General features: G+C 58.8%; 1 protein-coding gene across 3 annotated transcripts; it reads right to left on the minus strand.

The window, feature by feature from the left end:
* Nucleotides 1–16283: 16283 nt before the first annotated feature.
* Nucleotides 16284–60407, minus strand: PLXNA1 (plexin A1). Of its 3 annotated transcripts, XM_040995320.1 has the most exons (34): nucleotides 59160–60407; nucleotides 56895–57077; nucleotides 48270–48410; nucleotides 47249–47349; nucleotides 46902–47025; nucleotides 46658–46811; nucleotides 46454–46553; nucleotides 44949–45063; nucleotides 41938–42138; nucleotides 40189–40285; nucleotides 39915–40108; nucleotides 39673–39824; nucleotides 39470–39590; nucleotides 39063–39199; nucleotides 37725–37892; nucleotides 37540–37633; nucleotides 37006–37245; nucleotides 36775–36918; nucleotides 36292–36526; nucleotides 34153–34295; nucleotides 33274–33530; nucleotides 32897–32963; nucleotides 26021–26167; nucleotides 25748–25907; nucleotides 25164–25267; nucleotides 24779–24875; nucleotides 24321–24511; nucleotides 24015–24184; nucleotides 23404–23616; nucleotides 23167–23317; nucleotides 21882–22009; nucleotides 20912–20914; nucleotides 16870–16877; nucleotides 16284–16293 (listed from the first exon to the last, which is right to left on the minus strand). In XM_040995320.1, exons 1-31 carry the CDS (start codon nucleotides 60402–60404, stop codon nucleotides 21914–21916), a joined length of 5742 nt encoding a protein of 1913 aa, XP_040851254.1. In that variant the 5' UTR covers nucleotides 60405–60407; the 3' UTR covers nucleotides 16284–16293; nucleotides 16870–16877; nucleotides 20912–20914; nucleotides 21882–21913. The 3 variants fall into 3 exon arrangements, with proteins under 3 accessions (XP_040851254.1, XP_040851255.1, XP_040851253.1); XM_040995321.1 differs by lacking the exons at nucleotides 16284–16293; nucleotides 16870–16877; nucleotides 20912–20914 and having other exon boundaries at nucleotides 21464–22009; nucleotides 37237–37245; nucleotides 59160–60399; XM_040995319.1 differs by lacking the exons at nucleotides 16284–16293; nucleotides 16870–16877; nucleotides 20912–20914 and having other exon boundaries at nucleotides 21464–22009; nucleotides 59160–60399.
* Nucleotides 60408–69587: the final 9180 nt, after the last annotated feature.

Here is a 69587-nt window from a genome sequence, read left to right on the forward strand (position 1 = left end):
CTTCCCTGGCTCCAACACGGACAGCACATGAGCATCAGGTCAGCTATCAGATCCCTGGGGAAGTCAAAATCTGACCCTTGGTACCCACCTGGCTGGGAAGGGGGCAGCCCACCAGCTTGGCAAATCTGCCCAAGGCGGGGGAGGGGTGTGCCCTGCCCATCTGGTTGCTCAGGACCCCCTCTGTCTAGCTCAGCCTCTGTCCTCCACCTGTACTCTGGGCTTGGGAGACACTTTGTACTTCTGTGCTCTGAAGGTCCTCCAGAAGTGGCCAGAGGCCAACAAGCCCATCTCACATGAGGACGGGTCCCCAGTGTGCTGTCTGGGAGCCTTGGCTTCTAGGGGCCCATTCTGTACCATTGAGCATGTAAGGCTGGAGGAGCAGGGGTACAGGGGCAGAGATGCACGTTAGGGACCCAGCCCCTTGCCTTGGCCATTGTTCCAATCTGGGCTCCTTTAGGGTTAGACAAGGATCCAAGCATGGCTAGTATTTGGTATGGGGTGCTGCTCAGGGTAGTGGAGAAACAGAATGGGCAGTACAGTCTGTACAACAGGTAGCCACTGAAGGTCCTTGCAGCTTAGTCATGCAGGGAGGTGTGGGTAGTGGGGGGGAAGCCCATCGGCCTCGTGGGACACCCATAGGGTCTTGCTCTGGCCCCTCTAGCCTGTAAGCCCAGAGCAGACAATGCACAGGACTCTGCAGTCATCTGCCCTACCGACCCCTAAAAGTGTCAGGCCATAGGGTCACTTCCTCCTCTGAGAACTTGCTGTGGTTCCTGGTGTCCACGGGAAGATGCAGGAGGGGGAGGGGAGGGACACAGCAGAGCCTCAGCCCCACCCTCTGAAAACAGTCCCAACCATCTGCCACCCACTCACCCAGCCCTGGCTGCCTCAATGGTCCCATGCCACATGGGAACAACAGGACCCTGCTGGCCCTCCAAGTGTCACTGGGGAAACACTTCCCAACCAGGCCAAGCCCATGGCCAGCCTGCACACTCTATCTTTTACAGATAGGGAAACCAAGGCACAAGGGTTCCCAGTGACTTGCCCTCCATCTCCCAGCTGGTGAAAAACAGAGCTGGGGTTGAAACCTTGGACTCGGGCTCTGTGTGGCTGTCCCAGAGCCTTTGACAAGTTTGCCTGATATCCATGTCCCCTGGAAAGGCAGAGGCATCTGCTGGGACCCAGGCTCTGTTCTCTGAGTGGCACTGTGCCACCACATCTGGACATTGCCAGCAACTTTCCCACCTCTCCCTCTGCATAGTTAATCTCCTACCCACTGCTTGTCACTATCTCCTCTCCTCTGGTCAGGTCAAGGACCCAGGGCCGCATTTAAGGTATATATTCTACTCTAGATCAGGTCACCTCTGGCTGTCCCTTTGCTCTCCCCACTACGCCACCAGGCTGCAGGGGCTGCCCATTCACCACTGGTCACTGTCAGCTGCCCATGTCAGCTGCCTAACTCCTACTGGTTCTCAGCTTGCTGCTCTGTCCACTGAAAGTGCCTTCCCCCAGTGCACTGGCTGCTTGACCCCTGACCCTCCAGGGCCCACTAGGCAGCTGCTCCTGGGCAGCCATGGAGACAGCACTTTCAGGAGACAGCATGCTTCCCCCACTCATGCTCCTCTATGTGGCAACCTTCGGGTCTTCTTTTCTGCCCTCCTCAAGACCTGACAGAACATTCTGTGTGACCACGGAGGTAAGGGGGGATGGCCACACAAGCCCAGCTCACTCCCTGGACACTAGCCTAAGGCTCCCTACAGAAAGTCCCATCACTGCGGCTGTCCTTCTAGGAGGCAGCCCAAGCTCACTGTCTCCATGTCCCCATCCCAAACACCACAGATGCACGCAGTGGGCCCCAGCTGCCACTTTCCATCCTGTTACCCCAACCTTGGAGGTGCCAAGCTGGGAGAACAAATAAGCTACTGCCTGTTGGGCCTTTTCCAAATCCCAACACAGTCTGTGGGCACAACCCCATAACATCTCTACATGAGAGAGGGGCTGTAGTGAGAGGGCACAGGCCCTCCCACACCTTCCGCCTGCCCTGGGAGTCCCCCCAAGGGCGGACCATGTCTTTGCTGGAGCAGGTGCAGGGCAGATTTTTGGCTTCAGCTAACTATTTCCCAGGTCTTTTAAGGCCATGGCCAGCTTCCTCACAGCCAGGACATGCCAGGAGCCAGGAGCCCACATGCCAGGAGCCAGGAGCCCACATGCCTAACCAATGCTCACTTGCACTCTTTCTCTCTGAGTGCTAAGACAGGGACAGGGCTAACAGAAGCCCCTAGGCTGAGCTGAGGGGTTGCTCAGGGAGAGGGTGAGGGCCCACACCACAGAAGGGTCCAGAAGGGCATTGGCTTCACTGCTGAGCAGGGTTGGGGACAGTCTCGCCTTTCAACTGGCTGCAAGGTCCCCTTGGCTAAGTAGCAACCTCCACTATTCAAAGCATGGCCCATCCAGCTACGTTCACATCACCTCCTCCCCTGGTCCCTGTGATGGAGTAAAGTGGAATTTAGACTTTTCACACCTGTGGGCTATGCCAACACCAGCTCTGGCAGCCCCTACCCCCATCACCAGTTCCCTGCCTGTCCCATCACCAGGCCAGCCCAGGCAGGCAGCTGGGGACTCCTGCCACCTCCACACCAAGATGGGCAGTGCTGGAAACTATAGCATTCAGAGGCCCAGGGAGCCCGGAACAACAGGGGCAGAGGATTAGACAGCGGACAGAAGGCTGGAGCCCAGGACCGAGAGATAATGGCAGAGCCTAGGGCCAGAGGCCTGGGCAGAGGGGCTGGACACTGGCCTGTTAGCAGAGCCACTGCTGGCCAGAGCTGAGCACTGGGAATAGTCAGCCCATACCAGCGGACACAGGGTCCAGGGCTCAGTTGCTCCAAAGGGTCTGACAAATCCCTAGGAGCTGGGATTTGTGTTTTTAGAAGGGGGAAATCAAAATTTTATTTGGAACTTGGCAGCTTGCTACCTTGCTATTACCCTATCAACTCCTGTTACTTAGTACCAATAGTTCCTCCTCTGCACCACTCATCCAGCACCACCCATCTTTCTCTCGGTTATCTTTTCCCTCCACAGCTGAGACCACTGTGGTTTGGCCACGAGCTTTGCCTCTCCCTGGCTGCTGACCTTGGGCAGGTTGTGGCCTCTGGGGGCCTTGCCTTCCTGCATGAGGATGGGACTGGAACGCCACTCTACAGGGATCGCCCAAGACACCAGGTTCATGGACACGGCCCCGCCCGCACATCCGGGGCTAGGGCCATCCGTGGGCTGGGCAGTAGGTTTCTATGCTGTCAGTACATTACCCCAAGTTGAGTGACTGAGAGCATCACTCATTGCTTCGATGACAGACCCTGCAGGGCAGGGGTCCAGTGCCTCTGCCTGGGTCTCTCCAGGCTGTCAAAGTGCCAGCCAGAACTAGGGTCGTGTCTGAGGCCACTGAGGGTCTCCTGCAAGCTCACTGCTAATTGGCAGGACTCCATTCCTGATGGCTGGTGGACTGCTGTCCCCACAGCCATACTGAGGTCATTCCTGGCTTTGAGTGGCTGGCCCCAGGCTCTCTCTCCACCCTCTTGCCACCTGGCTGCTCACTTCCTCCAAATTGGAGGAGCGTCTCCTAGGGCTACCAGGATAGTCTCATGGAATACCACCTGATCCCAGGCACAGCTATACCACTTCCATGGTCACAGACAACCTGATCAAGGGAGCAGCCATCCTGTCCTCTTGGCTAGGCCTGCATCCACTCACTCACCAGGAGGGCATCACGCAGTGGGTGGGCCCCTCTCTCAGAATGCTGCCCACCCCAGCCCAGGCACACCTCTGTGATCCTGAGGGCCTCCAACCAACAGCCCTGACTTTTTGTCAGTGATGAATCTTGCCTAGCAACCATTGCCAGGCAACAACTCTTCAGAAGATGCTCAAAGCGTGTGGTGGACGCCTCTTGGTTTGGGATGAGGGAATATATAGGTCAGCACATGCTGAGCCCAGGCCTATGTGCGGGACTTCCCTGGCCAGGCCAAGTGTCAGGGAGCTCGGATGATGCCCTGACCTGGTGTGGGGCCTTACTATTTCTCTGGACCCCAGATTCCCATCTGCCAAGCTGCAATCACACCCAAGCTATCTTCTTTGCAAGAAGACAGGGAAGCTAGGATACGAACAAGGCTGCATGAGATGCTTCTAGAATCCATGGCAGCTTCGCATCAAGAGAATGACTTGGTTGGCACCCCTCATGCCAGTGTCCTTTCACTCACACTCAGACATGCTTTCTGCTCAGCCCCATGTAGTGCCCTGGCTCCAGCAGTGTGTCACACACTCCTTTTCTGTCTACCCTCTGATTGGATCTCTGGGGAGCACCGTCAGCATGCCAGGCCCTGAGGCTGGAAGACGCCATGAATCAGATGATGGAGGTTCAGTGGAAAGCAATAAAGCTAGGAAGAGGACGGGGATGGGGTAGGCAGATGGGGTGGGAGGATTTGGTCAGAGATAGTGGCAATCATGGAGGGAATGCTGAGGAAAGACCAAAATGTGGTAAAGGAGCCAAACACACAGGCAGCTGACGGACAAGACGACAGCAGGTGCACAGATCCAGGAGCACACGTGGGCTTCATCTGAAAGGGCCGGAGGCATGCCAGGGCAGGGGTAGGGGGCTGGCCTGGGTACGCTGACAGCAGGTTGTACATGGAAACAAGGTACAGCATCCACAGGAAGCCCCAAGGGAGGGAGGAGACAACATGAGAATGGGTCAGCATGCTGGCTTCTGCTACCAGCTCCTGCCATCACGCCAGCTTCTCCAGACTATGCCACAAAGCCACCAGGATGGCCTCCGGGGGCCGCACCTGCATCCTACCCACCACACTCCCCAGGGAGGAGCAGCTACTGCTTTTCCCATTCCCTGGTCAAGAGCTGGGACACCTGCCACAGCTGCCAAGGTCTGCTCCCCAGCTCCCACGTCTCTTCCCCCAGCCACTGTGGGGACGGGAGCTACACTTGCTTTTGCCTGTGAGCTTGAGGGAGCAGGCCCCCCGCCTACCAAGGCTCCTCCGAGGAGACTAATGGCCAACAGAAGCCAGGGTGGAGAAGGACAGCCCTTTGCTGAGAATATGGGAGAACCTCGGGCAGAATCCCAAATCTAAGGAAGCCTGGGAGATGAATGACTGTAAAAATTAATTAATTAATTAATCAAAATAAATAATCCAGCATGGTGATCACTTGGAGATCTGTTGGTGAGTCCTGAGCTAAACTCAGAGCTCTGGAGCCTTGCTTCATGCCCGACGCAAAAACCAAGGCCAGGTGCAGCGGAAGCCTCAACACAAAAGGCAACTCTGAACGTTCCAGAAGCCTGGGATTCCTTAAATGAACAGGAAAATGTAAAGACAAGTTCAGTTTGATTTCAAATTTCTGTTCACTAAACACACACACACACACAGACAAAATTAAGTGGCAGTTACAAGCTGTGAGATGTTTGTCACACTTGTGTCCGCAGAGGATTAACACCCAAAATGTGTCAAGGGTTTCTGTCATCAGCACAGACTTGGAGCGTTAGAGAAACGGGCATAGACACGGATGGACATTCCACGTAAAGGAAATCCAAATGGCCTGAGAGCCTTGGTCGGGCAGTACGGTCCCATCAGCTCCAAGTGAACATGACCTTGGTGTCCATGAGATGTGAGTCAAGGCGATGGGACATGCTACAGCGACGCTGCAAGCAGACCCTTCCTAAGACTTCCCTGGTTTGAGAGTTGAGCACCTCAGGTCCTGGGGAATCCCTCGATCCCAGGCCAGTGTAAGCAGTTCCTAAACGGACTCCTGCCACACAGTGCAATGCCAGTCCATCTCAGAATGTGCCCCTAAGCCAGTCCCAGAAGACACACAAACTTGGATCCCTTCTCTACCAACTCAGCCATGCACCTGGCAAAATAAGAGGGTGCCGAGGAGCAACCCATAGTGACGGCTGAAGGATGCTCACACAGAACCGATGTGGGGGTCCTGCTGGGTAAGCAAGACAGCCAGCAGCCTCTGAGGGACTAACATGTCACCTCCACTTACCCGATGCATGCTCACCGCCATGATTCTGAAAATATACTTCCACACACACTATACACCCTTTGGTGTGTGAAGCACACCACCTGGTTTTATAACATCACTTTGAGGGGGACTGCCTTGTGCTCTTCTGTAGAGTGCTTGAGAGTGAATGTCTTCAAACGATGCCAAAATGGACTTTCTCCATTCTGGTAGAGGAGGAAAGCAAAGAGACAGGTAGAAGCCAGGAGTGACACATAGAGAAGGCAGACGCATGAAACCTGTTAAAAAGCCTCAGAGATGGACCAGTGCTGACTACTTTCAGGGCCAGCAGAGGGAAGAGCAGTTGAGAGATGAGCCCATTCTCCCTGCAGGAACCCAGAAGGCTCAGGGCTCACTGGTGCCAGCAAGGACAGGAAAAAGGATGGAAGACGGCCCAGGCTCACCCTTCTCCCACCCAGCACCAGGCAGATGCCAGCCCCACCCTCAGCAGGAGAGCACCGGGATGTGAGAGCCTTGGGGAGCCAAGGGGGCTGTTTGTGAGGCTTGAAATGTTACGGCTACATCCTCTGCCTTCGAGGACCCCTCTGCCCTTGCTGTGGGTAACGGCCATGCTCCAGAAAAGTAGCTGCCCTCGCCAGCAATGGACCCAAACAAGCCCTCCAGGGGGAAGGCCAAGGCCCCAGAAGCACCTGGCTCTTCCTTTATGAATGAGGCACCATGAATGGCCTTGCATAGGCAGAAACGTGAGACGGAAAACAAACATCAACACCGAAGAGGAAGCGCAAGAAACCGCCAGTAAGGTAGGAAACGGCAGGAAACTTTACCAAGGATGCTAATTAGCATTCTCATGGAGATGAAAGAAATGTTATGGCTGTAACACAACACTAGGCTAATTAAAAAACAACACGCTAAATGCTGGCAAGGATGCAGCACCCAAGAAACTCATTCATCGCTGGTGGAAATGCAAAATAGCATGGCGGCTGTGGAAAACTGGCAGCTTCTGACAAATCTAAACATAGTCGGGCCATCTGACCCAGCCACCACAGCACTAGGTGTTTACCCAGTGAGCTAAAAACTTCAGTCCACCCCAAACAAACCTACTGCTACATCGATAGCATCTTTACTCACAATTGCCTAAAACTGGAGGCAACCAAGATGCCTTCTGAGAGGTGAATGGATTCACAAATCAGCTGGTCCTTACAAGAGAATATTATTTGGTGAGTTTAAAAAGCATGCGATCTATCAAGTCACAGAATTCACAAAAGCATCTTCAATGCATATGAGACCACGGGAAGAGCCAGTCTGAAAAGGCTGCCGAGTCTGTGATCCCAACTGCATGACATTCTGAAAAAGGCAACGTGAAAAACACAACGAAAAGATCAACGGCTGCGAAAGCACAGGGTGTTTGCAGGCAGTGAAAGTTCTGCGCGGTGCCACGCTGGCGGGGAGGTTACACTACACAACTGTTGAGCCTGTAGAACTCTCAGTGCTCACATCCGCTTCGGTCACAATGTATCGACACTGGCTCATTCATTGTCACATGGGTATCACACACTGATGCAACATACTAATCATAGGGGGAGCTACGGGCAGGGCCAAGGGTTAGATGAGGACTCTATATGAATTGCTTAAATCTAAACCTGCTCTAAAATAAATCAGTTCATCAGCTGTTAAAGAGGTTAGCATGGCAACAAAGAGGATGAAGCCACCTCTTGCAATGCTGGCATCCCAAACTGAAGCACTGGTTCAGCTCCTGGCTGCTCCAGCTCCCCCACCAACACTCCCAGGAAGGCTGCAGGTGACAGGCCAGATGCTTGGGTCCGTGCCTCCCAGGTGGGAAACCAGGATGGAGTCCTTGGCTGCTGTCTTACCAACTTTTAGGGGGAAAAAATAGGAGGAAAAAAAAAAATCTTTAGGATGCAGGACTGGACTGAGTGCTTATACTTGACATCAAAAGCATGAGCCAAAAAGAAAAAAGTAATGATCGGGGTTTCATCAAAATGTAGAGCTTGCTTGCAAAAGACCCTAGAAACAGATGGAAAGGCAAACTACAACCTCGGAGGAACAGCTGAAAATCACATAGCACACACACACACAAAAAGAGGCTAGTATCCAGATTATAAAAAACATGCAAATCTTGGCAATAAACAATCCAATTAGAAAGTGTACAAAAGACAGGATAATTCACGAAAGAAAATTTAGAGACAGAAAATAGGTGGGGAAAAGGATGTGCCATGCGGCCATCCATGAGGGAAACACACCTTAAAAACAGTGAAAACACACCGGCCCCACGCCATGGCGTGGCAAGCTAAGCCTCCGTCTGTGGTGCCGGCATCCCATATGGGGACTGGCTTGAGTCCCAACTGCTCCACTTGTGATCTAGTTCCCTGCTAATGGCCTAGGAAATCTACAGGGCAGACTAAAGTCCTTGGGCTGCTGCACCCACAAAGGAGGCCCAAAAGAAGCTACTGGCTTCGGATTAGCCTGGCTCTGGCCAATGTGGCCAGGAGTGAACCAACCAGTGGATGGAAAAGTCAGTCTCTCTTTCTGTGTATGTGTGTGTATGTTTGTATGTATCCCTCCTTCTCTTCTGGTACACCTGACTTGCAAATAACGATAAATTAATTAAAAAACAAAAAACCGTGCTAACACCAAGTGCTGGCATGGATGTGGGAAACAATGTGCGGGTGGGAATGTAAAATGGTATCACTGGTCTGGAAGATGGCTTGGCAGTCTCTTATCAAACCAAACACACAACCACCAAAGAGCCTAGCAATGGCATTTCTGCGTTATCCCTGAAGGATGACAACCTGTCACGACCTGTGCGTAAGCACAGCTTTTATCCGTAACAGCCCACACCTGCAAACAGCACGGCTAGCCTGCAGGGTGGACACACGCTGTGAAAGAGCACCCCAGAGAATGACCCAGCTACAAAAGGAAGCAATGACCGGCACAAGCCACAACTTCAGCATGTCTCTGGAGCATTGGATGCAGGGCGAAAGCCAGTTCCCAAAGGCTACAGACTGTGGGATTCCACCCATGTGACATGCTGCGATGCCAGAATTCCAGAACTGCGAACAGTTACACTGGTTGCCAGGGATGGAGACAAGAGGTGGAGTAGGTGGGTGTGGCTCTGAAGGCAGCAAGAGGTATCCATCCTTTAAGCAGGGTACAACACAGCAATGGGAACTGTTGCATCTGGGATTAAATCCTGTGAGCATACTGACTGGGACATGGTACTACAGCTGCATGTGAATAAAAGTATCTCTAGAAAGTTGAATTAAAAATGTAAACATGTTAGGACTAGCACAGTGGTACAGCCAGTTGAGCCTCAGCTTGTGGTGATGGCATCTCATATGGGTACTGGTTTGAGTCCCAGCTGCTCCAATTCCCATCCAGCAACCTATTTGTGGCCTGGAAAGGCAATGGGGGATGCCTCAAGTCCTTCGGTCCCTGCACCCACACGGGAGACCCGGAAGGAGCTTCTGGCTCCTGGCTTCGGATCAGCCTGAAGGAGACTGAACCAGCAGATAGAAGATCTCTCTCCCTCTCTTTCTCTACATATAACTGCTTTTCAAAATAAATCTTTAATAAGTAAAAGATATAAACATGTGATAGTTGTTTTTTTAAAAACCTGCATGAATAAGCATTGGGCCATCAAAGTCACACAAACCTGCCAGGAGGCGTAGATAGCAAACATGACAGAGCAAGGAGGTCTCCATGGGTACTCCCATGGCCTCTTACTCACTAGAGACTGAACCCAAGGAGAGAAAGTGTTTGGGGTGAGGATGGGAGGAGCCATGCAAAGTCAGGGAAGCTGTAGGTCTGAGAGCAGACACCCAGGAGCAGGACTGACCCCTGGGGTGGTCAGTCCTCCCCGAGCAATGGAAAATGGGAAGTGTACCCTCTGCAGACCACGAGGTGGCCAGCCGATGACATGACACGCAACTGTGGTAAAATCCCCATGCCCAGACCCTGGCTAGCTCTGTCTCAATCATTTGGATCAAAAAAAGAAATCAGACTCCACACTGGAAATATCCAGAAACAGTTAAAAAAAAAAAAAGCTCCTTTTATGCATTTCATAATTCATACCCTTGGATATTTATATTAATAAATAAGAAGTGATGGAAATCATCTAATTCAATGTCCGGCCCAAGAGGCCAGGGAAAGGACAACCATACAATCCCTGGGTGGCCTTTCTGACTGCCCCATGTGACCCTCTCTGTGAGCAGAACTCCCTAGAAACCCAGCGAGGGGACAGTTTCCTGTCCACATCTATCCCCTCTGCCACCTGCCCCCTGCCTCTGGACCCAGGTTGCTGCATTGCAGGCCCCTCCTGACCGGCCCGCCCCAGGCTGACCTGAGCCATGTATGTGATGCTATGCAGACCACACGGGTATGGGAGGGCTTCCTCCTGGCTTTGTTGTAGATCACTTGCTCTAGGGGAAGCTGGTCACCATGTCACACAGTGGAGGGTCCCCACAATGAGGACTGAGGCCTCCTGCCCTTGGCAGCATTAACCTGCTAGGCAGTGGCTGAGTCACCCAGACAGCAGACATAGCAGGCCCAGTGAGCCTTCAGTGGCTGCAGCCTGATGAAGTTGCTGAGGCCAGCCACACATCTGAGCCCAACACACACCCTACCCCCTGCCCTCCGGGGCCTTCAGAAACCCCCAGATCAGGAATGTCCCCTGTCCCAGGCTGCTGCATCCTGGAGAGATTGCACATGGAGCAGCTGGGCAGCCTGTTAAATGCAGGCACCCCCTGCCCAGTTGTCAGGTGTAGGCATGTGGGGGTGAATGTTGTGGGCTAAGGAGTTGAATAATGCTCATTAGCCTGGGCAGGAATAGGAACTGAGCTTGTGGCTAAAAACACCTACACTAGTTGGATTCATCTGTATCCAGTGTCCTGCTAAATGAGGATGGGGGGAAGAGTATATAAGGAGAGGTGAAGGAGCAATAAAGCAGACTTCGCAGAGACTTCCACCATCACTGGTCTCCTGCCCGTGCTTCATCCGTGTCCACGTTACTGGCTCTACTGGTCGGAGCAGGTGAGAGCTGGCTCCTAAGAATGCCAGCTGAGAGTCCCCTACATTGGAAGATCCTGCACCATCATCAGAGCTCATGACCCCAACAAGCAGGGATTGTGATCAGGCTCAGGTGCTGCGATGTAGGTGACAATGGGATGAGTCCTAATGGACATATGATGACAGGGACAGCCCAGCCTGCAGCACAGCCTTGCCCCGGTGACCCATGAGATCTCCCTCAGGGACCTGGATCCTACACTTTGGCCTGCAGCTGGGAGCCCTGGCTGCCATAGCCTGGGCCAGCAGCTGGGACTCAGTGTCCGGCTGGGGTTACCATGCAAAGTCATCACCCAATGTGGATGCTGTCTCCGCAGGACCACCTGGGGCACAGACACCAAAGGTGGGATGAGAAAGCTATGTAGGCAACCCAAACCCAGAGGACCCAAGAGACAGGAGTAGAAGAGGAGTGAGCCGAGGTCTGCCTGGGCAGAGGCTGGCAGGGAGCTACATGACAGGAGACTGGGCCCAGGCAGGGAGGAGAACCTAGAAGGAGCCAACATGTGGCCTTGAAGTCACTGGGAGACTTGACCGTGACTACAAGGATGTGTGCTCAGGGCTGGCTCACAGCCAGGTCAGGCTGCAAAGGCAGGCTGCCAGGGTGGTAGGGGTCAGTGCGGCCCAGCCAGAGCACGAGCCAGGAGCCCCCAGAGCTTAGCAGGTTCTCAACCATGTCCTTTCCTATTCTGGAACAAAAACTCAATAGGTGAGGACATACAGGCAGGAGCTCATATCTCCACCAGCCAGGAAACACGTCACACGTGCTCCAGGCCCCGGCAAGGGACAGCAGCAGATGCAGGAAGGGCGCCAGCCCTTGGCCTCCACACAGAGAACAGAGCCACCATTTTTGTCCAGCTTCACATGCACTACCACATGAGCCTGCCCCAGAGACCCTGCTGGACAGCAGGACCCTGCAGCTTCAGGGAGCCACAGGGAACTCACGGCTCCTACTACACACCGCCCTTGCAAAGTCAAAGGTAAGCGCCAAAGTAGAAATGGACTTGGGGTACCTTCTCAACACCTCCTTGTTCTATCCACGTGGAGCTGGCTTTGGCCAGGCAGTGCCATGGGGCTACACAATGCTGCTCGCCAGCGGGGACTGGGAAGTGACCGTGCAGACGCCTGCTGCTGCATGTCCCAGCCCAACTGTGCCTTCCGAGTGTGGGGGAGCAGAGGGCGGGGGTGGGAGATGACAGGAGGCGGGGGGCTGTGAGCAGACACTGCTTCTCCCAAACAGGACGGAAAGGCAGGGTGGCAACTGAGGGCACCCATGCTTGGTCACATGGTAACGGCTGCCCACCTGGTGTTCACATAGGGCACCAACAAAACCTGATTTGTGCAAAACTTTATCTGAAAATTGAATTTCTAGCTGAGGCTTCTTGCAGGAGGAAAAGGCATTTTGTGAAAAACACAAGATAACATCTCTGCACGAGTTTTGAACATCCTTGGCACCCAAATCCACGTTTTGGAGCTCTCAGTACTTAACGTGGCAGCCTCTAGGCAGAGGCTCTAGACACAGCCTTAATGTCCATGTCCCCTGCCCCAGGCTGCACATCAGCAGGACAGCTCTCCGGCCAAGGTTCTGTCGCACACTAGGGGTCAGGCATGTCTTGGACAGCCTTGGTCAACGCTGCTGACCTCAGCTCTACATAGTCTCTCTTGACCCCAGGGAAAGTAAATTTAACCAAGCAACCTCCCGGGGCCCAGCCCTAGAGCCCCTCATTGATGCTGTCAGCTCCCTCTATGAATTGATGCTAGCCATGGGAAGGGCAGCATCCGCTGGAACAAGGAGAGGTCACAGCCTAGCTAGCGAGCGGTCAGGAGCCCACGGCGACCTCGCCCAACGGATGTCGGGTAGGGAATTCAGATTTGGTGGCCAGCCTTTCGGTCAGGCTGCAGGGATGTCATATCCTGCTGGCAAATCTATCCTCATCGGTGGGTAATGGGGTGACAGTGTCACGCAGCTGCCCGACCAGGTGTCCACCTCAAAATGTGAACGGTGAGGTGTGCAATCGTCCTGCACTCCCACGGGCCCACATGCAGGACCTGCTGTGTGCCAGGTGCTGTTCTAGGGGCAGAAGGTACACCCAAACACAAAAAAAACCTTGCCTTCGCCGTCCAATGCAAGAGACCAACAGGGCCATGTCGCATGCCAAGGTAGAGTGGACAGCTGGGGATTGTAGTGGATGCGTTGGAGTACACGGAGCGCAGTGTCAGAGCTGCCAATTTTGGAATCATAAGGCAACCCCACTCCCTATTACTCACTCCTGCTTAGCCCTACCCCACCTGGTGGATTGTGGGCACCCTCTGAGCAGGGCAGGGAGAAATTAGATTCCCGCTAGTCCTGAGCGAGTGCCAGGCAGGCACAGCAAGAGGCAGTTGCTGTGGGGAGCGTTGAGCTGGCAGGGAGTCGCGAGCCAAGAGCAGCTGCCCATCAGCCCTCAAGGGCCTCCACCTGGGAGGCTTAATGAACTCTCCCGGGCGTGCTGGGAGCTCGCCCCAGGACCAGAGTGGCTCCGCGCCGGCTGTGGCTGCGTCCTAATCCCGGATTACCCAGGCCGAGCTTCGGCCCCACAGGCTGTCTGAGTACGGGGACGCCAGCTCTCCCAGGCCTCTGTGGGGTGCGTGTGGAAGTGGCCAGTCTCCCTTCCGGGCACAGAAGCTCAGAGTCCCCTATTCTCTTACCTGCCGGTGCCAGCGGTCACTTGGGGCCCAGGAATAGCGGCTCACACGCTGAACCCGAGATGGAAAACCGTCCCAAAGGAGCACCCACCAGCCTGTGACCCCCTGGCAGAGATGAGGCCGGCTGGAGGCTGAGGGTGGCGCACTTCCTGACTTTGCGCTCCCGCGTGCCTCTCAGCGACCTTGTGACCTCTGAGGGGTCAAAGGGAACTTCCGGGGCACTCCCCGCCCCGCAGAAGAGGAGGAGGATTTTCTGTGGACCGAGTTCCACGGGACGTACACACACCACCTGGCCTGCTGTAACAGGGGCAAGATTTTCCAGCCCCACGGGAGCAGTGTGGCGAGGTAGAACTGCAGCCTCCTCCGTCCCCCAGCACACACTGGCTTCCTTCGCATGCAGGACCCCGGCTGGCTAGAAGTCTGCCTCGCCACAGGTTTGTGTTGGGGTGGGTTCCAGGTGACAAGGCCCACAAACCCTCTACACCAGCCCTTCTCCGGCAGGCATTCTTCTGCCTCCCCGTATCCCAGGATTTCTGCCAGTGCCGCCTCCCCCTCCCCCTTCTCTTGGGCACCCATTGCTGCCCCCCAATCCACTCACCTGAGGAATTTATGTCTTGAAAACTATTTTTAAAGTAATCTGTTCCACTAAGAGCCAAGAGGACTCTGGCTGCTTGCTGCGTCCAGGCCCTGCAGAAATGCCAAGAATGCCAGGAATGCCACCTACCTGCCCTGCCAGTTGTTAGAGAGGCCAGAGTTCCAAGGCACAGCCCTGCTTCCCCACAGAGGGGCAAGGGAGCCATGAGGGGACGGTCATGGCGGGAGGGCAAGACTAGCCCTCTAAGTCCTCCTATACCTACCTGCCACCCTATGCGGGGCTAGGCCTCTGGCATAGGTGAAGTGTTAGGTGGGGCCCCAAGCAGCCGTGCTGACCAGTGGGCGAGGAGGAGAGCAAACAGCAGCCGGGTTCTCTGGATGCAGGTGGATAGACAAATGTATTGATGGATGGATGATGTCTTATAAGGAACTGGCACTTGTGGTTCTAGAGGGTGTGTCAGTAACCTGCAGACTGGGCTGTCTGCTGACTCAGGAGGCTGTCGGGTCCCCAGGCTCAGAAGAACCCCTGTGATTGAGTTCATTTCAAGGAAGGAAAACGTTGCTGCCCCAGCAGGGGGCTTCCCCATCACCACCAGCACCTTGGAAGCTCAGCCATTTAGTCTGCACAGACTGTCAGCACATTGGGCGGGCCGCGTTTTACCTCATCCAGACACACCCCTCGGGGTATGCCCAGTGTTAGGATGGGCACCCCGGGCTGGTCAAGGTCAGGTGGCAGATGCCATTCTCCCTCTCAGCTTGGGCGGGAGGGACAGCCCTAGGGAAGATGCCCGTCCCGAAGAGGGGCCCAGCGGGAACACAGATCAGGACCTGTCCTCTCCCCCATGTCGCCTCTGGCAGGGCAGATGGCCGGGGAGGCTGGGGAATGGTGCATTATCAGGCAGCCTCAACTGTTGGGCTCATTTGGGAATTGAACCAGCAGATGGAAGAGCTCTCTGTCTCTAAAGCAAACAAACAAATAAATTAAAAATGTAAAAATAGTAAAATGGACAATGAGCAGTGGATCGTGTGTCCAGGAAGCAAGTGGGTAACTACAGCTGAGCCCAGGCTTCTCCGAGTCCTGTGCAAACAGGTGGGCCTGATGGACTGTGCAGGGCTCCCCCACTGCACACAGGCACAATTGTGTACAGTCTGCAACACCCTGAGGCCCAGGACTGAGCTCTCCCACTGGATATGCAGCCCAGGAGCTGGCTAGCGAAAACCCCGTTGTCCTGTAGGGCCACTGTGATTGGGCCCATAGGACACTTACACCTAAACACTGGCCAGTCAGATCCCTCCCTGAACACCTGTTCAGCACAGGTGCTCTACACCCGTGGTGATGGCTAAGGTGGCAAGGCTGGTGCCCATGATTGCACCCTCCCTCCACTTTGGGGAAGAGCTGCTTGAGAGCAAACCCCACACAGAAGACCCTGGTGATCTTATAAGAGCCCCTGGATCTAGCCAAGCCCAAGGCCAGACGCATCCTTAGCTTTTTCCATTGCACAAGCCAGCCAGTTGCATTTTCTGCTCCAGCCAGCTTAGGGAAAGAGTCTGCTATTTATGATAGGGAGGGATACCTGGTAAGGACATGTGCTTGAGGTTTTAACTGGATGCACCGATGCCGGGTGGACAGTGGCCCTTCTTGAACAGACATCATGCAAGGGAGAGCTCGTGTGTCTCCCATCCAGGCACGTGAACTCAGAGGCTGGCCATGTTCTGGAGGCTGTTGCAGGGGACCCTGCTCCCTGGGGAAAAACTCTCCAGGGAGCCCCATGTGCCAGGCTTTGCTCACGGGCAGCCACTCACCTCTGCTCTGTGCCCAGATCATAACAGCAACCTCTTGGGCCTTGTCCCTAAGGTGCTCCCTGGCACAGGAAAGCAACCTGGAGATTGTACAGCCTTAGCTTGTCCTGGCTTCAATGAGGCAGCCATGTGAATGTGGACAGTTGACGTCACTTCTCTGTCCCCAAGTCTTCCTCTCCCAAGTGGAGCTGGGAATGGTGCCAGCCCAGGCCCCACTGCAGGGTCCACAGCTTCCCAAACACTTACACCTGGGCAGTGCATGCTGTGCGGTATAGGCTGCAGACTCGGCCTTTGGGATCCCCACTCCAAGGGAACCGGGTCATCTCCCCTGGGATTCAGGTGTCGGAGTAAGACACAGGACACCGCCCAAGCTGGCTTCAGAAAGGGGGCATGCCATCCGGATGTCCTCCAGGAAGTCCCCAAAAGGACACGGCCAGGCTATGCCCCCTCAGGGACATCTCCAGGAACCTCTTAACACTCTGGCCTTGTCCCACTTCTGGGGTCCCAGATGCATTGCTGCCAAATGCCTGCCCCGTTTCCCCAGGAGGCCCCTGAACTCTCAGCCTTGGCCTCGACACTTGTTGCCAGCCTCCTTCCCATCCCTCCAGGTCATCCCTGGTGACCTCAGGGAATGCTTTTCCTCAGATGTCACCATGGCTGGCTCTTGCTTCTCCCTGGGGATTCCACTGCCCTCCCTTGTCCACTGGGCTGGGAAAAGGCCCCAGCTCTCAGGTGTGTGACACCTGCCTTCCTGGGTATGCATTTCATTAGCATTTAGTGTTAAAATCTTTTCTTTGGAAGGTTGAATGACAGGGAAGAGAGGAGACAGGTTGTGGGGAGGTAGGGGAGTAGCGAGAGATCTTCCATCTACAGGTTCACTGCCCAAATAGCTCCAACGGTCAGGGCTGGGTCAGGCTGAAGCCAGGATCTCAGAACTCCATGTAGGTTTCCCAGGTCAACGGCCAGGGGTCAAGTCCTTGAACCTACTGCTTTCCTAGGTGCATCAGCAGGGAGCTGGATCATTAGTGGAGCTTCTAGGACTTGAACCTGTGACGCTGGTTTCACAGGCAGCAGCTCATCCCACTCAGCCACGCGCCGGCCCCACCTTGACAACTTCTGTAGCCTAGCATGTTATCCTATCCCTCTTCAGCCTTGTTTTCTCCTTTGCCCTGAGTGGTTGCATGTATGGGACCAAACAAGAAGTTTAAAGTCACCTCTCCATGGAAAGAGCGACGATGGCCAGCTGCAGGCCTGCAGGCTGGGCCCCACCAACACCCCTACCCCTCCCGATGGACATGTTTTGCTAGGAGCAAGTGGCATGCCCAATGTCGATGACTGCTGGTTTTGAGCCGATGTGCAAGGCAATCAGAAGGCATCTGCCTCCTGTATAATTAGACTTCATCACCTCGGTGTGGGGAGTGCTGATTGCTGCTCAGAGACGGCCCCCTGATTTCAGGCTGGAGGGGCCGGAGCCCTCAGCGGCCCTGACGAGGGTAATTGAGGCAGGGCTTGATTGTGCCGGAAAGCTGAAGGGGACCTAGGCAAAGGAACCGGGCCACGTCACACCCCAAACGGGACTACACTTGCTAAATTTGTTTCCGATGCAATTTCATGGTGATTACACCGATTTCTTTTGAGTAATTGAGCCGGGCGCTGAGCTCCATGCCTGCAGCCCTGGCTGTCAGGAAAGGGTCTGTTGGGAGCGGGAGCTACTGATGATGATTTATGGGCCACTGTCAGAGCCCTCGCAGGGAACAGAGCCGGGCAGGCGGGGGCGCTGCCCGGGCGCTCCGGGGCTGGGACACCTCCTGGACTGTTCTCAGTCTGGCTCTGTTGCCTACCACCACGTGACCCTGGACACGCTCGCCGTGTGCTGTGCCCTCCTCCCCGTGGCCACACAGGCTGGATAGGGTCCCCAGTGATGCCTCTCCCTCAGTCCTGAGCCACCTGCCCTGGGATGGGCTGGGCGCTGTAGTGAATGGAAGCACACCCATGCCTTTTTCCCAACCGGCTCCTTAGCTGCCAGGGTGCCCACAACCACAGTGCTCCCAGGCAATGAATGCGTGGGAACTCCAGTCCCAGTCTCAGGCTGTTCAGGGTGGGTCCTGGACCCTGTGGCTCACAATGTACCTCATGCTTCAGCCAGGCCTGCAGGAGCCCTGCCTCATGGGGATTGCTGGAACTGCTGCTCTAAGCAGGGTGCTCAAATGCCAATCCTCTCCTCTGGGGAGAATCAACCAAAGGCCACCGCTGGAACCACAAGCTCTCAGCCTCCATCACAGCTCCCAGCTCAGACCCACCAGTGCCTGGGCATGGCCCTCTGCCTCTGGGGGGCATCAGACACCTCGGGGGTCTGCCAGAACAAACGTCTATGCAGGCAGTCGCTCCCCAGGCCCTGAGTACCTGCTTGCCTCGCCTCTCCCTGGGAGATGCTGTTCTGAGGGCCAGCTGTGCTTCGTGCCCCTGCCTCCTGGCCCTGTGACCTCAGCCCCCAAACAGCAAGAAAACCCAGAGTCAGGAACTTTTAGCAAAAATGTTTAATCTCTCCTTAATGTGTGCGTTGTATTTACAAGTACTAAATCTGAAGAACAGTAAAATAGGAAATAGCCGTCTATTTACATATCTACGGGCCGAGCGCCCAGCAGCTACCAGGCTTCTGAGAGAAGCTGTAGCCAAGGTCAGCTTGGACCGTCTGAGTGGTCACTCTTCTTTTGGGTGGGGGCTCTTCGGCATTAAAGGACAGCTAATTGTGGACTTCGTCTTAAAAATATCTTTCTCTCTCTAAATAGATCTACTCTAGCTCGTGTAGCACCAACGACGGCAGCCGTCATCCGCAACTGGGGGCAGAAGGGGTAGGGCCCCTGGGTCCCTCGGAGGAACTTGATGCCAGGGGTGGTGGGGAAGGGTCCTGGGGTACCCCGCTTCCACAGCCCCTGGCTCCTAAGACCAAGGGAGAGGCAGGCCTGGGGTATAGTGGCCGTGGGCTGGGAGTTCAGGGCCAGCTCGAGGTATATCAAGAAGCCAGGCTCCCAGGCCCAGGAGTGAATTGTCCCGAGCACCCCCGCGATCAGGGGTGGGGAGGGAGAGAAACGCTGGGGCAGGGGCTGTAAGAAGCAGGTGGCCAGAGGAGGGTGGCAACAGTAGTAGTGTCTGGGTCAGCTGCACCAGCACCCGTGCCATCATTGCTGAGACCCTGGGGTGTCCGGGAGCATCACACAGGCACATGGAGTGGGTTCCAGTCCCTACTCTTTTGTACCCACCTGCCACTTCCAGATCAGAGCTTGGGGTTAGAGACCCCACAGTAGAGCACCGGGGAGTAATAAAGGGGGCCCAGTTTGCGTGGCAGAGCTGGGAGGCCTATAAGGGACCAGAGGCAAGGAGGGGGCCGAGGTGCCCTCCACCAGCTGGCGGGGACCCCCGGACGTCTGCTGTCTTGGGTGCGGTGCCCCGAGTCGGCTTCATCATGTGTATGTAAACAGATAGTGCTAAAGTGCTTGCGGCCAGATACCACACCGCTTGCTCCAAGGCTCTCACTCCAGGTAGGGCCAGATGCCCACCCTACCAGCCCACCCACATGGACAAGGGCAGCCTTGCAGGGCTGGCCCAGGGCCCTTTTCTACTAGGGCCAGGAGGCAGGGACTGGATCCTGGAGGGGGCAGCAGAGGGGAGGAGGCACCCCCCCCGGCCTGAGTGGGCAGGACTGGAAGAACTGGGGGCTTCAATGTGAAGCCAGAGTCCAGGGAAGACTTCGGGGAAAACAGAGGCTTCTGCCTGGGCCAGGACAGGCAGCATCAGAAGGGAGGCGTGGGGGACACACTCAAGGATGGGAACCCCAGCTAGCACAGGGCGGGCCACCATGGTCAGTCCCATCTGGCTCCGGCCCAGCCCTGGTTTGCCCAGGCAGGAAATCCCGAGCTACGGCAGCCACCTGCGGGGCTAAGAGCTCCCTGAGTCACAAGTTCATCCATCTCATGCCGACCCCCACCCATGTGGGGAGGAGCTCCTCACTCCACCTGCTGGGGTCTGCTGTGGCTCACGCTGCTGCTTGGGAAAAGGGGGACCCTGGAGGCCAGCAGCCTGTGGGGGAGGGGAAGGGGTGGAAGGGCTCAGGGCACTGGGGCTGAGTCTGGCCACAGTTAGCTGTCCCTTAAAGTCCATGAGACTCCTTTAGTACCATCAAAAAAGTGAACTTGAAAAGGGGACAGGCCGCTTGTTTGCTTTTACAAGTGACTGATTAATAAAAAAAAAAAAAGTAATAAAAGGGGGCTCTAACAACCTCTAGTATTCAACACTTGCAGTTTTAAAAAGATCAACTCAGACTAAACGCTAGCACGATCATGCACAACCCACAGGCTCCGCACACCCTGGCAGGGCGGAGTAGCGGTGACAGTGGTGGTGGGGGGTGGGGGAGGCCCCTTCCCTCTCCACACCTACCCCCAGCTCTGGGGCCAGTCCACTGTGGGAAGGCTATGGACCCTTTCCCCGCAGCCCCGCCTCCAGGCAGCCTTCCCACCACCTGCTTGCCCTTGTTCTGTTGGTATTTAAAATCCTTTCTCCTTCAGTTACCTGTACAGCACCCCACTGGGGCCAGAGACGGAGGCCAGAGCCACACATATATACACACACATATATATATATATATGTACAGGTGTGTTTCTATTAAAAATGTGTTCTCTCTCACTTGGGGAGGGCAAAGAGGACAGCTACTGACCTCCAGACCTCTGGACACTGCCTGTCGCTCACAGGTGGATTGCCAGAGGTGTACTGGCATAGCCTTCGCCACCCAAGCAGAGGGCAGCTGATTTCTTGTTCCCCTTGGAGAAGGAGATCGGTCTTCAGCTGTCCCTCTGCTGCCGAGATGCCGGACTGGGAGCCACTTGGGGTGGGGAGGTGAGGAGGGGCAGGTGCACAGAGCTGCCCTCAGGAGCCCTGGGGGAGGCGGGCATTGCCCAACCCTTGTGAGCAGCTGCTGGGGGCGGTACCAGGAGCAGTGTGGGGCAGGACAATAAATAACAGGACATGTGCTCTGTGGCCCAGGGCCCCAGCCCTCCCTGGGCTCCCACAGGCACAGTCCTGAGCACAAACAGGGTTGCCTGGTATGTCCGAGAGTCCCTCGGGAGCCTGGGCAGAGGCCATCTGCAACCCCTCCATAGGAGGGGGTGGGGCCTCTCGGGGCAGGTGGCCTTGGCCGCGCGGAGCACGCGGTGAATCTGAGGATGGAGGTGGTGGTGCGGCGGACATGAGGATGCTGGCCAGGGAAGCTTGGCAGCGGCGGCGGGCCTGGGCTTTGGCGTATCTCGGATGGCCCTAGGCATTTTGCTTCTCCCTCGACGGATATTGTGGCTTGGGAAACTGGGGGCTTCTTCCTGGCTCCCTGTCCCAGCCTCGAGGACACTGATGGGCCAGCTGCCCCTTGCTGTGAAAGGCCCCGGCTTCATTCCTTGGCCCCTTGGGGGCTGCCCTATTCTCCCACAACGACTACCATGCAGCAAGGGTCCTGGGCCAGTCCAGCCACTCTATGCTCTCCCAGCTCCGGGCACAGAGGGGGCCCAGCAGGCACCATGGCATCCTCACCAACAGAAGGCAGAACTCCAGCTGGTGGGAAGAGAAGGGGAGGACCCAGAGGAGGCTGGACCACACGCCTGGTCCCTGAGCACCTCCCGGGCACCCTGCATGGCAGGCCAGGGCTGCGCTCACACTCTGCCTCCCACCGGGTGGTCAGTGGCCAGGCTCAGCTGCTCAAGGCCATCGTGTCCACCACCTGCTCCAGTTTGCTCCGCAGCCGCTGCCGCCGGGCCTGCTCATCCTTCTCCAAGGCAGCCAGGATCTGCAGGTAGGCAGGGATGGGGGCATGCATTGGTGGGCTGGGCCAGCTGCCCATTTATATGGAGTGGGTACCTGGGGTGTCTCAGGCTTGAACCCTCCTGTCTCCAGAAGAGGAATAGGGGGTTTTACCCTGAAGCCCCAGGGACTGGAGTCCTCAGCCCCACCTTCACCCCAAGTCTGTGGACAGCAGCCTCTCCACAGCAGGGTACCTTGGAAAACCTTTCTCCCCTGCCCACTCCCACTGGACCCCAGGGCCGCGTGCCTTTCTCCCCATCCCCTGAGCCAGCACTGCCACCATGCCATTGCTTGTCCTTCCCATTGTCTCAGGGCATCGGTCTAGGGACCCCCCCACTCCCTCTTGGGGCTCCTGCAGCAGAAGCTGCAGGACTTGAGCGACCTCTGCTCTGTACCACATTCAGCTCCTGACCTGCCCGCAGTCCCCTACCCTGCTTAGCTAATGACCCCCACACTCCCCTGGCACCCAGGCTTTGGGTGCCCAGAAGAACTCCAACTCTAAGTCCTGGCCCGAGGCCTGCGCCTCCGGCAGCTCTCCTCACCTTCAGTCGGGGCAAGTCTGGCCCCTGCACTCACACCCAGAACCCATGCACTGAACACCCTGCCTCTGGTCCCAGCACCCAGGCAGCCTTGGCTGATCCATTCCGCAAGTCTCTCCTGTCCCCTAAGCTCTTGTGTGCCCTGTCACAGGCCAGGACTGAGTGCTAGTCTTGCTACTGGACACCCTGGAGGCCTAATTACATTGGTGTGGATGACAAGGGGAACTCTGAGGAAGCAGAAAGGAAGCTAAAGGACAGGACAAGAGTCTACTGGACCCTGGGGACATCCCCCCAGGCCACCAATCCCCCTAACAGCATCCCAACTCTCCGCAACAGAAACAGTCACACCCACCCTCAGTTCTCCACTGTGCAAAACCAGACACCTCACCCTACCCTTCCTGGTGGCTATGGGCCCAGCTGGCTCTGCCCCTCCGCCAGGATCCCCTGACTGCCCCCGGGGCTCAGGCGACTTCAGGTGCTCAGGTACACAGGTGCACAGGGGCAAAGACAGGGTGGGCACTGAAGAGGGAAGCCCTTCTAGCAGGTGCTACCTCCAGGGCTGAGCAGGAAGTAGGCAGGGCAAGAGGCTGCTGGGCACACTCACCTCGTCCTTGTACTTGGTGATGTAGGAGTAGATTTCGTGCAAGGCGCTCATGCTGTTAAACTGGCTCAGGTGCAGCCGAGACTGCTCGGCCAGGTACGCGCTCATGTCCTGATCACTGATGGCGGGCATCTTGGCAATGTCAGCATAGTACCTGTTGGCAGGTATCCAGCGGTGAGCTCTTGAGTGGGAACCTAACCCCCTGCCTGCCCTCCCCCTCTGCCCCCCCTGGCTGCCCACCTCTCCACCCAGCTTTTGTAGTTGGGGATGTCCTTGGCATAGAGCAGCTTGTTGGAGGGTGAGTCCTTGCCCAGCTTGTGCTCGGATGTGGAGCAGGAGTCCATGAAGGTCTGGGCCACCACCGACAGGCAAGCATCCGTGATGCTGTTCTTGTGGATGTCAAACACAAACTGCGGGTTCTTGATCACATTCACCCAGAAGCGCAGGGGCAGGCTGCAGGCAAGTGGGCACAGGGTCAGCCTGCCCCCCTTTCCAGACGGGCTCCTTCCCACCCAGCCAGGTCTCCGAGCCACAGCCCACATCTGTGTAAGTGTGAAATGACCTTAGCCAACAACATGGCTCAGTGCCTTTGTGAGCTTCCTCTGGCCCAGGCCTCAGCTGGCAAATGCTACAGCTGGTAGACAACCCCAGCCTGCACGGACCCAGTTACTGCGACCAGCCCCCATTCTCACACTGGCAAATCTCTGCCCAGTGCACAAGCTCAGGGCCCCACCCATGTGCACACAGACCCCACGTCCCCACCACAGTCTGATGCGGGTGCTCGTGCAGCAGAGCAGCCTCAGCCCTGGGCCCTGGCCAGCTTGGCCTCAGCGGATGCCTTGCGCAGTTACCAGTTGCTCTTCCACGTGTGGCGCACGTCAGCATCGTGGATCTGGTGCTTGTCAGCCTGCTCATCCAGGAAGTCAAACATGTACTTGATGGCCAGCGGCAAGGCTGAGCCCCGGTGTGCAGTGCTGAAGATGGTCTCAAAAAGGTCGTCCACGAACTTCTGCAATGTGCCCTGCAGAAGGCCAGGGATTGAGAGCTCAGGCCTCAGCCAGATGGCCCGTGGGAGACAGGTGAGAGCCGGCTTCTGCATATGGCTGTGGCCCAGCTGTTCCTCTCCGCCCCCAGTCCCCACACCTCCTGGGGCCTACCTTGGTGGCCAGCAGCCGCGTCAGGTAGATCTCTGAGACCATCTTGCTGCCCCGGTCACCCTCGCGCTGGTCCAGGTGGTCATGGTTCTTCACCAGGTGCCACAGCTTGGTGCCGCTCTCCAGGTCGGGCGTGATCATGGGCGTGCGTGAGCGCAGGCTGTCGGGGCTGCTGGCTGTGCGCAGCATGCTCTCTGCAGGCATGGGGCCATCAGCACTCCCACCCAGGCCCACCTCTGCAGACGCTCACCCCTGTCCGAGCCTTGGCCTCCCTGGGTTGCTGGGGACAGCCAAGGACATTGGGAAGGGACATAAATGTGCTGGGGCATACCCTGCCAGGAGAGGCCCAGCCTGCAGTTTGAAAGCAAAGCTGGGGATCCAAGGGGCAGGTGTGATGACAACACCATTGAGCAGCCCAGGATGCCCCCCAACCCTGTCCCACCTCTACCTCCACCCCTCACCATATCTGCTGAGGGATTTGGTGAAGGTGGACGAGTTGGAGATGTTGTAGGCAGACGTCTGCTTGGGCACCAGTGCCACTGAGGACCCGTCCGTCACCTGTGGGCAGAGGGTCAAGGCCTGTGCGACGCCTGCAGATACCACTATGCTGAGGGCCCCGCACAACACCCCTGGGCCTGAGCCTGGGGGTCTGTTTCCCAGGTGGGGCAGGGCCAGTGCGGGGCCTGGGATGGCCCCATAGCCTCTGCCCCTTTCCTTCTGCCACTTGCCACCTGCCACAGTCCTGGTTGTCCCCTGGGCAGAGGTTCCTGACAGCAGCAGTGTGAGCTGCCGAGTGTCCAGGAAAGTGAGCTCGCCCTACGGCTGGAGGGCGGGGCTGGGGCCTACCTGGTAGTGTGCCAACGTGTTCAGCCTCTTCCAGTCATTGTCGATCTTAGTGGTGACGTCTTCGTCCTGCAGGATGATGCGCGCCATACGGCCCTGGCGCCACTCTGTGGGGAGCAGGGCACTGAAGGCTGGGTCTGGGGCCTTATTCCCTAGACTGGTGACTTCCTGACCCATGCATGAGGCAGGCTGCGTGGGCCCTGGAGCAGGGCCACAGTGGAGTGAGGCCCCTCCTGCTCACACAGCTCCTCCCACTTGGCTGTGGCCTCTGTACTTGCTGTAGGGCCCTAAGCTCAGGGGCCTCCCCTTGCCTTCCCAGGACTCCAAGTGCACTTCTCAGCCTGGCAGCTGCCTCTTAGCTGGGCTCAGCCTGACACTTGCCTTTTAGCCACACTGCCCGCATGACCCCCACAGTCCTGCCCCAGGAGCCACAGCCCCTGGCTCCATGGGCCCACGCAGGGCAGCACTCTGCCATGGTCTACCTGTCCCCCGTCTGCTTCACCATAACTTTCCAACCTGCTGTGGAGGCCCCCAACCTCTCCCACCAGCTGCCCTGTCCAGGGCCCTCCTCAAGCCTAGCCCCTCACCCAGGTCCATGTCCCCAGCCTTGGGCCTCTGGGAGTAGGGGACGCCCTTGTACACGGCGTCCAGCAGCTTCTCCTTGACCTGCGTCACTGTGTCGCAGTTCAGCCCCTTCACAGGCACCTCGGGTGCGTTCTCGTTCTCAGGGATCACACAGTTCAGGGTCTGCAGGGAGCAGGGAAGGAACTGCGTGATTCTGAGGGTGTGGGGAGGAGCGGGCCACCGGGACGGCAGGGATAGCTGGTGGTGGCCGGGCTCTGAGCCTCTGGCCTCCTTACCAGGGTCTTGTAGTCGATCTGCTGCCGGATGAGCTTGTCCTCGCTGAGGGAGTAGCGGGCCTCACCCGTGATGGCGTCGATGGGGCCCTTCTCCATCTGCTGCTTGATGGCGCAGTACAGCATGAACAGCGGCTCCCCAGCACACTCCTACAGCCAGGCGGGGCATAAAGTTGTAGCCAGCACCCCCTCAGGCTCCCAGCACAGTCCCCTCTCTGACCCCAGCCCCTCCGGTGCCAGCCACACTATTCCCAGGCAAGGAGAAACAAGTTCTGTGACGGAGATCTCTCGAGGAGGCTGCTCTGTGCCTTGGGCTTGCAGAAAAACGAGGAAGTACAGTGGAATACAGAGGCTACAGCCCCAGCACTCTTCTGAGATGTGAGTGGTGGAGCATGGGTGGCCCAGTAAGATTTCTGCCAGAAGGGCCCGGTGCAATAGCGTAGTGGTTAAGGTCCTCGCCTTGAGCGCACCGGGATTCCATCTGGGTGTGGATTTGTGTCCTGACAGCCCCGCTTTCTGCCAGCTCCCTGCCTGTGGCCTGGGAAAGCAGTCCAGGACGGCCCAAGGACTTGGGACCCTGTACCCATATGGGAGACCTGGAAGAGCTTCTGGCTCCTGATTGGTTAAGCTCCGGCGGTTGTGGCCACTTGGGGTATGAACCATCGGATAGGGGATCTTCCTCTCTGTCTCTCCTCCTCTCTATATCCGTCTTTCCAGTAAAAATAAATAAATCTTAAAAAAAGATTTCAGCCAGCAGATTCCACCCTGATGTCCTCAGACCCCAGTGGGACCTGCCCCCAGGACCTACTCACTGAGCCTGACTGTGGCAGGGCCAGAGCAAGCAGCTCAGGGTATGCAGCCCAGAGAGCCTGCAGCATGCATTCTAAGCAATCATGAGCTCAGGCTGTTTGCAAGGACATGACCTGCAGAGGCTCTGCAGCCAGAGGCAAGGAGGCCATACACCCCAGGGCCTGGGGCTGTAGCATCCTGCAGGGGTAATATCTGCCACACTGCGGCTGCAGGGATGCCTCCAGCTGCTGCCTTGCAGCCTTTGCATTGCAGCCCCTGCAACTGGAACTCCCTCTGGAGTCTACCCAGCAAGTCTTTGCAAACCCCCTGGATCTACCCAGCACCCCATTTACACAAGGACCTCTGAGCACCCGCTACTCCTACCCCAATGCACACACCCCAACATACAAGACGCCCTTAGAAACAACCTTGCTGTTGCTGCAAGAGAGGTGGCATGAGGGCCAGGGCACAAGTGGCTCACTCACACCTAGTCCCCGGCATCCAGCATGGCGCCTGACAAGGGCTCCAGACACTGGCATCACAAACTGAATGACAATTTACCTAAGTGAAACATTCCTGTTGCCAAGCAAAGTGAAAATGCTGACCGGATGGAAGTTGGTTTGGCCCTGTCGGCCCCCAAGGGTCAACCCTGTCCGCAGCCAGCAGTGCCTGGGTGGGCGGCAACCACTGCATAGGTGAGACCCTGGCAGGGCCTGGGCTTAGGATCTTTTGCAGGCTTGGCCATCTGATGGCGTTCAGAAGGCCTGAGTGTGCCCCTGGCGAGCAGCAGGCCAGGTCAGCCCCCAACTGGGCCCTTGGCAAACAAACAGTGGCTCTACCCAGTAACCAGATGCTCTGGATGCCTCGTTAGCATCTGCGGTAATTAAAGAGACAGCTGCTGAGGAGCAGCCACAAGCATAGATCATCCAGAGACCTTGCGACAACACGACAACATGCCTGTCTCTGAAATTATGTTTCATTTGCAAACTTGGCTTCATTAAGTTGGCTGGGGAGGGGAGTGGGGCTGGACCAGGGTGGTGAACCAGCTGCCTCTCTTCCTGGAAATGCCATCTGATGGGAGCGACTGGGGCACAGGGATCTTGCAGGGTCCCCAGTCAAAGCAGCATGGTCAAAGCCTCTGATGAGGTCAGGGGAGCCAGGTGGTCTGCCTGAGGTTGTATGGCAAGTAACTGGAGAATCTAGGACTCAAATCCAGACCTGGGGGAAGGCGGCCCTGAGCACTTCTTCAGCACCTGGGTAGGGGCTGCAGAGGAGGAAACAGGAGCGGACAAAAGCCAGGAAAGAGGCAAGTCCAGAATTAAAGGCCTTGGGCCCAGTGCTGGCCACAGGTATGAAGAAATCACCTGGTGAGAAATGGTGTGTCCCAAGTAGGACGCTAACATGGGCAGCCCAGTGAGTGGCATGTGCACAAAACGCTTCTCCACCCCAGGGATTCTGACCTCATCCCGAGATCACACCACACACAGACACAGACATCACTTCCTGGTCTAACACAGCAGCAATGAGAGGTAAGAAATCCCATAATCTACTAAAATAAATAGCCTAGAGAAATGACCGAAGGCTAATGACAGACATTTGTAAACTTGGCTTCAAAGAAGAAATATGAGTTTCCATTAAAGCACAGAGGCAATGCTCAGCCGGTGAAGGGTCTGGCGGCTGGGGCGACACCCTCCAACCTGCTCCCGCCAAACGGACAAGCAGCAGAGAAATCCAGGGCTCCCCGAGGGCAGCGTCCCAGATGGAACAGGACGATGCACCAGCAGTCAAGCAGAAAACAGAGCGTGTCTGATGGTCAGCACCTTCCGAAGTCCACTCAGACACCAGCACCGCGAACCACAACTGCACTAGTGGCCACAAAGGGAAGAATCCAACTCTTCCTAAGGCAACAGACATGTAGCAAATTACACAGTTGTTAAGGAAGGACAGGGTGGACCCTAGGTCCTTGCCTGCTAGGGTGGGCGAGGCACTTTGTTCAGGGGCGGAGAAGGAAGACAAGGTGTACAGTGCACTCAAAAGGAGAAAAAGGGTCCAACAGCAGGATCCCTCACAGGACAAAAAGTACATTCACTTCACAACTGTTCATCTCAGTTCAAAGACCAGTGTGGGAAGACAGGCACCAGACGCTGCCAGCATTGCCCACAGAATAGTAGAGGGCACGGACACTGGGCCCTTCCCTTGCTTGCATTTGCTATGGAGACCGTGAAATGAGCACGCATGACTTTCTGGTTACAGGCTTTTGTTTCTAAGGCTGGTGATGGTGTTGGTTAAGCCACTACCTGCAAAGCCAGCATCCTATATAGGGAACTGGTTCGTGTTCTAGCTGATCTACTTCTGATCCAGCTCCCTGCTAATGGACCCAAAAAATCAAGCTGCACAAGGTGACCCTAGTGCTGGGGCCCCTGTGGCCACGTGTGAGATGGGAAGAAACTCCTGGCTCTTGCCTTGAGCTGGCTTAGCCTTGGCCATTGTGGCCATCTGCAGAGTAAACTGGCAGCTAGAAGATCTTTCTCTTTCCCTCTTTCAATAACTCTTTCCAAGAATTGGAAAAGATATGGTTGTTGAAAAATAACCTAAGCTCGGGCCAGTGCGGTAGCCTAGTGGCACATCCTTTGCATGTGTTGGGATCCCATATGGGCGCCAGTTCATGTTCCAATGGCCCCACTTCCCATCCAGCTCCCTGCTTGTAGCAGTTGGGAAAGCAGCTGAGGATGGCCCAAAGCCTTGGGACCCTGCACTCATGTGGGAGACCTGGAAGAAGCTCCTGGCTCCTAGGTTCAGATTAGCTCAGCTCCAGAGGTTGCAGTCACTTGGGGAGTGAGCCATGGGAAGGAAGATCTTCCTCTCTGTATATTTGACTTCCCATTAAAAATCTTAAAAAAAAAAAAATAACCTAAGCTCTCCAAGTCCATGTGTGTATGCCATGGGCCAGGGTTCCCCTCCTTTTGACAGCTGCATAGCACTCCTCTGCAGATGGCAGTCCCTCGGGGGCATCAGTCCTAGGACCCATGGGAACGCCTGGCACCTCAGAGAGAACCCACTCCTACACACACTATGCTTTATGTGCAATCCTGTCTAAATTTGTTCCTAGCCTGTAAGCCACCCTGCGCTCACAGTAGAGGTTTGTTTCTGGAGTCCCCTACTGAAGTCACTGGACGGTGCTCACTGCTTCGTCCCTGAGAACACAATCCGTCCACAGACAGGCTGCCGTTTCTACCTTACCTGAGCGCTTCAATCCCATTGCCACGACTCCCATGGCTTGAAGAGGCATGGCAGTGGGACCAGCAGGACTTACTCCTGGGCCACGAATGTGAGGCCATTCCTGCCTAAGTGTTGGCACCATGGGCATAAGACTGCTTTCTTTTCTTAGTAGGAACTTCCACCTCCCACTCCCCATGGGAAAGCACTTGCGGCTTCTCCTGGATGCGTTCTAATCACTAGCACCACCACACGTGGGGCCACTATGATGTAAATGCAGCGTGACAGACACACACGCACTGTACTACCCCAGCAGGTGGGCAGTACATGCAGTGTGGACGCACAAAGGGACAGAGAATTGGGCACAAAACCGGAAATCTAAGCATTATTCAATGTTTTGTGACTTCTCATTCAATGTTTTCAGCTCACAGTGGGACCCTGGTTCACTGAAAACATAGGAAATAAAACTCTGCTGCACAAACCCTCTCCACATGTCCCCTCTTGCTGGCACACTCCTAGGCTGCTCTACACTGCCTAGTGGGGTCAGCCAGCCACACAAAGACAGGGACCGTCTGACTGTCCCTGAACCAGGCTGCCAGGCCAGTTGACGTCACAGAGGGAACTACTGGGGCCAATGGGGCTACTGGGGTGTGACAGGTGAAGAGTAGTTCAGTGGAAGCAGAGGCCTGGTCAGCGGTGGACAGACTGGGGTGACAGCCAGGGAACACGATGAATGTGCAGAAAGCCTTCCACGATTCAACCAACCAGAGCTGGGATGCACTGGCTGAGGTGGGGGTGCTGAGCAGCACTGCCTCACACAGGATGGCGGCCAGCAGCCCTGGCACCCCCACTGTGAAGGGTCACAGGCATCCAGAGAAGGGTGGGTGCATGCAGGAGTGAGCTTGTTCTAGCCCATTCCACAGCAGGCTCCTGGATGTCTGTGAGCTGTCCTCCATTGACACAGAGGGGCTGCAGCTGAACCCCACATTCCAGGATGGTGACGATGGCAGGTTTTATGCTATGCGCATTTGACCACAGCTGAGGAAATCTGTGGCATGCCCAGAAGGAACAAGCGGTTGGGCCGTGAAAACACATGCAAGGGCCTCAAATGCACGTGACAGAGTGAGATGAGCCAATCTGAAAAGACTGCTGCTGTGTGAGTCTGACTCTGATTGCCTTCTGGAAAGGCAAACCCAGGAGAGCAGGAAGAGCTGGGCTCCCAGGACTTGGCGGAGGAATAGGTGAACAGGACAGGGCATGGCAAGCTCTGCCCAGGATGCTATAGCACCACACACGGCGCTGTATGCTGACCGAAGCTGATAGGATATGCGATACCAAGAATGGACCAGTGCCACCCGAGGCCTTTACTGTGGCCGATGATGGGTCAGGAGGTCATTAAACTGTGACAGATATTCTACTGGGGAGCAAGGGGTGCAGACTCCAGAACTTGAAAACTGCACACACTCCAAGTCTCAAGGACATTTTGATACCCACATCCTGCTGCATATGGTAGCATTGCCCAAAGCCCTGTCCAGAACCAGGAATAGCATAGCTCAGCCGGCTTACCCACTTTGTATCTTTAAGACAGAGATGACACAGTCCACAACAGAGTGGGAACTGCAGTTAGAACCCGTGTCACAAGTTGAGAAAAGGCACAAAACTCAAATTCGAAACACAGTTGTGATCACAGAGCATCCTAAGGGGAGGGACCGTCCAACGGGGTGGGGTTGTACACGGGTGATGTTGGTGTTTTGCTCTCACTTCACCGTGAGCCCAGAGCTGCGGGTGGGATCTGCCTGTAGCCTCTATCAGGATGCCTTAGGCTACAGCCCCCAGCACTATCTCCATATCCAGCCTGATGCTAACGCAGCCCCGGAAGGCAGTGGCAGATCAAGCAGGTGGGTTACCAGCCCCTGCAGGCACAGAGAGCACATCTGCCCCATTCTCTGTCTCTCCTGGGGTAGGAACACAGATCCTTCCAGAAGACGTAAGGCCCTGGCTGGACCCAAGTGCAACTCATGCACTACACAATGCCCCAGCCCTGCAGAAGACAGAGTCCATGCCTGGCTCAGTACTCAGGTGGGGAGCTGACCACATACAGTCTGCTCATCTGGGTGTGAGAGCCACAGAGGCTGGGTGAGCTGCATACCAGGTGCACCTGCTCAATCCTCTTGGTGCACAAATGACTGACGTGACAGAACGTCATTTTAACAGGAAATGCATGACTGTTAAATGCTGACAGCTCTGTGTGCAATGATGTTAGCATTATGTTGGGGACCATTGTATGCACAAGGACTTATCACCTCTAGTTCTGCTCAGAGGTGACAGTGCCCAGAGCAGAGTCCCTGCTGAGCTGAGCAGCACCCTGCTGAGGGACAGCTGAGTGCCTGCAAGCCAGCAGAAGCACAGGCACCAGCCCAGCATGCTGTGAAGACAGTAGGACATTTGAACCCAGGCAATCAGGTGATCCACACCAGCCCCACCTTCTTCCCCTGGGCCACAGAGGCAGGACACCTGCAACTGGAGAGTGTCAGCCAGGAACACAGTGACCAGGCACACGCTTACTGCATACACAGGGTGTGACATGGGAGCCTGCTGCTCCAAGCTTGTGACAACATGCACAACACCGCCAGCCAGGTGGCACTTGATGCATATGGCAGCTCAGCAGCACCTGCAGTGCAGGTGGCTGATCCCACAAACTACAGCTCAAATACAACTGGCAGGGCCACATCCAGTTGGCAGTGGTGGGCAGGCGGGGGGAAGAGGCTGTACTCCGCCTTATACTTTCATCCTTCCTCTCCTTAGCCTGGTGCCCCTGCCCTTGCTGCTTCCCTCCCATTCTTGGCTCTGCTCGGACACCTGGCCCCATCCTACCTTGAGGAACTTGTATAAGAGGAATGTGAACCAGTTGGTCAGCATCTTCTCGGCCACCGACTCAGTTCTAGGGAGTGGAGAACAGCAGGAGACCAGCTGGCATCATGTCACCATGCAACAGCAGACTTCCCGCCATGGCCCCTAATCCTGACCCCAGGCAGAGATGAAGACCACAGAAGCCTGCTGTGGACGGTCCAGGCTGCGGTATGTGACCTCAGGCCTGGCACTGACTGCCCTATGTAGTACTAGCACATCCAGGTCCCTGCTACTGATGTCTGGCCTGCAGAGGCCGAAGCTCAGGGACACAATGGCTGGCCCCCCACCCTTTACCCAGGAGACAGGACAGGCACCAGCCTAAGGCCTGGCCCGTTGCTCACCGGCGCAGCAGCAGCTTGGGGTGGTTCTTGCTCTCCAGGTTCTTCTCGATGAGGTCGGACAGCAGCTGTTTGAGCACGCCTGTGGCATATTCCATCTCACCCTGCAGGGCCGTCATGATGAGCGATGCCACGTTGCCACGGTCGCGCATGGAGAAGCTGCGCTGGGCCTCTAACGTACGGATGAAGGTCAGCAGGAAGTGCTTCTTGGTCAGCAGCTGCCCAAACAGCGTTAGTGACTTCTCCACATTGGCCTGTACCTGTGGGAGCACACAGTGTGGGGCTGTCCAGGCCTGGTGGCTACAGGCAGGGAAGACCCAGACAGTAGGCCCCAAGGGTAGTGGCATGTCATGCTGGCCCCTCAGAGCCAGTGGGTCAGTCTGCAAGGCTCGCCTGTTCTTGGCAGAAAGGATGTGACCTGGAAGCTGCCACTGTTCTCTACTGCCATCTGGATGGCCTTGGGCAGGGCCCTGCCATGGCCAGACCGGGGAAGCCTACTGCAGACAGGGAGGTGACACGGGTTCGGCTGGTGCTGCTGAGTGTGAAAAGCACTCAGAGTCCAGTGGAAAGGCTGTCCATGTGGTGAGTGAGGACAGTAGGAGAGGTCCTAGGGAGGTAGGTGTGGGCAGCCCCAACCTGGCAGCAGGAGGTGGGCAGAGTACCCTGGGGTGACCAGGAGCATGGGGAGGGTGAGTGCCCAGTGCATCCCACAGACGTCAGTCCCTGGGAAAGAACCAGTACTCAGGCAAGATGATGGCATGCTAAGGGGATGCCAGGTCCTGGGCATTTCTTATTGAGGTCATCCTGCTCTCTGTCCCCAGGGAGCCTTGCAGGTGGTGGGCAGCGACAGCCTGCTTCCCGCTGTGAGGCCAGTGGCCCTACCTCCATCTCCTTGAGCACGGGGTGGTCCTCAATCCCAGGAAAGAGTACCCGCATGGCGTACGTGCGATAGTCAAGGAACGGGATACCAGCGCCGTCCAGGTCATTGGTCAGCTCGTGGATGTCCGTCTGCAGCTCTGCGAAGGCTGTGGGCAGCAGGACATGGTGTCAGTGGCTGTACCTTGTGTCAATCTCCAGGGCAATGATCAAGGTCTGGCACATGAGAGCAAAGCTGGCTGAGCTGGGTGGGGCTTCCAAGGCCTCAGATACTGTTAGTGGGGGTGGAGCCACTTTGGGGCACTGCCTCCTTCCACCAGCCAGGAAGGAAGGGGTGCAGTCAGGTACAGGAGGTGGCAGGCAACAGAGCCCCAGGGCCAAACAGCTGCAAGCTCACCCCCTCACTCTGACAACCCCCACGTGCATACCTTTAGCCCATAGAGGGCCCCCTTCCCAGTGCAGCCCATCCCCAACCAACTCTGCCTCTATCAGGAACAAAGGCAAGCAGAGCAGTGGAGCAGCCCCATGGAACATTCCAGAGCCATGAGGTGTCCGCTCAGCAGCTGCCTGAGGGAAATGCTATCTGATCGTGAGCCAGGGGAGCGCCAGGAAGGCTGGGGGAGGGGGCCGAGCCTGGTGGGTTGTACTGAGAGCTGGGGCCCACGGTCAGGCTTGTGGTATCCTATAATACTCACAGGCCACCATGGCCCACCTACCAGCCACCTAGCTCCCCATACCTGTTCACCAAGATTGTCCTCAGGACAGGTGGGCAGGGAGAGCCCCAGCAGACCCTAGGCCACTCAGGTGTGAGTCACAATCTGGGAGCCCCTGGGATGTAAAGGGCTGAGTACCCCATCCTGGGGGCCGGGAGGCTTGGCAGTTCCCAGCCCTGACACAGGAATGCTCCAGGGTCTGCATCATGCCTTGAATGATTTATCACCAAGGCTTGCCTAGAATGTTTTATCACCAAGGCTGCATTCCCTGCCACCCCACAACCACAGTCTCTAATAGGCTCACGGCAGAGCCTGGAGCCACAGCAAGGTGGAAGCTGCACCAGGGAGGCCCGGGGCCTTGGAGTCCAAGGCATCACTGCCCACTACAGCTGGCTCCCAGTCAGCTACCCAGCAGCAGACCTCACCCCCTCAGCTGGCTCCCAGGAAGCCTGGACTGCATGGACTTCCCATAGCTCCCAGCCTTGCTGCCCAGAGCCCCTGTGCTCAGGACCCTGGGCAACGCCACACCAAGATGTGTGGGAATGGCTCTGGGGCTCCACCGTGCCCCTCTGGTTGGGCCCTTGAACTCCTCCTTCCCACTGCTGCTCATGGCTGCTGCTCAGCCCCTTGCTCCCGGCACCAGCCAGTGCAACTGCGGTCCCCAACTGCCCAGAATCCAGTCCACTCTCTCTGGGCCACATCCCACCTGGTCTTGGGGTCAACTCGCTCTTAGCCCAAGGATTCAGGGGGTCCAGATCAAAGGCAGTGGGGGGAAAAGGGGATGAGACTGGATGTGGCCATCAGGAATTGATTCCTGCCCCCTGGGGTGACTAAGCTTGTCCATTATGACTATGTTCTCACCAAGGCCAAGAGCATGCCAGAGACAAGTGGGCACTGGAGAGGGAGGCGCCTGAGCCAGACAGAGCCCTGGATACAGTGCAGAGAGGCATCAGCTACACCCAGCCCTGTCTGAGCAGTCACCTGTCCCATCTCTGGAGGATGGTGTGACTTGAGCTCCCTGAGGCAAAGGCCAGCCAGGACAGGGATGTGTTTGAGCCTGGCAGTTGACCACAGACACCCAGGAGCAAGGGCACCACACACTGTACAGACAGAAGCACCCAGGCACCATTAGCCACTTCTACTCCCATTCCCGGCACCCTAAGTGGGTGCTACTATTGTGTCCATTTTGCAGAGGTGAAGACTGAGGTATAGAATGTCAAGAGCCCATCCCTAGCCTGGTGGCGTCTCATGAGCAGCCAACAGAAGGAGAACCTGTTCCAGGAGTCCAGAGGCCCCAGACAGTTATCTGGGTCAGGCACCTGCCCAGGACCAAGCCCCACAACAAGGACACGCGGAATGCTGTAGACAGAGCCAGAGCCAGCAGGTGAGACAGGACCTAGCTCGGAGAGCCACGAGCCCCAGCACAGCACACCTTCCTTGCACTCCAGGGCCACGCGGGACTCCAGGTTGTCCATTTGGAGCTGTAGCCGCTTGAGGGTGCGGTCGGCATCACGAGACTTGCGCTTGTAGGCGATGAGCACGGCCACGATGACGAGCAGCAGCAGGCCCCCGCCACCTCCAATGCCCACGATGGCAGGCAGTGTCAGCAAGCTGTCCGAGTACACCTGCAACGTGCCTGGCGAAAACTCGAAGCCACCAGCTCGCACCTATCGGGTGAGAGTGAAGGTTGCTTGACAGACAACTCCCAGTGGATGACATTTCACCAGAGGGACGCAGGGATCTGAGACTGGGACTGCCTTGGTAAGGTGCTCTCATAGGGCTGGGGACAAAGGTAGGCACTGGCTTACAGAGTTGAGGTGGCCCTGTTGGGTGGAACCCAAGAGCCCAGAGCTGGGGCCAGGGAATCACTTGCAAGTTCTTCCTCCCAGGTGGATAGGCCAGCTAGGAGACGCACCGTGACCTTGTGCTGTCCGGTGAGATTGGGTGACTCGCACAGCAGCTGTGTTTCTGACACAGTGAGGATGCAGGGCGTGGAGCCAATGAGCACTGTGTAGTTGAGACGGGAATTGCCAGGTGCAGGGGGCAAGAGGTTCCGGCCCTGTAATGGGAGCAGGGTGAGCTGGGGAGTCCCTGATGGGCAGGTTCCTGAAGCCCCTGCCTCATCCTGCCCCACATCAGGACCCACCTTGAGGATGAGTGGGGAGCTGGGCTTGAGCTCCAGCAGGCCAGTGGGGCTCAGGGGTTCCAGCACAGGGTCAGGGTAGTAGAGGAAGGAGGAGGAGTTGAGCACCAGCAGGGCACGCACATTGTCCATGACGAAGCCCAGTTCATCCGGCCGCTCGCCCAGCTCAGGTGGGGTGCGTGTCGGGTTGTCCACAGACGGTGCTCGGCACACCATAGTGGTGTCATTGTATACCATGCAGCTCTGGAGACACGGGGCACCATTACACTTGGCTGAATGCCCTATGTACCAGTGCTCCTTAGGGAGCCCACCCAAGGGAGGGGGTGCCTCAGGACAGGAAGAGGCTCAGTGCCTAAAGCCCAGGCCCTTCCTAGACTCCAAGCAAAGTCATCTTCCTTCCCTGGGGATCTCCCACCAGGATCCAGGATGGCACCAGCTGTGAGAGTAGGGAGGTCAGAAATGGGATCGCCAGTCCAGGGGCCTAAGGGGAAGGCAAGGCAGGTGGACTCGGGGTGGCTGGTAGAGGTGGGGACTCACATTCTCCCGCTCTACACCTCCATACTTGGCTCGGATTCGAGGTTCACGGACGGTGGCCAGATTGGTACCTATGACAGTCAGGAGGGTCCCACCACTAGGAAGTAAAGGGGTGGGGAACCATCAGCCAACGCTCAGGGGAAGACAGTGGGGGGATAGTTCTGGGACCCTGGTCGACTGGTTTCTACCTGTTGATGCTCCACTCGGGGTCGATGCGCAGGATGGTAGGGTCCTCGGTGTAGTTGTACTTCACCTCAGGGTTGGTGAGCTGGGCACGGTTGATGTTGATGATAATGGGGGCGCTGCCCGGGTTCTGCCCAGGGGGTGTCAGGCAGCGGATCTCTCGAGAGTTTCTCCTGGAAGGCCGAGGAGGATGGTAAGGGGACATTGAGGACACCAGCAGAGCTCACCTTTAGGGTAAGCTAAACACCAGGCTTTGGCGCAGTCAGGACCAAAGCAAATACCAGGCCTGCCTCCAGGCAGCGACCGCTGTAGCTGCCACTGTCCCCTCCAAGTACCATGCCACCTGGTCCTATCTCCAGCCCTCCCAGCTCCTGGAACCCTTCCCACATGGCCCTGCTTCGCCTGTGACCTGCAGGTCTATTTTTCTCAAAGGCCTCTGCCGGCAGAATAGATTGCTCCTACCTCTGGCACCTGGTCTGACAATTGTGGCCAGGGCTCCATGCCTGGCAGGGGCTCCATCCCTCCACAGTGTATGCCAGCAAGCCCCCCCCCACCGGCTGGGAAGCGGGCAAGAATTGAGAGACCGAGGCCATGACCCCAGCCTTTCCCATCTGTTCCAGAGGCATTAGCCCTGAACCTGCCCTTGCAGAGTCCTCAGAGCTCGGAGTCAACTCCCTCGCCTTGGTAAGGCAGGGACCTTCCCTCTGTTGGTCTCATCAGAGTAACAGGCCTTGATTCTCAAGCCCCTGGACAGGGAGCTGTCTGGGGTGAGGGTCACTGGTGACCCCCAAGGTGCTGAGATGGCCACTGGGTTCCCTGGGCTCCTTTGGCAGAGTGGAGAAGCCACATGGCCATCGCTGGGGACGAATCTGATAATGGTTAATTACCATGGGGCCTCGCCATTATCATCCCGAATCCAAAATTATCCACTTCAGACCTCAGGGCTTTTGTTAGGAGCTCTATGTTTTCTCAAAATTTCTTCTTAAATACTTCTTACTTTGTACCCCAGGAAATCCCCACTCCCAGGGACACGGGACAGGGCACACAAAGCCCTGTAAGTCCCCACCTCCAGGAAGTCAGGCCCCACCCACTCACCACCCCCTCCCTTATGGCCTCCTTCCCTCCTCCCTCTGTGGAGGTAGCCTCTGTCTCCATGGCAACCCTCTCCTGCCTCTCGGTTTCCATAGTAATCACCCCAGCCAGCTCTCCATACCCCCTGTTTCCCAGGCAACAGGAGGGGGCCGGCAGCCATCTGAACTGGGAGGTACAGCCCTGGCCCCTCAACCACCAGCAGCAGAGGGCGGGCAGGGCCCTAGCCCCCTGCTCCCACCTGCATTCCCTACCAGGAGAAGGAGCAGGGTCGGCCGCCGATGGACACGGCCACGTCACTGCCTGCGTTCAGGTGGCTGCCCTCTATGCCAATCCAGGTGCCCCCTGACAGGGGCCCTCGGGAGGGGCTCACACGGTAGAAGGTGGGTGTCTGCAAAAGAAGGGCTTGTTAGCGCTTCCAGGGAAGCTCTGCTGGCTCGCGTGGCTGTCCATGTCCCCAGACAGGAGGGGCCCATGTGCCACTGGGCTCTCATTTGCTCAGAGTTCTCAGACATAGCCCAGGCAGGCAGGGCAAAGGCAGTGGGTAGAGGTAGGGACAGGAACCCTCAAGGGGGCACAGCACATGGCAGCTATGGCCCAAGGGGTGGAGCACTGGGGCAGGCCTCGCCCATGGCCAGCAGAGGAACAGGCTGGCACTTACCACGAAGGTGAAGCGCTTGGGTGACAAGGCCCGGTAGTGCGGAGAGCAGTCCCGCACACACACTTCCACCAGGGCATCATGGGACCGCACTGTGCTGGCATCCCCTATCTCACAGACGATCCTGTGGGCATCGGAAGGCCTCAGGGACGGTGCAGGCAGCCCCTGGACTCTACCAGGCCCCCTCCCCGCCACACCACACTCACTGCTCAGCGCTGATATACTCGCTCTCCACGGGGCTGCACAGCACCTTGCCCACGCGCACACCCAGCCGCACGTCCTCAAACCGCAGGCCCAGGTTCTCTCCTGTGATGGTCAGCCGTGTTCCTCCCTGTCTCGGGCCAGTCTCTGGGGACAGCTGGGAGAGAACCAGGCCACAACACCACTCTACCAGGTGCCGGGTGGGGGACTGGGCAGGGCACGGATCACCACCTCAGGCAAGGCCTACCTTGAGGATCTTAGGGTCAGTGCAGCGGCTACTGCCGTGGCGAGCATGCATCCAGGCGGTGGGCACATCGGCTGGGCAGTGGTGGCGCAGGGAGCAGCGGCGCTCAGCCACACACCAGCCACACTCGAAGCGTGGGTCGGCCTTGAGGCAGAGGCCACAGCTCTCACGAAGGGCTGGGCACTTGTAGAGGTGAGCTGCACGGTAGGGGAGGGGAGCGTAGTCAGCCGGGCCCTGTCCACCACCTAACCTAACCGGCCGGCCAGCCCTGACTCACCCTGGATGTTCTGAGGGTTGTCGATGACAAAGTTGCCGTTCCACACAACGGACAAGTTCACGGGCAGGTCACTGATGTCATTCCCCTCATAGGAGTACTGTGGGCGGCAAGCATAGCAGTCAGGCTGGGGGCACAGACCACGAGCTCCTGGACACGACAAAAGTGGCTCCTGAGGGTGATGGGGCTTGGGGAGGTCTAGTATCCAGGCTCCTGCGAAGACTGGTGTTTCCAGCCAGGAGAGAACCACCATCTACCTCAGCAAGCCCTTGCCTGTCATGTCCCTTTTATCAGGTCCCACAACACCACCACCCCAGCCCAGGGCATTCTAGCAGCCATCAAGGCCCTCCCCAGGGGACTTCCCTGCTTCCCAAGGTAGAACTCCATGGGCTCTCCTTGGGGACCACCCCAAACCACAGGGAATCTGCAGCCCCAGAAAGTGCCTTGCTGGCATCCCTGAAACAAAACCGGGGCTCCAGCTGGGTTCCTGGAACACCCTTCGGGGGTGCTCTGTGAACTTCAACATCTTCATCTCTTGCACCGATGTGTGAGACGCCTGCGTCACTCAGCCTAGCGGCACCCCAGCCCCATCCCGGGCGCCCCAGCTGTGTTCTACTTTCCGTAGTTGATGACCTCAACTCCGCTCCCCTGCCCGGGCAGAGGCAGGGAGCCTGGCCTCTCCGAGGGCCAGGCTGACAATTCATCCTGGTTTTATCGCAGGCATTTAATTGGATCCCATCAAAGGCCCTGATACTCCCTCTTCCCTTTAGCAGAGGCTGACGGAAAGATAAATGAGAAGCAGGAGGAAGGGGCGGGGGTGGGGAGGACAACAGAGGCGCACGATGGGGAGTCACAGGGGAAGCAGACACAGGCAGCCTGTGAGACTCACGAAGAATGGACAGGACCAGAGAGGGATGTCATGCTGGTAGGGGGTAATCCTCATGGCCCCCTCTGGCCCCAGGGGGCCTGGGCAACCTGCCACATCCCACCAGACCCTTCTAGGACTGACCAGAGTCATCCTTGGGGCAGCAGGAGCCTGACCTCCGACCTCATCAAGATTCTGCCTCTGTGACTCCGGGATGGGGACTAAGCTGATAACTCAGTGTCCCCCGCGACAGTACACAGCCATCCGCCCTGCCCACCAGGGCCCAGAGAAGTCCAGAAGACCCTTTCTCTTGCTTGCACCCTTCCTGAAGAGGTGGGGAAACTTAGGTGGCTGCAGGCCCTCTGGGCATGAGCCAGGGCAGCCAGTAGGACCTGTGCCCATGCACTCAGCCTCTCCCGACTCCTAGGGAGAGGGCTTGGCCCTGCAGACATCATCCATCACGACACTCCCAGGGCTTTCCAAACGTCACTGTATTGCACTGGAAGCTCCAAGTATCATGTTTCCTTGGTGCATGGGCCGTGCTCATCTGCTAATGCACAGATATTGACTGACGCAGGCCCTCTGAACGCTGGGCCACAGGACACAGAAAGGAACTGATGGGCTCTGGTGCCCTGGAGTCGGGTGATGGTGGACAGCAGGTACCCGGTCACTGTAGACCTGACCCTCAGTGGATGGAATGTCCCACTGGGGCTTGCTACACTCGCCCTCTCCCCTGGCAGACCAAGCATCAGGGTACTTTTGGTGGCTATGAGGAATGGCAGACAGCCCCACTCACCTGCCAGGCCCAGGCACACCTGCCCCTGGGCCCTGGCCCATGGCAGTGTGTGGAGTCCCTGCCAGCCCCCGCCTGCTCCCACCCGTCTCACCGAAGAATTCTGGCACTGCAGGCTGGAGCTGTTGAAGCGCAGGGCAGTGACGCGTGCTGGGCTGCCTGGGATATGGAATAGGCACTCGTACCCACGCTGGCCTGATTGTGGCTGTGGCAGGTTTCGGGCAGCCAGGGTGATGGGCTTCACCACGCCCACGGGAATGTAGATCTGGGTGGAGGGCAGGATCTGTGGGCAGTCCTGTAAGTGAAAGTCTAGGCTTAGCCCAGGCAAGGGCTGAACAGCTGGTCAACCCCAGTACATTCTGAGACAGCAGTCCATACAGAACCCACTGCACCCACTTTACACCCTGGCAAACTGAGGATCACAGTCAGGAGGGCAGGGGCAGAAGGCCTGGGTTCTGCTCGCCATATACTTGGTGACCGGCCAGGGCAAGCTGTCTGCCCCTGGAGATACATGTCCTGTGTCAAGGACCCAGCACAATCCTGCTGTCCAAAGAGCTCAGCGGGCCTATAACTGCCAAGGCCTTTGGGGCTAAGGCAGCCCAGAGTGAGGCACTGGGATGGCAAGTTCTCGGCCGAGGGCCCCAGGGTGTGTAAAAATAGCCAGAACCCCACAGAAAAACAGCCGGGACTCCTGGGGCTGGTGTTTCGGCAACAATAACTGATGCAATGGCCCAGCTTCCTTGCAGCATGGCTGGCAGGAGCCGCGGAAGAACCAGCCTCTTGGGAGCAGAAGCGTCGGAGCCAGGCTTTAAATAGGGATGCTGAAAACAGGCTGCAGTCTCTGGGCCCTGCAGCAGCTCCCAGGACAGCAAAAGCTCTGGCCCAGCCCTGCAGAGCCCCACGCAGCCCCAGGACCTGTCTGGCCCCTCAAGGAATCTAGGGTAGCATAACTGACTTGGGCCAACTGAGCTCACACTGCATGCATCCCACGCTGGGACGCCCCAGGGTCTGCCATGGTGTGTGCAGGCAGTGGCTACAGCATGGAGACATGAGTAAGCACAGTGGCCTAGACCCACACCCACATTGGTGGTGAACCCAGTGACAACACCCCAAGATGCAAGCTGGAATCCCATGTGGCTGGGCCTCCTCTGGACCATGGTCTGCCCATGAGCTCCCTGGGAGTGACCTGAGCTGCTTCTTATTGCTCATCCAAGGCTGGAAACATTGATGAGGCCTAAATGGTCATACCTGCAGGAAGGCAGAGGATGACCGAGGCAATATCTGAGCCTCTTGGTACTCTTAAGTCTCAGAGACCTCTTGGCAGGAGACACAGAGCAGGCTCACCTGGCAGGAGGTTCCAGCCACCACCACTGGGTGCAGATGCAGCCAGCTAGAGCTCAACGTCAAACTGCCCACCTCCGGCCAGGGCTGTCCCTTCTGACTGCCAACCCCATGCTTTGGGCAACAGCCTTCTCCCTGGTACCCAGTATGCCGTTGTCCAGTTATGTTCTCCATATATTGCAAAGCTAGCCCAGAAAAGCCAGTAGGGGCACCTGCTGGGGCACTGAGAGTATGGCATGAGCTTTAAGTCTCACTTCCCAGCTCGTGCTACCAGGAGGCCATGGAATGCCAGGGCAGCCAGCAGCTTCCAAAAGGTACTTTTCTTTTCTCCCAAGGCGGCCCAGTAACCCTAGAGAAAGACCAGCGGCTCCTGCAAGGCAGCGGCGTCAGCATGCATGGGGGGTATGGTGCCAGGGTCCTTCAAAGTCCCAGGCCCCTCTTCCTCCTTGGGACGAGAAGATGCTGCTTTTGCCATTCTGGTTAGACTTGGTCTGCCTGTCCTGGATGCCCACCCATCCTCTAGTCAGGACAGTTTACTCAACTGACACTGGGGCTGCTGCAAACTCCTACCTCCCAACTGGAGCGCCCTAGGCGTGACAGTGGGGAAAAGCCACTCAGGGAGTAGGCCCAGGGCCAACCTCCTTGGTTCTGTTGAAGCCAGGACCTGGGGTCTCTAAGAGGAATGAAGATGGTCTCTGCTTCCTGCAGTTCCCCACTGGGACCCTGTACCCCAGCCCTATCTGGCTAGCCTTTTCCACGTGCTGGGCTTGTGCTGGTCACCCCCCACCTCCAAGCACAGGGCACAGGGAAGGATCCAGGGTTTTCAGAGTTCCTGTCCCATGCTAGAGCAGGCAGAGCAAGCAGACAAAGTGGGCACATGGCACCTGGACTGCAATGGTCTCAACAGAGGCCAGATGAGGACACAAGGTACAACTGGGTACAAGCAAGTCACCCAGAGGTCCACAGGAGCCACGTAGGGGCAGAGGGGCACGAGAAAGAGGGAGCCCATAGGAGGCTGCTGTGGTCATTAGGCATCCAAGATGTCCCCAATAGTTTATTTTGTTATTTGTGTCCATGTCACACCTCTGGGACTACAGAGCTTCAGCAAAGAGTGCAGATGTGTAGAAGGAATTCACTCACATTCTCTTCTAGTCCCCAGTCCTGCCTCCCCTGTCCAACTCTGGCTCCAGAAACTAGACACAGGGTACCCCCCCACTCCACTGCTATGGGTGTGGACCGCACCTGCCCATCTCAGGCTTGCTAATAGGCCCCAGGTCTCCCTGGCCTATTCTAAGAACGGAAGAAACAGCTTGTTACTCATGAAAAAAGTCAGCACCTTGCCCAGGTCCCACAGCAGTTACTATGTGGTTATAAGTAATTGCCATGCAGTGCTTCAGGCCAGAGCCCACCAGAGCTGCTCCCTCCTCCGCCCAAGGAAGCAGGACAGTGGGCTTCCTGCCCTGTGCCCTCCTGCCCCAGGCTCTCACCTGCACTGGTTCTAGGTCTCAGGTAAGTCTCTGCTGGGCAGCCTGCAGCCCCCAGGCTATAGGGAAGGCTCAGATGCTCAAGGACCACAGAGGAAACATGAACATCTTGGAATCCCGTCCCTGGTGGCCCAGTGTGCAGCCCCAGGATGGGCCCCTGGTGGTGTGTGAACAACATGCAGACATTGCAGCCATTCCTGGTGCTGGGCAGGGGGAGGGGGAGTGAGGTGGGGGAGGGGAATGATCCTTAGGCTGCACCTCCCCCTCAAGCCATCCTTACCTCAGACATGTTGACACGGCCCTCCAGGAAGGCGCAATCTGCAGCGTTGTGCGTACACACATGGCGGTACTTGCACCAGTGACAAGGGAAGGAGCCGTTGACACAGGACAGGCAGCTGCAGTGGGGGGAAATTAAAGGGAGGGCAGGTGGTGAGGCCTGGGGACCTGGCCCAGGCTCCCTGGAGACCACCACAGGCCTTTGTGCCAGCTGCTCATAGCCCACCAAGTTCTTCCCTTCAACTTGCACACAGCCACAACCCTGGTCTCTCAGAGGCCTCACCTCCAGTATAGCCCCCTGGGCCGCTCCCTCCTGCAGGGTCTCTAGATCACCTGGTGGCCCATCCCAGCTCCACCCACCTTGGGACTGCCAGCCACGTGCAACTGTTAGCATCCCAGATGCATGTGTGCAATTTAGCAGCCGCACTAGGATCTCCGTCCTCTTAAGTAAGAACTTGGATCCCAACCCAGTCAGATCTGCCAGGATCTGACAGGCTGAGCCTCGGCACGCATCCCTCCCATGTCAGGAGCTCCCTACCCACAGTGTCCGGGGAGTGGGGGCTTCAGCACACACAAAACTTGCAACCTCCGAGGACATGGCTGCCACCCAGTCCCCAGCACTTCCCCACCTGCTTCGGCCACCCTGTCCCTCTCTTCCCTCAGTGTCCCTCCAGGCCCGTGGTCCAGGACCAGAGAAGTTGTATCTTGGAGGTAAAAATGCTGCCTCATCCTCAGCAAGGGCCCCAACCCCAGATGTCTAAATCCGTTTAGGAGTCGGTCAACAAAGCACAGGCTGGAAAAAAATCAGGTAACTTTTATCCCTGAGGCTCGATCTATTGTCTACTGGGGGCTCCCCACCATCCTCATGCCTCACCTCACCCTGGGTTCCCAAGTCAGGGCCAGAATTGAGTCCCTCTTGCAGCCCCCCTGTCTGGCTCATGGTGGGCTTCAGTGTGGGCCCTCAGTCTTCCTTTCTTTTCTCTGAGACTCCCAGCCAAGCCCTCCACACTTCAGCCAGGGATCTAGAAGAGGCCTGGGTATGCCTAAGAGCTGCCACCGGCCCAGGAGCAGCAGGAACTTGGTGATCGTCTCTGGGCCCCACACCGACCCCAGCAAGCTTATCTCCTCCCTGCTTTCCTGGCCTCCATTCTGGGATCCGTAGGCCACTCACTGCCTACCCCATGGTGGCCATAGGACATCCCATGTGTGAATGGGTACACATCATACTCCTACTCAGGGTTCTACAGCCGACACAGCCCATGACAAATCCCATGCCCTAAGCGTGCCCACGGCTGCTCGAGTGGCTCTGCTGTGAACACGTCCATACAGCCTCAGTCCCCATCCCTGGGAGTCCCTGTAGCCCTATACTTGTGGATGCTTGCACCTGGCAGGCTGCCCCTTCCCTGATGACCTCATTCCAGGAGCCCTGGATTCAGGGCTGCCACCTGCTGCCCCCAGGAGACAGGCAAGTGTAGTGAGCAGGCAGGGCAGGGGGCCCGGGACACTCACGACTGGTGGACACTGCAATTGTAGAAAACAAAGTCCACAGATGCGAACTTCTTCCCCGTCTCCTTGGACTTCAGGTACAGCTTCACCACCCGCTGGTCCCCTGCCGAAACAGCATAGCCCTGGTCAGGAGGGCCATGGGGGGCCACAGAGTACAGAGGAGCACCTCCCCTACAGTCCCACTGCTGGGCCAGCATCTGTACTCACCCTGGCCCCGCGTGATAGGCGCCACCTCACGGGCAGAGGGTGAGCGACAGTGGATGCGGCCGTCTTCCAGGACACTCTCAGACTCGGTGAAGTCCTCAAAGGAGCAGTTGACACCGGCAGAGAGGTCAGGCACGTTCCAGGCCTGCAGCACGAGCTGGGGCACACAGGTGTGAGAAGTGGGTGAGTGAGGTGGTCTCGATCAGCACATCCCGCCTCCCAGCTGTCACAGGGTAGCCACACTCACTGGGACCTGGGACATGGTGACGGACACGTTGCGTGGCTGCACAGTCAGCTGCACACACTGCAGCAGATCTGAGGCGAAGCGCTGGGGTTCATCTGCCCGCTCGCAGGCATCCTGCCTTGAGCAGCTGCAGGCACAGGGTGCTGAGACGCGGCCCATGGGGAGACCCCAGGCCAAGACCACAAGGGTGGTGACATCCCCTGCACCTCCCCTCCCTCCCCCCTAGCATGGTGGCGTCCCTGCTCCTGGTCTGGCTGAGACCCACAGGAGCAATGAGGGAGCTGGGACCACCTGGAGGGGGTCACATGGGACCCCCCCACACCCCTTGTAGCCAGAGCAGCTATACTCACACACTGTGCAGGACACACCAGCCGCAGTGGGGATCCCGGGACCCCAGGCACAGCTCACAGGATGTGTACTGCACACAGCTCTCCACAGGCACCCGCGTCACCTGCGGCAGGGGCTACGTTAGACCTTACCAGTCCTTCCCAGGGGTCCTCAGGCCACTGCCATTCTGCACTTCACATACGCCACAACAGTCCCTGGGCAGGGGCTCTACTCATGCACAGCCCACGCGCAGGTTCCCAGCGCCTTGCCTTTACCATGTCATGTCAAACAGGCCAGGAAGGGAGGGAATCAACAGAGCAAGTGGAGCCGGGGGTTAAGGAGCCCCAGGTTCGACCAGACTTTACTCTCCCAGCCGTCTGGATAGGCTGGTCAGGCCCAAGCAGGAGCACTAAAGGAGGCCAAGATGATGTTCAAAGGGGCAGATCGGGGTTCCATGTGTCTGATCTCACTTGTTCAGCTTGGCTTCCTGGCACAGGGTCAGGACAGCCCACCTAGCTCAGGATAGGCAAGAGCAGAGGAAGGTAGGCGTGGTCTTGCCAGACCTCTCCTGTGCCAACCCACCCTGCATGCGGCCAGAGGGCTACCAGGTTGGGCTGAGGCAGGCTCCACATAGGCTAGGCTCTGAGACCATGGCCACAGTTCCCACAGGGCCCAGGCTTGGCATGCCTACTCCAGGCCTCAGAACCCGGGGGCCCCAGATCCATGGCCCAAACCCCGCAGAGATGATGCCCTGAAGCCGCTCTGGTCCAAGTGCTAGTTTCTGCAATTATTTACACAGGCCAGGAGGCTCTGCAGGCAGCACCCAGACAAGGCCAGCTTATCCACACTGCTTCCCGAGGAAAGACCCCTGCACAGCACACACTGCACTGGTGACCCGGAGCCCTCACCCTGCCACACTAACACCCAGGCCTTGGGGAGGCACCCCTACAGGAGGAGTAACCCCTAGTGCGGGCCAGCCCAACCCTCAGCTCCCCAGTGGCCATTTATCCCAGCCTCCCACCGTGTGACCACAGTGGCACCCACCTGCTTCTCTGTCATGGCATACAGGTACTGGCGGTTGGGGCTGAGGACGAGGTCGCGTAAGATGGGGCTGCCCTCCTGGGCCACCACGCTCTCATAGGCCAGGGCCGGCCGGCCGCCAGGGTTGGAGAGGTCCACCAGGATCTGTGGTGGCAAGGGTCCTGGTGTGGGACTCTGCCACCGCCCCCCCAGGGGAACCTGGCACCAGGCCCCCAGTCTACCACACTCCCTACCCCACTGCCCTCCTCCCAGACATAGCCCCAGGCCTACAGCAGTCAGTAAAAGCCAGGGCCCAGGGCAGGAGTCCTTATGGTTGGACACAATCACGACCTAACCCCCTCCCAAACCACTTGGCCATCCAAGGACAAAGGCTGGGAAAGCCCAGGGTGGGCACCCATCTCTCCTGGTGGCCCCTATGGGCTTGCAGAGAAGTGGGGACAGCAGGGGTCCGGGGCCTATGGGGAACACGGGGAGCCAGTGAAGATGGGAATGAAGACCAGAATCTCTGGGCTGTCCTGGAGGTGGGGACTGCCCCTGTGAGAGGGAGATCACAGCAGGATGAGGGCAAGCCTCTCACGGGTATGGAATACATCCCTTGTTCCAAACAGACCAGGCGTTCATTAGTCAGCCTTCTCTGCTGCAGCTTGCTAGGCTGCAAGTATTTTTAGTTGCTTTTACCAAACAAATGTATTTAGTTAACAGAGAGACCCAGGGGGCTTTCCAGAGATGGGCTCATGGGGCGTGGTGGCCTGGCTCCCTGGTCCTAGGCAAGGCAGCCTCTGCTCCCCACCCTTTGATATCACCCACAAAGTTCCCAAAGCCAGCTCACCTCTCCTCCAGCTCCATTGTAACCACCCGGCACAATGCCCCTTACTGAACTCACCTCCCAACCTCAGTATAGGACAGGGCTGGGCAGACCTTGGCAGTGCCTGAGCCAGCTCAGCCAGGGCTGGACAGAGGGCGGCCAGCCAGGGTGGGGCGCTGTGTCTCGGGGCCAGAGGCTCTGGGCTGTGGGAGAGGGGGAGGGCCACATTCCTGAGAGCTCCAGGCCACCCCCCACATCCGCTCAGCTGCCTCCCCACCAAGCCGACTTAAGTCAAACCAGACCCGGAAGAGGGAGCCCAGAGCAGGGCAGGGGAGGAGGCCCCAGGGTTGGGCCCAGCTGGGACAGCAGCAGGGGCTTGGCCTCGGTTGCTGGGTTACTTCAGCCTGAGCCCTCTGGGACCACAGCGACGCAGTAAGGGGGCCAGCAGGCCAGATCTATGCCTACCCGGGCATGCTGGCTGTGTGGCCTGACCCTGTGTAACCACCTCAAGGGTGTCTGGGAAGTTAGTCCCCCCTCACCCCCCGCCCCCGCCCCCACCCCCGCTGCTGTGACAGGCACTGCTCCAGCTGGCCAGCCCCAGAGAGGGCACTGGCCTGTAGCCGGCCTCAGGACATACGCTGCCCGCATCCCGGCTACAGCGGCGGGACTCAGGTGGGGCACACAGGACCTGTGCCTGTTTCCCCAGCTGTGAAACGGGAGTGACAGGCACCCCTTCCTGGAAGAGAATAGTTCATGTGGAGGGGGCAGGGTGGGGGTGCTGCACAGGGTATTCAGAGTCCCACAGCCATCACCAGACTGAGGCAGCTATACCACCCAGGAGGGTGGGCTGCAGATGGCTGCCTGGGAACCAGGGACAGTAGGGAGGAGCAGGATATGGCCTGGGCAAGGGGCACAAGGGGTACAGGGGACTCTGTCTCAAACGCAGAAGCCTCCAGGAAGACTCCCCATCTCTCACCGTGTTTCCCCATTCCTACAGACGCCCCCAGTAGCAGCCCCAAAGCCACAGTCTGACCCATTTCACTCAGTGCCAGAGCTGGGGCTCCACCCAAGCATCACACCTCCGAGTATGGCATGTACAACTCCTTTAACTTGACCTTGACCTGGCACTCAGGGTGCACCTGAGAGGTACCCCAACTGGAACACATGTAAGAGTGACCAACTTCCTGCCACACGATGCTGGCCCCAGCCCTGCCCCATCTGCCTGCCTTCTCTCCATGCAGGGCTAGGGCTACATGGGCTGGGGCTACAAGCCATTCCAAGGCGCAGCCGGAGATGGCGGGAGCATGCAGAGTAAGTGCAGGGTACAGCAGCCCCTGGGTATGGAGGGTGGGTGGGGCAGGTGGGGGAGAAGGAAGACGCAACTTGAGCCCTGGCTCTGGTACAATCCCCCTGCTCCCTGCCCCAACCCAGGGCAGTGTGCCGACCGGGACAGGTGGCACCAACAGCTGCAGCCGGGAGCATGCGTATCCAGCTGTCCATCGCCACATACCCATCTGTCCGCCCACCTGCCTTGCACTAGGGCCACCCTGACTCCCTGTAAACAGAGGCAGGGAGGACCATCGCAGAGGCCGACTCCTGGGGAGGCCACTGATGACCACAGGGTATGCCTGTGGCGCAGAGAAGGCAGGGTGGGTGCCAGGGAAGTAGCCTGGCAGCCGGAGGCAGGCAACAACCCCAAGCTGAGCGCCAAGTGGTCATGGTCTTGGGTCTCTGGGTGCACATACGCATTACAGGGACATACGCACTCCAATTGGGGGGGGGGTGTATGGCCAGTTACTTGAGGCTCCCAGACAAGCTCACTGTGTCCTGGCTACAGTTTTCAGACTGAGATGCCTGTGTGGCCCACAGGGCCAGGAAGTCGACCAAGGCTTACACAGCTGCACCTGGTGGGGGGAGGGGGAAGCAGGGTCTGTGCCAGAAGTGGGAGGAGGCACAGTATCCTGCCAGGAGGGCATTCCAGGGGAGCAGGAGGGCAGGGCCCAGAGAGCAGGGCAGGCACAGGGCCAGGGTAGCTGGCAGGACAGCAGAACACACGCCGGCTGGGAGCACGCGTGCTGACACCCACACCCCCAGTCTACAGCTGTCCACTCTAGGGCCACCCACCTGGGTGCGGCCCGCTCTCAGGGCAGCTGGGTCCAACAGGCCCTTCCCTGCAGCAGCAGGGCAGCTGACAGAACAAGTGAGAGATTGGAGTGCTGAGCCGTGCTGGGGCATCCTGCTACCCTTCCTGCCTCCAGCTGTCTGTCACCTCCTGGCTCTGCAAATCACTGGTGGCCCCAACAGCCAGCCCCCTGTGGCCTTTCACCACAGCATGCACGTGTGATGGGTTCTGATCTTGCAGAGTCCTGCTTCTTTGGCCATGGCTCACTGAGGACCCACGCCTTCTCAGAGATGGCTTCTGGGGGGTGACCCACGTTATCCATACCCTCCTACACACACACAGTCTTTCCTGACTCTTGCAGCCCTCAGTCCCTCTGTCCCTTCTGTATCCTGGGCACCTCACCTTGGACTCTTGAGCTGAGGGCAGCCAGCGTTCCTGGGGAGGGGATAGGGCACAATGACTTCTCAGGTACAAAGCCAGCCTAGGCACTGACCTGACCACAAACTGAGCACCTGACCCCACTGGGGGCACCCAGGACTTGGGGAGGGCAGCCACTGGTATGAGAATACCCCACATCCTGGGGATTGAAGTCCCAGACCAGTCCAGCCGGCTGCCCAGCTCCCATCAACACCCCAGTCCTGGCCAACTGCTGTGGGCAGGCGGGCAGCTGACGACCCGGCCAGGTCAGCTGTCTGTCCAGTCCGGAGCCAACAAAGGGTCCATTCTCTGGGCTGAGGGCAGGCGGGGGCGCAGAGGAGGATGTCTGGGCTGTCCAGGCCGAGTGCCAAGGCCGGCACGCGCCCTAGTCGCCCGGAGACAGGGGCTGCCCAGCGTGGCCCTGACCTGGGAGAGAGAGTTCCTCTGCTCTGTCCACTCCTTGATGGTAGCCAGGGTGCTGGCCCATGATGCATCACTCAGCCCTCCCCACCCTACCATGAAGTGGGGTGTGCTGGCCGAGCTGATTGGTCTCTGGCCGGGGTAGAGGGACAGAGGGGCGTTAGCCGGCAAGGCCACGGCACTGTGACAGCACAGCTGTCCGGTCTGGTCTCTGTGCAGGCATCACTGCCAAGCTGTTCCTAGTCCAAGGCTGGTAGAGCCCTTTCTCCCTTCTTCTCCCTTAAAAGAGCTCCCCCTCCCCTGGCTGGGGTGGGTTCCATACCCCCTTCCTGGGTCCCCCCTAACATTTTCAGAAAGGCCAGGAGGAATTTGATACTGGAAAAGCAATTAGTGATTTCCTCTCGGCAGTAATTGGGTAATTAAAACATGATTTGCAGGAGGCCTGATGGCTGTAATTGGGCCAGACACACCTGGCAGGGGAGGAGCGGTCCCAGGAATCTGGTCTTCCTTATCCCCAACCCCCACCACACAAAGGAGAGCTGCAAGCAATGAAACCAGGATCCTGCAGGTGGGAGAACCAGGTTGCTGGAGACAGGCTCCAACCTGCTCCAGCCATGACCCTCTGTAGGACAGGGCCTCCCACACCCTCAGTCTCGTCATCTATGGCAGTGCTTGAGAGCCTATGGTTCCCAAGGGTGAGTCTAGGCTGCACCCACTATGGTGGAGGACATGCCCTGGGGTTTCCATCAGCACACATCACTGACAAGGTCTCTGTCAGCTTCAGACAGGCCAAGGACCCCAACTAGAGCCCAGGGCCCAACCAGCATGGGGTCCCAGCAGACGCAGAGCTAGCAGCGGGGCTCATGTGGCCTCCTGTCTTTGTCTCAAACCCATGAACCCACCGTGGCCCTCCAATGCCCCTCCCTCCTAAGATGTCAGAGCCACCTGCAGGCCTGACCCTCAGCATCACTCAGCAGCAGATGAAAGTTCCATGCACACTCCCTGCCTTCCAGCCCCTACCATGCAAATCACAAGGTTATCAGCAAACTCAACCACCACACAGAGACCCAGGCCCCGTGTGGGCAGTGGGCAGCCTGGGGGCCAGGCATCACCCTGTAGCACAAAGGCTTACAGTGGCTGACAAAGGCCTGTATGGAAGGGACCGCAACCAGGCAGGGTCAGGGCACAGCAGCCATAGCTTGTCATAGGCCCACCCCACTTCCCTGCAGCCCCTGAGATGTGGCCACTGCCAGCTGAGCTCCACAGTGAACCTGTGCCCAGCCACAGAGCCCAGGTGCCCTGCCCCAAGGCCTGGCAATCTGTGGGCCCTCAAAGTCCTTCCCCTACAAGCTGCTAAATACCACAATACAATCCCTGGCCACAAATCCAGGTTCCAGGCCTCAGACACAGCCCCAGCATGGCTACCAAAGTAGGCAATGCTGGGTCTCAGGCCCTGTGGGGCTCAACAGGGGCCACAGGACCGATGCCCCCACTCTGGTCCTCCTTCCTCTGTGGACTCTCCCCACCTGTGCTCTGCAGGGATCAGGAGGGGGGGTATGCACTCTGCAGGAGTCTGGGGTTGGTTCTTTTCCTTAGGGAGACCTGGGATGACTCCCAGACTCAAATCAGGGGCTTCCCTTGAGACCTCCTTCCAGGGGTCCAGTCTCCTAGAAGCTGAGGGAGGGGGTAGAAAGGGGACAATGGCCAGGGATGGGGCTCTAGCGGGCAGAAGTGCCGGGACAGGCAGCCTCTGCAGAGGGAGGGGCAGGTGGCAGGCAGGGCTCTAGGGAAGCAGGGGAGGCAGGGGCACCCTCAGCCAGGACTGAGCAGCTGAAGTTGGCAGATCTTAAATTAATCGGCTACAATTTTACACAACAACACGTTTGGCAGGGCCTGGCCAGGGGCCAACCAAGTCCCTGGAGCTCCCCAGGCACTTTTTAAAGCTGGGGAAGGAGTAGGCCAGGGTAAAAGGGGGAGTGGCCAGCCCAGCAGGCCCTGCTCCTCAGGCTGTAGCTGGGGGTTCCCAGGTCCCAGGCTCAGACTTGCAACTGGGAACTGAGAGGAGGTGAAGACGTCCACATCTCTGCTAGCAGGAGGGGAGGAGGAGCTGGAGGCCCACAGAGCAAGAGGCGGTGGGAGAACCCAGCAGGGACACTGTGGCCCACAGCCACACAACACCCAGGCTTGGTCAGGACAACACGGGGAGACGAGGGAAGCAGGAATTTCCTGCCAGGCTCCAGCCAAGAAGCAGCGTGTGTGGCTGCAGGGGAGGGGAAGGGCGTGGGGGGGGGGGGAGCGTCCCTTGCTGTGGGAGGGGTCATGGCAGGGCCTAGGGTGGCACCTACAGGTTACAGAGCCAGGCCAGATGCCTGTGGAACTGCTACCCTGGTTGTGGGAACTAAGCAGCATGTGCCTAAAGCCAGGACAGGGGCGTAGGCCCTGGGGGCACTATGGAACAAGGAGACAGGAGGGGATGCACAGCAGGCAGCAGCTAGAGCCACCTTCCTCCCCCCCACTTGAGAGAGGGCAGGCAGCAGCTGCTGAGGGCCTGCAGGTCAGTGGGGGCACTGGGGGTGGGGGAGGGCTTCCTGGAAGAGCAGCTGCTGAACTGCTGCAGGCCCTGGGCGCCCTCAGGGAGGGCTGGCATTGAAGCAGGGGTCCAACACCCCTACCTTCCCCATCCAGGGAACCTGTCAGGCCCCAGGCACCCTCCTGCAAGGACCCACAGAGGAGCAGGAATGGTGAGGCCCTGGGCAGTGCTGGCTCCACCCTTGCCATGGTTCCCTCTTCTGGGGGGGGAGTTGCTATGAGGCTTCCACGTGAGGCCAGCACACAACCTGTGCTCCGTGTGCCCTTGAGGTGCCCATGCTCAGGAATTCGGAACAGCCTGACAATGGGCAAGCTTGTGGGACTCTGGGGCACACAAGACCTGACACAGGACACAATCGACTTCCAAGACTGCCACAGACCCTTGCCATAAACACAGGCACCCTTAGGAGCACAGGCCTGGGGCTGCCTTGACTGGAGATCCTACAAACAGCCCCAAGTGTCCGGCTCACAGGGTCCACTATCCACTGCCAGCCAGCAGCCCCAGGCACCCCCAAAATGGTGCCACCCACTCACAAGCTGCACCTAGTCTGGGGGGTGGAGTGCTGGGAGGAAGAAACGGTCACCCAGAAAGGGACCTGAACCAGCAACACCAAGGCCCTTGGAGGAATTCACACTCTACTTGGCCAGCTGGACTGCCCAGCAGCCATCCAAACAAGTTGGCAACGGGCCTGGAGGAGTAGGCGACAGGCCACGGGGCCAGGGAGGAAAGGTGGAGGGGACCTCTGGTCATGGCCCAGGGTGGCCTCTTTCCGTGGACCAGTCCACAAATCCAGGTTCCAGGCCTCAGTCCCCTGCCAGATGGGGCAGGGGAGGGTAGCAGAACAATAGCCAACTGGGATTCAGGATTCCTCCCCATCCCCCCAGTCAAAGTTGCCACCCAGAGGTGTCCTGGGGCACAGAGCAGGGGAGGAAGCAGCAATGGGAGCACTGGAGGAACCCGTCTGCCCAGCCTTACTGGGGAACCTGAGGGCGGCGCCAGGACTGCTCTGCCTGCCCCTCTTCCAGCCCACCCACCATCCCAGGGGATGCTTGCAACCCTGGGAGCCGAGTGGAGGTGCCCGTGGGAACGGCTCCAAGCCGACTGTATCTCCCCAGCCTCTGGCATCTCTCCCTAGCACAGCTGTCTGCCAGGCACCACACAGCAGCACATACAGGGCCCTGGGTGGCTCCCTCCTGCCCTAAGAGGGCGAGCGACAGGGAAAAGCCCCTTGTGCCAGAGGCCAAAAGCTCCAGCAGAGGACCTGGCTGAGGGCACTAGAGGGTACTGAGCTGTGTTGGGAGCTCACAGGGTCCTGCCCACCACAGTTCTGCACTCAGCAGCAGTCCGCAGACACCTAGCCTAGGTCATGAACACCTGGGCTCATTCCACAGTGAGGCTGAAAGCTCAAGTGTGGGACTGGGGGAGTCGGAAGGGGTGTTCCCTTCCCAGACAGCAGAGGGACATGAGTCCCAAGGCAACCTCCATGGCCCAGGCCAAGAGCTTGGAGGCCCTGGCTGGCAGCAGGCCCAGCCCCACCCACGGGTGCACACACAGCAGGCGGGGAGCTGTGTCAGTGCCGGCCCTGGTGGCTGGTATTTCATCCCCAGGCCCGCCCCTGCTTGCTGAGTCCTGCCGCACCCGGCACCCCCACCCCGCAGTCTCCCAGGGAGCTTGCTTTAGCAGTTCACCCTGCCCTAAAGCCTGGTACCTACCCAGTAATACCCACCCACAGGTCCAGAGGCTTCCTTTTTGCCCTCACTCTCCAGGAAGCCCTCCTGGTCCAGCTCAGCATTGGTGGGAAGGAGAACGCAGAGGCCAGGGAGCCCTTCCACACCCCTCACCCTGAGGGGCCAGGAACACTGTCCCTCCAGTGCCCTGTACACCACTCCTCTGGCAGCAGCCCAAGGTGGCGTGGTGGCGGGGGCCTACCCTTCCCCTGCCCTTGGCCTTGCCGCCGCCCTCGTGCAGGGCATTGCTGTCTCAGCAGACACTGGATCTGCCAGGGCTCAGGAACAGAACCGGAGGGGAGGGGGCCCGCGCAGGCCACCCCACCCCCACCTCTCCTCAGCCTTCTGGAGTCATGAGTACACTACAGAGCCTGCCCCACTAGCCTTGGCCTCCAGGCTGCATGGCCTCTAAGGGTCCTCACCCAGGCTTGGACCCTTACTGGGCACCAGTGAAGTAAGCCCCTCAAGGTCCCTGGGCCCAGACCCTGCTCCCTCACCAGATCCCAAGTTCCCACATCCCCACACCCCATGCCCATCCTGGCCTAACCTTGCGGATACGGCCGCTGCGAGTGCCGGCAAACACCACGGTGCGGCCACGGTAGTCGTAGGCGGCCACGGCGGTCAGGCCATCGTCCTTGTCCACGAACAGGGGTGTGCCCTCGATGGTGACCGTGCCACCCAGGGGCTGGTTGAAGTCCTGCCCGCAGAAGTCATCATCGATCTGCAGGGGCTGTGAGCAGGGACAAGGTGAGAGTCATACCACGGACACCTCCCTGGGGACGGGGCCTCCCAGTTGGGCCTTTGCAGTCAGGCCAGGGGCCAAGGAGGGTCTTCCAGGAACAAGCACACAGCCATTAGGCCAGGCTGTGCAGTCCAATGGAACAGGGGTCCTCAAGCCCACTGAGAGACAGAGAGATCGAGGCTGAAGCAAGCACATCTCCCATGTCTCCTGCACCTGGCTCTGCACAGAGCACAGCCTGGGGAGCCACTGGCCCCTGAATGGCACGACCTCAGTGTGGGAGCCACCAAGCAGGCAGGACCCTCATGTGTCAGGCCTGCTGCTCTGGGGGCCCTACCAGTCACAGCGGCAGCTGGATAGAGGTGGGTGCAGCCTGGCGTGGGGAGCTGGGTCTTCGCTCAGAGCACTGAAGAGGGTAGAGACCCCAGTGGAGTTCCTCCCAATGGGAGGGAGCCAGTCACACCTCCAAGGCACAGGAAGGGACTGTGGAACGGGTAGCAGGGAGGCAATCCATAGCACGAGGTGCTGGGGGGCCGGGGCGGGGGCAGGCAGCTACTTACTGAGAAGCCAAGGAGAGGGAAGGGCAGGGTGAAAAAGCCGAAGGCACAAGTAAGATGACAACTTGATCCCGCTACAAGCTGGGAGCAGAGAGGCCATAAAGCAGATGCCTTAGGGGAGGTTGTGCCAGAGCTGGGAGCCATCGGGGAGCCCTCCTGGGAAGGGTGGGGCTTGGACACGGACAGGGCAGGCAGCATGATGCTGGGGTCCATGCAGTAGATGTGGGGGACATGAGGGGGTGAAGAGTGTTCCATTGCAGGCAGGGCCGCAAGGAATTTCCCGCTGTTCGGCAGGGCCCACCCGGGCGGATGTCTCTACAACCACCTGAATGCAGCTCCACCTTCTTTTGCATGGACACTGGACCACTCTGCGGAAGAATTCTAATCCATCCTGGCATTTGCCACTGCAAGGTTAACCTTTTGCTCAGCCTGAGCTTGGAGGTCAATGTCTTGCAAATGGGGCCCTTTATCATTCCTATTGTCTTGGCTGTCCCCATTGAACCTATGCTAATCAAGGGACCTGTATTTAGGCTTTCATTCTTTCCTTGATCTTTAAGTTCTCCTTTTCTTTGTGATACAAGATTGAATTGTAGGATAAGAATCCTAGCAGGAACTTCTAGGTAATGTTAGCAGGAACTTCTATTGTTTCTAGGTAAAACTAATGGCAGAATTATCCTTAGAAACACCCACTTGTTCATGACGTAAAAAGTCTGAGCCAGAATTTGACTGATTTTGTATAAATAAAGCGGACAGCTTTTGTGCATTGTCCATTATGATCATGAACTCCTAGTGGTCCGTCTCTTTCTTTCCTCTTTACGCCTCATCCACGCACCCTTCTCGAGTTCCGAACTCAGCTGGAGCTGGACTCCGGCAGCATGAGCTGTCCCTGAGCCCACACGGTGGAGAGGCCTGGGAGAGGTCGGGCGACTGCATCCACCACGGGTACCTGGGTGGTCCCCACAAGGAGTGGTACTCCCAGCTTAGAGGGCAGCAGCCTCAGAGGGCACGGGCCTGGCCTCGGGTGCTTGCCTGGGAACTGCCTGCTACCCCAGAGTGCAAAGGAGACACTGCCCAAACAGAGGCTGGTACAAGGCCAGCCCACAGTGGGCACCTAAGGAGAAGCGCAGGGGGTGCTACCCAGCACATGGTATGTCAGGGACAGAGTGCTGCCTGTATGCAATGACATCCACGCCCACTGCTGCCAAGGAGGTGGAAGCCCAAGGACACAGAGCCACCATCACTCCAGAGATACTGTCGGGGGCCTATGCAACCAGATAATATCCTAGCTCTGCCTCTACTGGCTATGTGACCCTGGACAAGTTGCCCCACCTCTGCATCTTGGGGACGTTGTCTATAAACTAAGGATAAATCAAACAAGCAAGATGGCGAGGTGGCATAACCAGTTAAACTGCTGCCTGCAACACCTGCATTCCATATGAGTGTTGGTTTGAGTCCCAGCTACTCCACTTCTGACCCAGCTCTCTAGTAACGGCCTAGGAAAGCAGCCAGTACTCACCGAGTTGATGCAGCCCAGCTCCTTGTTGAGCAGCCAGGGCAGCGAGAGCTTGCCCTCGCCGCGGTAGCACGATTGGATGCGCTCCTTGATCTTCTCCTTGATGGCCCTGAGCGTGAAAAGGCACAGCGCCGACTCCTTGGGTGGCTTCACGCGGTTCTTCTGGCCCTGGGCAAACACGGTGAACAGCACCTCCTCGTCCTCTGCCAGCCCCAGCTGCTGGGCCAGGGCACGGCCAGGCCGGCTCAGGTAGGCATCTTGCACCAGGCGGTACTCCACGCCCGCCTGCTCGCAGCCAATAGGGAACTCCACGTACGAGTAGAACTTGGGGTCGTCCACGCACAGCCGCACGATCTTGGAGGTGAAGAAGTGCTCGCCAGCGGCGTCGGGTGAGGTGAGCTGTGTGTCCAGCTGCAGGGTGAGGTAGTAGACAAACTGCTCGCTACGGAAGCTGTACACATAGTAGATATCAAAGGCCGGGAACTTGGACAGGGTGTCGGATGGGATCTTGAGCTGTGACGATACGAACTCATCCTGGTACACGAAGCCGAACATGTCAGCATCCTCCTCGTTGGCCATGAGGCGGCGGCTGGACAGCGTGGGGAAGTACTCGGACTTGCCATCGATGGGTGTGCCCACAAACAGCTTGGCCTGGCCCTGGCCCGGCGGCCCTGCGATGAGCACGCCAGCCATGCTGCCGGCCTCACGCACACTCGAGAGGTAGTGCTCCTTGCGGTGGTGTGGCTCGCCCAGCTTGAAGAGGTCGTCGAGCCGCAAGAACTGGCAGATGCCCTGGGAGGCACTGCCGCAGGCCAGCAGGCGGTTGGCGGCATAGTCCAGCAGCAGCAGCTTGTTGACATTGTCGGTGCTGCCCAGGCCGTGCGGGCACGACTGCACGCTGGGGGGCGGGTAGCACTTCTCGTTGTCCTCCACAGGGCCTGTCACATGTGCCCGAAGCAGCGTCAGGTTCCCCGAGAGCTTGTAGATGCGGTTCACTGCGCCCACATACACCTCGCCCGTCTGCTCGTGGACCACCAGGTGAGTGAGGCCCCAGTCACTAGCCGGAAAGGTGCGGAAGGCGGGCTGTGTGCCCCCACCCAGCCTGGGCGTGCCTACCACTTGCTGTGTGCCCCCCAGGAGCAGTGGCAGCAGCAGCATTGGAAGTGCCCACGGGCTCTGAGGTGGCAGCGGCATGGCGGGTAGGGGCCTCAGGCTGAGCCACTCAGGTCCTGCAGGGGTGGGCTTCATGGGGCTGGGAGCCTCAACCCTGGGGGAAGAATGGGCGGGACAGGGTCAGTGAGGGTGGGCATGGCCTGCACACCCACGACAGTGCCCCCATGTGCAATCTATCCCTAGAGCCATCCCTGCTGCATCTCCAGCAGGCAGGATCTAGCTGGGGCGAAGCCAGAGGCAGAGGAGAGGGCAACTCCTTGGCCCAGGGCTCTGCAGTGAGGGTACACTACATGTTGCCACGACCAATCAAGCTGCAGCTACCCCAGCTGCGGACAGCACCAGTTCGAGATGCAGGAGGGAGACTGGGGGCAAGGGCCTGTGGCCTGGGTTGGGACTGGCCGGATGGCATATCCAGGCCCTCCTTCCCAGGCTGGGCGACCTCCTTCCTGCTCCAGCTTCTTGGGGGCAACCACCACCACAGTCACCCACTCATCGCCACCTCCACAGTGCTTGCCACTACTGTCTGGGGCTAGCCTGGGCAGGAGGCTAGCAGGCCTGTGGGCACACACAGTTAAGTGACGTCAGCTCTACTCCCTGTACTTTTCCTACTCCGCCTCATGGGAGTGAGGCACTCCTTGGGTGCTCACAACAGCTTTGGACCCACCAGGTCCTCTACTCACACTCACAGCAGCCCCCGTGGCAGGCAGCACAGCCCATTTGGGGACAGTTCCAACGAAGCCATGTCTGATGGGCAGTGGTGCTCAGCATGGCTGGAGGTGGGCCAGGTTACTGGGATTCCAGTGCCAGAGACACTCCCCTGGCTGACCTCCAACACTGCACTTTAAGCAATGACCTAAAAGCCATACAATGGGTATAACCTCCTGTCTATGTCCACACTCCAGCTCACTGGTACACAAGCCCCAGCCCACTGCCCCTCAGCTGTCCCTCCCAATCTCACCTGCCATCAGCCGACAGCCAGCTCCTAGGATGGAGGGAATCCTGCAGACAGGGAGCGTGCCAGCACCCCATGCCCAGCCCTTGGCAGCAACCCTCTTTTCCCAGTTTGGTACCTCCACCCCCACGCAGATGCCAGGCCTGACCAGATCTGTGTGTTCTCCCTTAGACCAGAGGCTCACTGCCGCTGTGCCCCAGCACTGCCCACTCCACAGCTCCCACTCCACAGCTCCCCCAAACTGCTCCCCAGCTGCTGCCCCCAACCCACAGCCATTACGGCATCACGGCCTGCAGGTCACCTGCCACTGGAAAGTCCCCCTCCGCTGCCCACCCTTCTCCCACCCCCTGGCTTGACAGCAGGTGGCCACACAAAGGGTTAAGCCTGTGGCTCTGCACACACAGGGACACTCCCTTTCCTGGCCTGGGTTTCCCACTCTGTATGTAAGGAGGATGACGACAGCTCCTCTCGCGGGTGACAGCAGGAAGGTCGTGGCATGCCCACGAGGCACTGTCAGCAGAGCCGCCCACTTGGGGCCAGCAAGGGCCCTACCCTAAGCGTGCACAGTGATGCTGACCTGCACGCTGGCAGGTGCCACCTGGGACTGCCCACATGCTCCCCTGAACTTCTAGACAATGCCTCTCACAGAGCTAGGCAGCCCCCACTTCACAGGTAGAGAGGCTGAGGCCTGAAGATGGAGCCTTCTGCCAAGTGCAGGCAGGGAGCTGGCTGTTGGCCACTGTGCCGGAGGCCTCGGGACCTGCAGGTCCGTCCTTAGCTAGCAGACTGCTCTGTCTGCCCCACCTCCCAGCTCAGGTGTCGGCCCAGCGTCCCTCTGACCTGCTTGCCATTTTGCCCTGTAGCACAGCACGGCTAACGGTCTGGGACAATGCCATTCCCAGATCCCCACCAGGATGGCGACTCTGAGGGCAGGGAAGGGGAAGGGCTGCCTCTGTGGAAGTTTGCTGCTTTCTCTCTCTGCTATAACTTCTCTGAGTCTCAATCAACACTTGTAAATGAATGAATGGGCACAAGGAGTGGTACCCACTCCTTGCTCTTCCCCATGCCCCTACATGCCCCTGCCCAGCGTGTAGCCACTGCCCAGCAGGGGAAACGGGAGCAGCTCCGGCCAGGACGTCACGCAAGCCTTGTGTGTCCCCCTCCTACAGCTGTCAGCTGCCTCCAAAGATGGTCAGGAGGGGTGTCCTTCCAGCCCTGTCGCCCCAGCCCCTCCCTGGAGCCCGAGGGGGACCAGGGAGCAGAAGCTCCTAGTGGTGGCAGCCAGGCCTGGGCTGAAAGCAGAGTAGATGTGAACTCCAAAGAAAACATGAATCACTCACCGTTTATCAGTTCAAAGCAGGCCTGCAATTACCAGGGGCTGGGCTCACCCCTCCTCCGGGGTAATTATACACATCGTAATGCAATTATGGGCCCCGCTTTTTATATTAAACAGGAGGGACCCGGCTGAAGAAGCCACCATCCAAACTCCAGCCTGGCCTTCAGCCCGCGCCCACGCCCCCCCAACAGAGGCTGCCAGGATGGGACTGGCGCCGGGGAGAAGGGAGCCTGAGCTCTGGCCTGAGTCCCTTGTACCCACCATCTGGCAAAAGCCAGTGAGGGGGCTCGGGGTACTTCCCTGAGATAGAGGGCTCAGGGCTCCCACAGACCCAAGGTCACCCTGCCAGTCCCTACAGGGCAGAGCCCAAATTCCAAGCTTCTATGGGAAACCAGCTGCCCTGCTGAGGCCCCACTTCTCCAGGCCTAATCTGTCCAGGGAAAGCAAGCATTCATCCCCAAGCTGTGCCTGGGTGCTGGGGGCAGGGCTGGCTCTGGGAGGGGTGTGCCAGCAGAGGCTGAGTTTCAGGAAGAAGGGCAGAGCCCTGAGACCTGTAGAGGCTCCCTGTGAGGGTCTTCCACCTGCTCTGGAAGAACCAGGCACCATGGCAGCTGGGAAGGGAAGGCATGCTGTGGTGGCAAGAGTCTGAGCGAACAAGGGGCCTGGGAAGAGTGGGCCCCCAGGGGGAAGGGGAAAGCTGGACGGGCGCTGGATGGGGAGAGGCCAGGCCACAGACAGGTGCAGGCTGTGCCAGGGGCTCCTGTCCTGGACAGGAGAGCATTGCTGATTGGGAAAACCCACACCAGGTCATGTTCCTTTCCCTCTCGCAGCCCTGGGTGATACCAGGGAGTCCTTCTCACCCTTGGTAACAAATGCCACCCACCCCCCTCAGCCCTCTCCACGGCAGGACAGACTGCTTCCCATGCCCTCCCCCCGGGGAATCCTCCCAGGGCTCCCAGACGGTGGGATATGGAGGTAGGGTACAGAGGGCACGCTACCTTGCCCAGTGGCTCCCCACCCTGCCCCAGCGGGAGGTGGACCTGAGTGGCCCTGCTTACATCAGCAGCCCATTGCGATCACAGAAAAGTGCATGCCCTCAGCCAGGTCCTGCCTCCAAGTGTCTGCTCCACACTGCTGGGCACAGCATGGTCCTCGGGACACAAAAGGTGCAGGCCACCACCCTGGAGCCCCAGGGTCCAGTGCAGGGCCATCTGCTTTGTCCTCGGAGCCCACCGGTCCTCCACCCTCAGAGCTCCACCTCAGCTTCCTTCAGTCCCGCCAGCCTAGTGCACTAACCCTCACCCCTGCGCCTGCCCCTCCAGCTGACTGCAAGTCTGGCCCTGAAGCACAATCGCCGGTTTGCAGATGGGTTCTTCCAGGGCTGGGCAGTCTTGGGGAGTCCCATGCACGCCTTCCGCCTCCGCTACACTCCCCACAACAGAGCAAGGAACCTCGGGTGTGTGTGCTACCCAGGCGCGAGGGACACCAAGGGCTGCAGTGCTCAGCCTGCCAGGAGGTACCCATGCCTCAGGAGCCCAGCTGAGGGGCAGAGGCTCCACTACTTCCCCTCCCCCTCAACACACCCCTTTCTTTCAAGGGGCGTGGCCCCAGTACCCCACGGGCAAGCCAGGGGCAGTTGCCAGTTCCAGGCAGTACCTGGGACAGCATAGGGGATGGGGGGGATCTCCCTGGAGTCCCCGCTACCCACTCCCCACACAGCTCTGAATGTGCCCAGCACAGCCGCCGGCTACATTGCATGCCAAGCCGGGGACTGTCCAGGAAGCTATCGGAAGCCTCCGAGTGAAGCGGTCTGACCCTGGCGAGGCCCAGCAAGGGGGAGGCCCAGGAGGCTGCGAACGGGGCGGCCTGCGAGCGGCACCCGCACCCCCTCTCCCAGCCCGACGGCCCTGGGCTGGACCGGGCGCCCTGCTCCAGGAGCCCCGGGCCAGAAGAGGCGGAGAGGGGGCAGCGATCCCCGGGAGACGGCTCCAAGTACCCCCCACCCCTCCCACAGCGTCTGGGGGGCCGGCCGAGTGCACAGACCCCTCAAGATCTCCTCCCGGCTCCCGCGGCCCTGCCCAGGCGGCCGCCGAGCCCTGCCCGGGCCTGCCCAGCTCGGTCCTCGCCGGCCGCCGGAGGTCTGCGCCCCGCGCGCGGTCCAGCGGCCGGGTTCGGCCTGGGCATCAGCAGGGCCCTGCCGGCGGGGCCGCCGCAAACTTTCTCCTCAGCCTTTGAGGAGGGGGCAGCGCCCGCCTCCTCCGGGCCGCCCCAGGGAGCTGCCCAGCGGAGCTCTGCGGGCCGGGCCGGGCCGGGCCGGGCAAGGAGAGGCCGGCGGCCCTGTGCCTGGGGCCGCGGTCCGATCCCGGCCGGGCGGGGACGCGGCAGCTCAGCGGCGGCGCCGCGGCCGCGCCCGGACACAGGCGGGCGCCCGGGCCAGAGACGCAGGGACACGCGGAGCGCGGACACGCGCGCCGCAGTCCCCCGCGCACACCCCCTGCTCGCCCGGCCGCACCGAGGCGCCTTCGCCGAGGCCACCCCCCGCCCGACCGGTGCCGGGCTGCCCCCTTCCTCCTCGGGGGGCCAGAGACCCTGCACCGGCCCCGTGACCCCCGCCTGCCCTGGCCCGGCTCCCCGCCCACCGCCTCGCGCAGCGCCGCGGGGAAAGTTGCGCCCCGACTCACCGGCTGCCCCGGGGCGCGCCCCGCCGCCGGCCATCGTCGCGCCCCGTCGCCCGCGCCGCCGCCGCCGCCGCCCGCCCCGCCACGGGGCCGCCGAAGCCGCGCAGGCCGCCCAGGCCGAGGCCGCTGCTGCTGCCGCCGCCGTCGCCGTCGCCGCCGCGCCCGGGCTCCGCTGCGTGGCCGCGCTGCCGCTGCCCAGCATGAATGGAGCGCCGAACGCCGCGCGGCTGCGGACCGGCCTCGCTCTCGCCGCCCGCGGAGCGCCGCGCCGCGCGCATGCGCCGGCGGAGGCCCGGGGGGCGGGGCCGGCGGGGGCGGGGCGGAGGCGGGGCCGGCCGCGGCCTCCAGAGGGCGCTCTGCCCCGCGCTGTGCGCACTCCGGGTCCCACCGCGAGCCTTCAAAGGGCGATGGGGCCGCCCGCCTTAAATGGCTCGGCCAAGGGGGCCGCGGGGTTGGACTCCCCGGGAGCCCCTCAACCCCGCACAACCGCTGCCCGGGTTGGCCTGACACCTCACCCCTGGGACCGGGGCGTGGCCTCCGTGCATCCCGGCTGGAAGCACGGCTTCCATCTAAGCCCGGGGAGGGGACCGGGGAGGGAGGTAAACCGAGTCCAGCACCGGGGTCCGTGTGTCCCAGCGGCTGTTCCATTCGCAAGGTGGATCCGGTCCCTGTGCGAACGAGCAGCGGGCACCCGGTGATCCCCCGCGGGCCCCAGGCTAGGCGGGCTGCGAACGCCGGCCGGAGGAGGAAAGTCCCTGGCTCGGGATCCTGCGGCAGGGGTGTGGCAGGACAGCAAAGCCTGGTGTCTGGACAATGTGACCTGCGGTCCTGGGCCCCCGAGGAGACCGGGAGGTGTGAGGAGCCTGGAGGCACAGTGGGGGCTCGCTGGGGTGGGGCCTGGCCCTGCGATGGGGAGCCCGGCTGCCCCTGCCAGCAGCCCCCAAGGCTGGTTGCAGCTGGGGTGGAGGTGCGGGCCAGGGACCGATCCCCTTCCCCTCTCCCCACACCGGGGGATTGCAGGAGGTTAGAGGGTCAGTGCTTGCCGAGAGCCCCTCAGGGAGAGCTGAGGCTGTGGGGAAGGCGTCCCGCGGGAAGGCAGCTGGTGGATTGTTGGGCGGGAATAGCCTGTCGGTCTGGAGGCCCTGGAGTGCCGGGATTTGCTGCCGGTGGACTGTGGTGTCAAGTTCAGGACGGGAAGCAGTGGAGGAAGGGCTGGGGTGGGGCGGGAGGGGTCTGGTCCCCAGCGGCCGCCACACCCCTTTCCCGTGGGCTGTTCTGGTCCAGGGCACTGCAGACCTGGGATCCCATTCAAGGTGTCTCCCCTCCCCTCAGGAGCCAGGCCACGGGCCAGCAAGCAGAGTTTGCAGATAGACCCCTCCCTCGAGTCATGCACAGCCCTCCACTGCAATAGGTGGGTGGACCCGAGCAGGAGAGTGAAAACCAGGAGGTAACAGAGCAGGTTGTCTTGTGACTAGCGATGGCAATACGGATCAATTCTACATTCAAATGGAATCCTTTTATTATGGTGAACAGTCTCGAACATAGGGTGACAAACCAGGACCCAGAGAAAGATCTCTCACATACAGTGGATCAAAGATGTAGATCCAGAATATGTAAAGAACTTTCAGGAATCAATAAGGAAAAGGGCTGCGGCCCACACATGAAGGGGGACCAATGTGGCAGAGCAGATGGCTGCTGTGTGTGCACCCAATGCCCACACCCAGCTCCCCCCTCTGGGTTGGCTTGGTGACCACACCAAGAAGCTTCTTCCAGGCACAGAGAAGGAGAAGTGGGAGGCGTGTGGCCACAGCTGAGCCACGATTGGAACCTGGGTCTGTGGTTCTGGGGCTCCTGACCGCACAGCACAGGGAGCGGAAGTGCCTAGCCACTGGGGCTCCTCCACACTCTACTGCCTTCTGTGAAACTGCAAACGTCACAGATGACAATTATTTCAAAAGTTTATAAAATATCCTTAGCTGCTGCTGGGATGCCAGGCCCGACTGCGCCTGGCTCCACTCCCTGGGCAGAGTCTGGCCCCTGTGGGTACCCAAAGACCTCCCGCTTAGTGCAGGGCTGAGCACCCCAGCGACCTGAGCTTACCTCTCCCTCATTGTCCCCAGCAGCGGTGCTCCTTGCTCCATCACCCTTTGGAGACAAGCTCTTCCTGGTGGGGGCGGGAAAGCACCCCAAAACCAGGAACCCCATCTTTCCTGGAAGGAGCGGCAGGTAGGGTGGGCAAGGGTGTGGGTACCGTGCTCTCAGCTGGGAGGCATGGGGTGGGGCTCCTCATTTCGGTGCTGGGTTCATTGCCTGGCTCCTTTCCGTCCCCTGGGGGCAGGGGTTCCTCTCTGTCTCTTTCCACGTGACTTCTCCAGCCTCCAGGACTTCTTGTCAGCTCAGAGCTTCCAAAGGCACGGCGAGGGGGAAGTGGAGGCAGAGAGTGACATGGGGGTGCAGTAGCAGAGGGCAGGCAGGGGTATCCGTGTAGTACCATGGGATGCAGAGTAAGGTCATGGAGGGGTGGGAGAGCAGTAGGGAGCCCCGCCCTACTCCCCAGGCCCCTCATTGCACAGGCGAGGCAGTCCTGGGAACACACTTGCTGCCACCAGACCTGACCTTGTACAGCCACCTGCACCGGGGTCTCTGGGGGCCCCTTGCTGTGCCAGGTTCCCACTCATCTCTCTCCGAGGCTGTCTACCGTTGAGCTGTATAGATCTGATTAGAGCTCAAGGGCGGAAGAGCACAAGAAAAGGGAAGTTGAACTTTCTCGGGGAAGGGGTCTTTTCCAGCCAACAGGCAAAGAAAGCCCTGTGCAGCCAGCTGGGGTCTCTGTCCAAAGAAGGCAGAAGCATGGGCACCCCTCCAGATTCCATTCCCTCCCCCAGTGCCTTTTGGAAATCACAAGGCGAATCATGCGGCTCTGGGGGTCACTGTGAGGTCTCAGGCTTGGCTTTGTGCTAAGGTCTCCCTCGGCACCAACACTCACAAGGTGTGGCTGTGAATGGGGGAGGGGCTGTGACTGTTCCCAGATGGGGAAACCGAGGCCTGGAGAAGCGAGGAGCCCAGGGACCTGTTGAGCAAGCTGCTTTGGATTGCATCTGAGGAGGAGCCTGGGAGGCAGGTGGGGGGGCAGAGGCACCCCAGCTCTGCAGGCCTGGCATCCACCCTCCTTCCCCCAGAGAAGATCCCATCCGGGAGGGATCTTGGTAGGTTCCCTGATTTATCACAGTTCTGCATGCGATGACTGCTCAGACATCCCTCCCTGAGGTCCCTTTGGAGATCTTAGCGGGTTCCTCCTCCTCTAGGAAGCCATCCTAGTGCTATCCTAAAGCACCTGCCTTCCTCACACAGGTGCAGTGGCACTTCGGTTGTGGCCCAGCCAGGAGCCGAAGCAGCAGCAGCCCAGTTGTTGTCCCCTCCATCATGGACTGTGACAAAAGGGTGGACCAGACCACAGCCTATCTCTGCAGACAAGGCCACTGCCTCCAGCCACACAGCCAGCAGTTTAGGCACCGCAGGACCGCAGTCCCCCAGTGCAGGGCCTGAGGGAGGAGGCAGCAACAGGCCAGGGCGGGAGGAGGGACTGGGGCTTGAACATACACTACCTGGCCCCATGCTTCATCCAGGCAAACAGGGAAAACAGCAAAAATGACATTCAGTGTGAACAGTGGGCATAAACAATGGGTACGGCAGCACTGGTGCAGGCTATCTGAGGCTTTGCCTCATCCACAGGAGCTTTTACTGACTCACTTCTTTACAAGGCCCAAGAACATGTGGCTTCAGGCATGGCTGGATCCAGGAGCTTCACGAGGCACCTGTGTTCTTGGCTCCACCTTCCCTGTAGTCATTCCTAGGCAATGCTCTCCCAACCCGTTGGTCAAGATGGCCCTGGCAGCACACTGGGCCGACCGGAGTCACATGCTCGACCCTGAGCTTGGAGCCACTGTGAGAAGGCAAGAGACTCTTCCCAGGCTGGAACACATTACGGAAGCTGCCTGCTAACTGTTACCAGCTGCACGCCCTCTCAGGTGCGCCTGGTGCAGCACGGGGCCGAGCACTCCCATGTCACAGCTGCTGGGACGTCGGGACCCTTGACCCTCCAACTTGTCTGGGCTTTTCCATTTTTTTTTTTTTAAACAGATGGTTCAAATTTTAAAATACATGCTCATGGATTCAAAAAAAGGCGAGAGAGACAAAGTGTCCGAAAGGCTACATGACAGAAAGGCCGCCTCCCTGCAGCCCACCTCGGTCACCTGAGGGCTGCCTTCTGTGTCCTTGAAGAGTGCCACCAC

This window comes from Ochotona curzoniae, unplaced genomic scaffold (assembly GCF_017591425.1).
Source record: "Ochotona curzoniae isolate NIBS_2020 unplaced genomic scaffold, NIBS_Ocur_1.0 contig_908, whole genome shotgun sequence".
Lineage (NCBI taxonomy): Eukaryota > Metazoa > Chordata > Mammalia > Lagomorpha > Ochotonidae > Ochotona > Ochotona curzoniae.

Excerpts from the sequence above, each read along its gene's own strand:
- PLXNA1 (XM_040995320.1), bottom strand. The coding sequence starts at position 60,404 with ATGAAGCCCACCCCTGCAGGACCTGAGTGGCTCAGCCTGAGGCCCCTA. Across the intron at positions 47,350-48,269 it reads ATGCCATGACAGAGAAGCAG|GTGACGCGGGTGCCTGTGGA; the intron begins GTGGGTGCCACT and ends CCCCTGCCGCAG. Across the intron at positions 39,825-39,914 it reads CTGACCCTAAGATCCTCAAG|CTGTCCCCAGAGACTGGCCC; the intron begins GTAGGCCTTGCC and ends GTTCTCTCCCAG.